This window comes from Amblyomma mixtum, chromosome 6, assembly GCF_055824585.1.
Source record: "Amblyomma mixtum isolate Tamu chromosome 6, ASM5582458v1, whole genome shotgun sequence".
NCBI classification, from domain to species: Eukaryota; Metazoa; Arthropoda; class Arachnida; order Ixodida; family Ixodidae; genus Amblyomma; species Amblyomma mixtum.
Genome location: NC_143017.1, coordinates 114,941,172 through 115,011,758, shown reverse-complemented (window position 1 = coordinate 115,011,758; position 70,587 = coordinate 114,941,172). Strand labels below are relative to the sequence as shown.

The 70,587-nt window shown below is 46.0% G+C and overlaps 4 protein-coding genes across 4 annotated transcripts; all 4 read right to left on the bottom strand.

Annotated features, from left to right (window-relative positions):
* Positions 1 to 13,556: 13,556 nt before the first annotated feature.
* On the bottom strand, positions 13,557 to 16,560 carry LOC149340122 (acetylcholinesterase-1-like). The gene is made up of 3 exons (XM_089548870.1): positions 14,696 to 16,560; positions 14,405 to 14,554; positions 13,557 to 13,666 (listed from the first exon to the last, which is right to left on the bottom strand). Exons 1-3 carry the CDS (start codon positions 16,315 to 16,317, stop codon positions 13,639 to 13,641), a joined length of 1,800 nt encoding a protein of 599 aa, XP_089404996.1. The 5' UTR covers positions 16,318 to 16,560; the 3' UTR covers positions 13,557 to 13,638.
* Positions 16,561 to 27,361: 10,801 nt separating this feature from the next.
* Positions 27,362 to 29,847, bottom strand: LOC149340121 (acetylcholinesterase-1-like). Its single transcript, XM_089551056.1, has 2 exons — positions 28,178 to 29,847; positions 27,362 to 27,515 (listed from the first exon to the last, which is right to left on the bottom strand). Exons 1-2 carry the CDS (start codon positions 29,773 to 29,775, stop codon positions 27,362 to 27,364), a joined length of 1,752 nt encoding a protein of 583 aa, XP_089407182.1. The 5' UTR covers positions 29,776 to 29,847.
* Positions 29,848 to 41,182: 11,335 nt separating this feature from the next.
* LOC149340120 (acetylcholinesterase-1-like) lies at positions 41,183 to 57,993 on the bottom strand. The gene is made up of 3 exons (XM_089548867.1): positions 56,178 to 57,993; positions 47,896 to 48,045; positions 41,183 to 42,350 (listed from the first exon to the last, which is right to left on the bottom strand). Exons 1-3 carry the CDS (start codon positions 57,797 to 57,799, stop codon positions 42,182 to 42,184), a joined length of 1,941 nt encoding a protein of 646 aa, XP_089404993.1. The 5' UTR covers positions 57,800 to 57,993; the 3' UTR covers positions 41,183 to 42,181.
* A 956-nt stretch (positions 57,994 to 58,949) lies between these two features.
* On the bottom strand, positions 58,950 to 70,189 carry LOC149340119 (uncharacterized). The gene is made up of 3 exons (XM_089548868.1): positions 68,413 to 70,189; positions 60,509 to 60,658; positions 58,950 to 59,144 (listed from the first exon to the last, which is right to left on the bottom strand). Exons 1-3 carry the CDS (start codon positions 70,002 to 70,004, stop codon positions 58,964 to 58,966), a joined length of 1,923 nt encoding a protein of 640 aa, XP_089404994.1. The 5' UTR covers positions 70,005 to 70,189; the 3' UTR covers positions 58,950 to 58,963.
* Between the last annotated feature and the right edge of the window lie 398 nt (positions 70,190 to 70,587).

Below are 70,587 nucleotides of genomic sequence, written 5' to 3'. Positions count from 1 at the left end.
ACATTGGAGGCAGCGTCTGACCATGATTATCCGTGCACGGCGTAAGCGGCAAGCACGCCCGTCAGGAGTCTAACCCCACTCGTGTTCGCAGAATGGTAACTTGCAGAAATCCGGATCGCACGGACTGGCTGTCAGTCAGCCGAGGTTGCGGCACACGGTTACCCACATGCGCATCGTATGCACGTTCGTGAAAAGCTTCGTTTACGGGGCGAACGAAATCCACACATCTAGCAAATGGTGCGACGTCCACTATGTTCACAAGCAAAGTGGTGTTCAAGGAGCGCTCAAGGTAACGTGGGTACTGCCTCGAGATTTTCGACGAAAACCTCGATTGTTTCCTCTTCTCGAGGTTTCTAAAACGCAAAACGAGTCTCGAGAGGCGCTTGGAGTTCGAGTCGAGACATACTCATAATTTCGCCGGTTAGTCTGCAAGTTTATGCAACATATGGGAGTGCTGGCAGGATATAACTGTTCTATAATTTCTTCTTGAAGGATACGAGTAAGCTGCTATTCATCACCTCAGAGTCCCTGCCGAGTGCACTCCACCCGATTCTTATTTTCATGCTTATTCCACTGCCGCGGTCTATGTCAGGGGCGCAGGGATGTGCACTCCTGGTAGCACATTTCATGCCTGCTTGCGGCAGCCGCACGTCGAAGAAAAAAACTCGAGGGGAAGTCCCGGCTCGTGATGTTTCTAACGCACCGAGCTTGCAAGACTATCAACCACTTGTTAGTTTATGGTAGTTGCAGTCTTTTTTTAGATGTTTAAGGATGCGTAATGATTTCTAGTGCCAAAGAAAACACCCATAGTTGGCCCAAGTCCAACTGGCACCGATGAGTTGATCACGCGAATTTCCAGTAGTGGATTCTTACGTAATCCGACGCTTTTAATGCGAATACATTATGTATGGTTCATGAGGCGGAAAATTCGGCGTTGTCGTTGTCCGCGCCAGACGGTCCAAAAACTCGCCAGAACTCAACAGGACAGAAATAAAAATAAAAATTCTCCCGAAGTGGGTTTTGAACACATGCCGGCGCGAATCATAGAGTTTCTTACTATTACTTAGAAGGAAAGCTGGCGCCCCTTCTATGGGAATTTGCATAGAGGCCCCTCGTGACTACTTCAGCCACCATGGGCGCTCAAAGCATCGGTGGGGCGGTGAGGTATCGACTGCAGAACTACAACTTTTGACCAAAAAATAATGCAAAAATGGAAGCTGTTCGATAATAAAAAATGCCTTAACATTCAATATCCTGTCTAATGACTGCAACCAACCAGCAGAAAAGCATGTAAATGCCAAGTTCGCCCAAAATAAGAGATGGCTAGCTCTCCTATTGGCCAAGTACTGAACACTACAAAAACTAATATTTCGTGCTTAACAGACGCACTTTTAAAGGAAATAAGTTTTCAGAAAAACTTTTTCCGGTCAAACACTTTAAAAAGTTTTTTTAATAACATTTCGGAAAAGAAAAGCCTTTCATTGGCGCCGTGTGCTGCCGCGGTTTCACTACTATGACTTTAACACACTGCATTCGCGCCAAAGTCTTCTGCGCAAACACGAACAGCTTTTTCAGAATTGAACATTTCAGCAGTGACACTCTGTGTCCCAACAAAAATACTACTGTCCCGCACCGAGTAGCTCACCGGCCCATGATGCTTTGAGCGTCCATGGTGGCTGAAGTGCAGCGCCGCCAGCTTTTCCTCTGGGTAATAGTAAGAAACTCTACGGCGCGAAAGAATCAGCTTCGCTGACCACTCGATTAAAACACTGCGCCGTTGCAGCAGAACACCCCGCGCTCTGAACTACCAGTCTCTCGTGCTGTGTTTGGTACCGTCCTATTCTTCAACTTCCATTCTGTAGAGTAGAAAGCCATCGTTGCAGCCGAACACCTTGTGAGCAAGCTTTCGCTTTCGAATCACGTTAGTATTAAGTGCCCTCCGTAATTTTTTCGAGGTAAACTTGCTATGTCAGCGGTTGCTATTAAATGTGCTAAAAGTAAACCTGGCAGTCCATATGTTTGAAACCCGTGTTTAATACACATTTATTGACTCCTTCCTTCTCTACAAAACATTTCTTCATTCACCAACTCAAACGAAGAAAATATTTACCTTATGCCACCGTTATTTCGAACAAGGAAACTGTGCGTCTCGAAAAATAACACAATCAGGGAAAGGTTTCCTGGGTAGAAATTTAAACACGGGGACTTCCTCCTGACCCCCTAAACGACTTCGCCCTTCGGACTGCGCGTGGCGTGCCAAACAATCGGGTACCGATTGAAGAGCGAAGGACACGTATACCTGCTGCTTGCGGGGCGCGGGGAAAGGAGCAGAGTTGAATAATGTTTCGAAAGCGGCAGCCCTAGGTGACCTGAACGACGAACGGATCGTTAGGACACGTGCCATCAAGGTAGCTTCAGGCACCTTTCTACACTTTGGCATCTCCCAAGAAAGAATTGCCTTGTTGCCTGTGCGACTCCAGATGCACGTGTATTTTAGTACGGTCGTATTTTAGATCACCACGGATAATTATCGTATAGGTAACGACGCAAACACAAACAAGGTCATGACGGATACACAACAAGTGCAGTTGTGTACCTTCCAAATCCCTATCGGTGTTTCCTCAGTTGCCAGTAGCTGCCATGAAAGCGGGATTTTTCCGGCAAATAGTGCGCACTGATTGCTTACCCGAGCGAGTGAATTCAATGAGTGGGGATGTATACAGACGTCAACAATACTCGCAGCTCTGTGCTGAACGTTATATGAGTGATCACGTGGTACATGTGGCAGCCCGATGTACGCGAAAGGCTAGATGTTTGGTGAGTGTGCGTCTGGAGTCACGCAATTTGGGTAGATTGCGAGAGTGAGTGCCCAGAAATTTTCCGCCCCGATATGCGTCGAGCGGCAGGTGGACTGCAGCCATCTTTTTAAGGTGTCACAGAAACCAGGCGTTGGCGTTGTGAGCGAAAAATCCCAACAGGCAGTGCGCGTCCTTGAGAAAGGAGTGGCAGAGTCTCCACTCGTCGTGGGGGATGCCGAGGGGGTTCTCCTGTCAATGATGCTATGATCTCCAAAAAAGAAAAGCGGAATTAACGCTAGAAATTATATGGGGCACGTTTTTTTCTGAATTCCAGATCCTAAATATTGCGCAAGATTGTATTTTTCTCTAATATTTTTATGGAGCGGAAAAAAGACGAGTGCTGTTCCTCGAAACTAGCGGGAATTTAAAGGCTTGTAATTCTTCCTTTCATTTCTACAAAGGAAAGTTCACAGCCTCCAGACCACCTTCAATCTCTCCTGTGCGTGTTCAGACAGGCCTATTTTTCTTTTTAGGATGGAAGTGCCTCCATTAAGTATAATCGTCCACGCACTTCGCGAGAATGGTGATGTCCTTGTGACACTTTCTAAAGAACCAATAAGCAGGTTGTATGGTGCATTTATTACCGGAGAAGTCGTCTGCCTGTCCTGGCTATGTGTTCTTTTTGATATATAGCATATGGCGCAGGTTTAGCCAGAGTACTAAACAAATAATTAAAAGGACAAGCTAGGTACTTTATAACATCACGCAAGTCGTCCACGCAGACGACAATGGTAGGCTTTGTGAACAAACTAAAACTCCGGAGCATGGCTGAAAGTGATGAAATTTTCGAAAACAGGTTCATTTGCTTCAACCAGCCATAAAGGATTTCGGTTAATATCCGCCGCATAGAGCGCACGGCAAGTTGGAAGTTCACATTGAAAATACAGTTTGAGTTTTTCACTTTAATGCTTTTATGCAGCTCTGGACAAAGAGAAAGCCCGTCCAGGCTCACGTTGTCTTCTGTTTAACTTCTGTTTGGCAGGCTTTTTTGTCCTGCGCAACACCCCCCCCCCCCCCCTCCCCTCCGCTTCCTCGCCCTTTGTTTTTTTGTCATCTGGTCGCGCGCACATTGTTTGAGAATGCCCTTGAGAGCCCCTTAACAAACTTTTTGTGGTCATCTGTTTCTTCATTTTAATTTTGGAGTTTGCAGGGCGGAAATCCTTTATCAAACGGCGCCGTAACCATGAAGGAAGACTGCGTAAGTTTTCGTACGTTCTGTTCACTGTCTGACTCCTGAGCGCATTCATGCCGGGGTGTTGTTGGTTATTATCCTCTAAAGCAGTTTTTGTGTTACGTGCCTGAGTGCTGTGCTCTCAACAAAGCCTTTTGGCTCTGTTTTTAAAACAGCAACCTCCGGCTATTCTGAGGAGAGAATCATGAAAGGCACTTACGCAATCGCAATTACGCAGGCCTGTAGGACGCCACATGCACAACACCGGAAGTGGGAGCAGACCCAGACCCGCAAACTCTATGCACTTTAATTTCCCCATTTTCTCGCCAGTTCCTTCGCTTACTGACTTCTTTGCTAACACAACGAGGCAGACGTGTGAAGCTTCAACATCTCGTGCAAAGCTAATCACAGCGAACGTCCACGCAGGGAGAACAATGAGACACAAATACTTGAACGCCCAGCTATACAGGGTGTTTCGCTTAAGTTTTTTCGCAATTTTTAAAAATAGTTTTTTGAGTTAGATGAGCATTTTTTTTCGGCATAGCATTGTCAGCTGTGTGGTACATCGGAATACAGCAAACACGTGATAACTAACAGGCTGGTTAACTAATATTGAATAGTTAACCTTTTAGCCATTACCGTTAGGCTCCTCAATTACTGAGAGGTGTGTAGCCTACGATAAGTAATAACCATATAAGTTTTCAGAATTTTGAAAACGCGGTTACCCTTGGCGCTGTGCTCCAACATATTTTGGCTATTTCGACGAGTTACGTGGACTGGAGAGGTTGCTTTGCCTTCAAGCTTCTCGAAAGTGCGTGTATTTTGGCGCTATGTAGCCAAAATTGGTTGGGCCACATCGTGGCACAGGGTGGCACGACAACACTTTTTTTGTGAAGTAAATGCGCACATACGTTGGTAATTAAAGGAGAGATGGTTAAGGGGCAGGTCACTGCAGCCTCAGGAGAGGGCAGTTACCCAACTGAACCCCACCCCTCCTATCCGCCACTGACCGGAGGTCGTCGAAGTCGCTAAGGGTACCAATAAATATGATAGCAAAAGACATATCCTGAGAGTGTGCATACCTGCGGGCAGAAGGATCGTGACCGGTAGCCGAAATGGCATTGCAACTGCCCTCCTTGTTTCTACTTTTTTTTGCTAGTGTTGTACCTTTTTTTTTTCATTATGGACTTCTGCTTTTTTGGTAAGGAAAACCGGCCGCGTACGCCACCTGAATGCGTGCCGTCCTTGCCTGAGGGATAGACCAGTCGGAGACAGGCCGGCTTTTGCAATCCTGGCGCAAGTCACTTATCTCTGTTCTGCATGACCATTAAATGCATGCGTTGAAAGTTGTATGCGCTCGACTTTGGAAAAACTCGCACCTGGGTGGAGTGGAATGTTATGGCATAACTTGCCGGAGTCCTTCAGGACCGAAGTATCGGCCAGTAAGTGTCGGTAGGGACTGCATGTCTTGGGGCATAACCGTGCATGACGTTTCTCGTTTAATTTTTTGTAGTTTTCATTTCTTTACTGGCATTTTGTTTACACATCTCATTTGATGCATGCTTTGCAGCTTACCTTCCACTAAATTCAGCCAAGGCCAGGAAATCTGGCCAAACGCTTCTAGTTTACACAGCGGCGACCACGTACCACATGGCGCTGGATACTCAAAATCACGGCGGGAATTTCGAATGACCGGTACTTCAAATTCATATTTTTCACATGAAGACTGGTGCTTTCCAGTCATATTCTTCACATAAAGACCGAAACTTCCCATTCACATTCTCCATATGAGTCCCCTTACTTCCCGTTCTTAGGAAGTATTTTCTAGGTAACAATTAGCAGCGAAGGGAAAGAATCGGCAGCGATAATAACCGCGTTCGGCAGACTCTCTCTGGACCCTCTATATATTTTTTTGAAAATTGCTCATTTAAAACTCTCATTCAGTTACGCGGTGTGCGGAACTGGTGACCATCAGATGGCGCTTGTTGTTGTTGTTCAGGAAAGCTGAAAATGTTTTGCTTGCTTCATGTACACGAACATTTCACTTTACTGTCTTCTCATTTCCTTGCATGTCCAGATCGTGAAACTTTGGCGAAGTGCTCTGCGTCAGAGAGTAAGAGCTGTCACTGGGCGGTATGCCGGAAGCAAAGAGAAGGAAAAAAATACCAAGTGCCCATGAAATATATAGCTAGTTCCAGCGCTGGAGGACTGCTAATCTCGCTTCGTTGTAATGTTTTCTAATTAATGCAGCGGTTGAAACATTGGATGCCGAAAGTCGTACCTTGTCGGTTAAGCAGCTGGCTGTCTCGGCAATAATGTAGAGTGCATTGAGCACCAATTAAGCCGCCAGAAAAAAAATCTCCTATTTGCAACTGTATAGTGAGGAGCTTCTCATGAGGGGTTAAGAAAGATTTCTCACCAGGAGTTTTTCATCAGATGTTTCTGGTGAGTTTTCTCTATTTTCCTTAATATCACGTTCAGAAGCCATAACAAGGCTATGGAGACACAATGTTCAGCTCCTCTGCTAAAATTACTGAAATAAGATGTTTGTGCCCGTTATGAAACCAGAAGCGTTCCATAAATAGCTTGTGCTGTGAAGGCCTTCAAGCTCTTTCTCCTGCCCTTGGCGAGGAAAGTTACAGCGAGGGCTGCACTGCACCCAGTCCTCCCCCCTTTCCCCCTAGAGCGTACATACTGGCTAAGGAGATTAGTTACTTGACCAGAAGCGGCGTAGTAGCAATGACCGTTTGTCATCATTTCCCTTTAGTAAAAGTGATGGGAACCCCGCCGCGGTGGCTCAGTGGTTACGGCGCTCGGCTGCTGACCCGAAAGACGCGGGTTCGATCCCGGCCGCGGCGGCTGAATTTCTTGAAGGCGAAATTCTAGAGGCCCGTGTACTGTGCGGTGTCAGTGCACGTTAAAGAACCCCAGGTGGTCGAAATTTCCGGAGCCCTTCACTACGGCGTCTCTCATAGCCTCAGTCGCTTTGGGACGTTAAACCCCAATAAACCAAACCAAACCAACCAGTAAAATTGGTATGTCATGAGTGAAAATTCAATGACTCCATTCTTCCCGTAGCAGGTGATGACATCTGACCAATGCGGATGCAAGACAGGCGTGCTTTGATGTTCGAGAATTAGTATTTCCTGTCTGACGTTGTCATTAATATCCACGCCATCTGAGCTGTACTGCGGTCGATGCCCGCTGTGTGTGCGCATTGAAATGTGCTGTAATAAGAAGGGGGAGAGTGCGAAACAGTTATCGCTATCATTTATTTTTCTCAACGAAAAGCGTGTGGCAAGGCGCGTGGAAACTGGTGTAGGAGTAAATAGCGCACAAGAGAAGACGGGACAAGCGAGGAGACACAGACAAGCGCTAACTTTCAACAGACGGTTTATTGCAAAATCGGGAGCATATATACACATGACCAGAAAGGGAACAAAGAACAGGATCGAAGATAACGCACACCCCCTCGACAGCCATCTGCTTATCGTGCCAGATATGCAAGCTCTTTTTTTCGACAAATTAACGGAAGGTTCACTGACACAATCCGGTCCAAAACGCACGATGTTCGACGCTTCAACAATCTCCCTGGTAAGTTGGTCGCGGTGATGGTACAAGATTACGGTATCTTCAAACATTGGACGGCAAGTGATGACGGCAAGTGATGAGGACTAACTGATCTAAAGATTTTAAAGATCTTTCGTTATGTGGATGACTTTTTAATTCTTTTTGACCTGTCTGTTTTTACTGACCCTCTTGTCAGACGATCTAATCTTCTCGTTAGTAGTCACCCTATTGTCACGCGCATTTTAAATTCTTTTGTTGATTGTTTTTACCCGTTGACATTCACGTCTGAAATGCCTGAGCGTGACAGCATTAGGTTCTTAGACCTGCGGCTGCGGTTTCGAAAGGACCATGCCTGTTGGATATACGAGCCCAGAGCTAACAAGCCCCCTTTGCCATACAGTTCAGCGCATTCTAAACTTGTTAAAAGAAATATCGTTCTTTCGTTCCTGTCCAATGCTCTTGACAAGTCATGCCGGCATACGTTCGAGGAGGGTTTAAACATGCAAGTTGAACGTTTGCAGGGCGCGGGCTATCCGACCCACGTGATAGCTTCGGTTGCTGAATGCTTGCATCGCAAAAGGAAGGAAGCTTCTCGCCTGAGTCATGAACAAAGAGCAGAGGACAGGAAAAAGAAAAAGGATAGAGGAGACAAAGAAAAGTTGGCGGTGATACCTTACATGCATAAGGTATCACACAACCTCAAGAAGGTGGGTCAGCGGTCTCATGTTAAGGTCGTGTTCACGGCCCCTGAGAGGCTGGGGAGATTGTGCAGAATGAGTTGCCCGGTCAAAATGCGTAGACCCGACTGTACTATCAGACATAGGCAGACCTTCGTCCATTGTCGACTGGGGGTAGTCTACAAGATCCCCTTGTCCTGCGGTAGATTCTACATCGGGCAAACGGGCAGATGCCTCAACGTTCGCCTAAAAGAGCATGCGAAGAAAGTCAGTGGTGGTGTCGACGGGCACCTGGCTTTGCATTGTAAGACATGTGACTGTGACCCTCCTTGCCGTCCAATTTTTGAAGATACTGTAATCTTGTACCATCACCGCGACCAACTTACCAGGGAGATTGTTGAAGCGTCGAACATCGTGCGTTTTGGACCGGATTGTGTCAGTGAACCTTCCGTTAATTTGTCGAAAAAAGAGCTTGCATATCTGGCACGATAAGCAGATGGCTGTCGAGGGGGTGTGTGTTATCTTCGATCCTGTTCTTTGTTGCCTTTCTGGACATGTGTATATATGCTCCCGATTTTGCAATAAACCGTCTGTTGAAAGTTAGCGCTTGTCTGTGTCTCCTCGCTTGTCCCGTCTTCTCTTGTGCGCTATTTATTTCCCTTAAGTATGTCATACCAACATGCCCAAGCCTCATCTCTTCTGGTGTAGGAGACCAGTTATGATAATGAGACTCAAGTTAAGCGCGTAACGATGTAATACATGCTGCGATAACTACAAGAGCTGCAAGAGTTTTTCTACTGCTGCCCTTTTCGTTATTTTCGCATAGTTGTCCTGCATTTTTTCCGAAACCTTCAGCTTCTCTCCAGGTAATATTATGCAAACGCAGGCATCTAAAACATTTCAGTTGCTGCACCCACCGTGGTGGCTCAGTGGCTATGACATTAGACTCCCGAGTCCCAGGCCATTGGAACTAATCCTGGTTGCGAAGGCTACATTTCCTTTGAGGCGAAATACAAAAACGCCTGACTGCTGTGTGATCTGAGCTCTCGGTAACCACAGTGGTCGAAATCAGTTCGGAGCCCTCCAGTACTGCGTCTCAATAGCTCACGTGCAACTTTTAAACAATAATCGTAACAAGGATAATATTTATGTTGCTTCGGGACTTGTCGAGATCTGCCTACACTTAACAGTACAGATCAAGTGTTGACCAGCTTCAGTAAAGCTTTTATCAGCTTCCAGAAGTGCCTTCATACCTAGACGACGTCAAAACTTTAGTTCTAATTGATTTGGAAAGTAAACTATTTGCTCCGTTCTTAAATGAAAGAAACACAAATTAAGCAAGGCTATGTTTTTGACTAACCCATTTTGCGCAAGCATAAAGCCAGGATGATTAAACTGAGCGGCTATTGAAATTGAAACGAAGACGAAGCTGGCAATGGCGCTCCACGGAGCGCTCGCGCTAGGCCGGCGGCCATTAAGTAATCTGTTTTCCATCGTTCATAGCGTCCCATTCTTCGTCTGGCCTCCACGGAAGGATGTTTTTAGAAGCAAGAGAGAAAGTAATATTTGAATTCGCTTGTGTATGAAATCAGCCTCCGTCGGGGTATCAGAAAGGAGGTGTTCAAGAAATCAATTTTGTTTTTGTGCATACTGCGCACTTGAACGAAACTGAAACCCTGTGGATACGATTTGCGTAGCACTAAAGAAAGCCCTTGGCTTCCGGCCCGAACAGGCAGCATTTTAGAGTCGACAGAGAAGGTTAATTATGGAAAAGATACCACCGCGGTGCAGGTTAGTTACGAACCTCCGCTCGAATGCTAGGTGCATATTTGGGCACGGCAGTCGTGAAGATATTATTGATAAGTTTACACCTCAGTAGACGCTCTAAGGGAGAGTTGGAGGCTTGACTGTGTAGTGCTCAGTTAATGGGAATAATTATGCAAGGCTGCACAACTTCTAAAGATTGGCGCTAGGCGCACTAGCTTCCAAACCTCCGTGGCGGGAGTTGGTCCTGGCTCTGAGTCATAGCGCAGAGAAATGAGAGCAAGGACAAGTTGCTTGATCTGACCTATTTTGCGCGCCTGCTGTGCTGATTCTCCTTATATATTTAGTTGAGGTGGTTGGCAGACAAACCGCTGTCAGCCGCGAAACTTGCACGATAAGGCATCGCATGCCGTATTGGCATGTTGCCGGGCGACGTCGTAACGACGACGAAAGTAAGCAGCTGACAGAGTAGAACGAGGAGGGACGTTTGTGGACATCTTAAAGCTTTCGTATGTGAACCACATAAAAAAAAGATTGCGCAGAACTTTGTCAAGACACATTTATTCAGTTAAAATATTCTGTGAACTTTTCCCAAGAAGCTTTCTTAGACGGCCATACATTACATCCAGGCTACCTTCTTCAACCTATAACGTTAGAGAACCCCAGGTGGTCGAAATTTCCGGAGCTCTTCATTACGGCGTCCCTCATAGCCTGAGTCGCTCTAGGCGTTAAACCCCATAAACCAAACTGACCCAAGCCTTCAACTTATTTTACTGATTGATCTTCTTCATCCATGCTCAACTCGACGATGCGGATAACCTGCGCTGATGATATGGATGACTTGCAGTGTGCGTTACAAGTGGCTATGTATAGAGCTTATGCGAGTAAAGACAGGAATGCTGCTAATTGCCATCCAGGCTATATATAGCATCAGTTCATAGTGCCACATATGAAAAAGAAAGCTAAACTTTCGAAATGTAGTTGTATTAGGTTTGGGAAAAACGCACGTATATGTGGCATTCTATCACTGAGTATCAGAGCACAAGTCTTCGGCGGATGATGGTAATTATCTTCAGCAAAACGTTGAGTTGGGCCAGTTGGTATGGTAATTACCTTCACGTTGTTTACCTCTACAAATCTGAGATGAAATAAACACGTAGAATATGGTTCTATGATGGTTGGCCATGCGCGTAACTTCATGAAGTGAAAGTTCAGAAATTGATTTGGTGAAGTTAAAACTCCATGTCTTAATTTTTATATATTTTATGTTCCGTTAATGTATCATTCTAGAATAAGCCCCTTAAGAACTTTACTTTTCATCGTTCTGCCTTACACGAGAACGAAGAATTTCAGGTTTTACATCATTTCCCACCTCCCCCCTTAGATTACCGGGCACTTGGTCTGCGACACCCGGTTGTAATTTCCGGCCTGTAACAAACAAAGTAACAAATTGCAGCTACAGTTAGTTGTTTAGGCGACTGTCTTGGAGAGGTGGAGGTGGAGGCACGAGTCCCGCAAGCACGCGACCTTGAGGTCCGGCTGAGTATACGTGCCGTGAATTATCGCTGGGTATATCCGCTTGGCAAGAGGAGCATCAGTGAGTGTAGAGGGTAACACTCGGATTTAATGAAACATGCTGAAGGTAAAGTTTTTACTGGATAAACCAGCTGAAGGACACGCTTGGCTAACATGTTGAAGCTCTGTTCGCTCTTCTGAAATGACAAGGAGTCCCCCTGCAGCCGCTGCTGAAACAAAGTTGCTGGTGTTACGAGCTCAACGCTTGCTTAAAAAACAACAGCTGTCAACGGATAGTGATGACCAAGGTGGTGCTCAAGCGCTGCACTCGCTTAGTGATGATAACAATGTTTAGCGTGAGGTTGCGGTCTTGGCTTTGCTGTGTTAATTTAGCGGTATCATTTTGATTGGGACGTAAGATAAAAAGGTTTGTGCGGGGAGAAATTTTTGCACATGAAGGAGTTGTCTGCAGTCGCTCAGCTTGACCTGTTTAACCATTGCTACGCACCTCTTTGGCGAAGAGGTACGCAGGTGTGTAGCAGGAGCCTAGCAGAGATTGCATGCTATGTCGCACCAGGTAACCGCCTACGAACGCCGTAGTTATGAACTTGATGGTGTTTTGGTTCCAACTAGAGCATCAGCTGTCACAACCAAGACAGTGGATGTCTTCTTGTTTTACAAGCTTCCAAAACCATGTCCTTTTGATGGTATAAAAATTTGTGAAATATGCGATGCATGGCCAGATATTTATACGCGGATGATAGTTTAAATGTCGGCATGATTTTCAGCATAGTGCGTACTTGCGAAGCCTTTTGTGATTCAACCAGGGTCTCCTATACAGTCTAACCCGGATATATCGAACTCGAGGGGGATCACAAAATAATTTGATACACAGAGAATTCTAAGTTAAGCTAATCCTAAACCTAGACGCAATAATACATTGCACCCACTCTAGTGATGCCCTTCTTGCAACGACGTGCCGCCTGCCTGCCTATCTGATGGTAGCGCACCACTCGCTAGCCATTCATATAACTAACTTGCTTCGCATCGAAGCCGCAGCGGGCGGTGTTTTGGAACTAGCGACTGCCTTTCGTAAGATGTCTAATTTTGTTACCAGCGCTCTACAGATAGATAGAATAAAGATATATCTGTAGATAGAATAAAGATATATCTGTAGATAGAATAAAGTTAAGGTATAGTTGGTTTCCGCAACGCCTTTTTTTTATTAGGGCCGCCAATAGGTTGTAGTTAATTTAGGCTCACCGCATGACTGCGATGTGGCTTGAAAAATGACTGCAAAAGGCCCAAGGTGGTTCTCAAGCACATCCCGCGCTTACATCATCACGTAGGTTCACAGTACTAGTGATCCAAGAGCGCCAAAACGCCACTTGTAGAGGCCAGGTGTGTAGTTCGATATATCGGATGACCGGCTAAATTGAAGTTCGATATACAACGAGACTTTCCGATATGTTTTCACAAGATTTTCTAGGGTATAATTTGTGTGTTCGATATAAACAATAATTTTAAACATCTGAGTTCGATATATCCGGGCTTGACTATGTTACTCGAGCCCCTGATAGGTAGGCTTTTCAGGTATCGTTACCAGTGAGAATTTATTTCTAAGCAGATAACTGTCATAATGCGTGTGGAAAAAAAAAGTTAGACCGTCATGATGCAACCTGATTCTTCTGTACAGTCGCGTTCCTCCGACAGTCCTTGGGAAGCAAACTTGTTATGAAATTGCAATCTTCCAGAACGCAAAAAGCAGAGCTCTTTACCGCATCAATGAATCGTTCGCTGTGCTTACCATGGCGGAACTTCGAAAAATACAAGTTAATTTGTTTTTTAGAATCTTAAGACGGACCGGATTCTCTCGGCCCTCGGTGCAAGAGCGAACGCAGCGCATAGGGCTTAAACATGAAGATGTTAAGAAATTCGTGCAGCCGGCGTCTATTACAGTGAAGAGACAGCTGCAGGAGAGTGAAACAAACATTGTATTAAAAAAAAAAAAGACATTACAGAGGTGCTCTTGACTAGACTTGTCCAGATGAGGTAGAAATATCTCCTGAGATTGACAGCCTTCTTATGCAGTGTCAGGTGCCGTCGCATTCCTGAAGAATAAAGAAGTAGTCACAGTAGTCAGTCTGAAGCATGGAATCCCGCAACTTCGCTTCATACGCATTCAGTAACGCTGCTAAATATCAAGGCAAACTGGCGCTTTTGAGTTGAGAAGAATTTTCGTTAGCGTCGTTGGTCCGTAAAGAGCGTAAACATCCGAGAATCTGCAGAACCTCTTCATCAGGCCTGGACGCAATTTTATGACGAGAAGGAAAAAGAAACCCCAATTCCGAAACGCGGCATGGCGCGCTACCTACCTAAAGTGTTCCCCATTCACGTCTTAAAGTGCTTTGCTGTACTTAGAGTGGGCTCACATGATGCAGCATATTAAATCTCCATTTGCTGACCTTATCTTTACCTTATCTGCATGTGTGGCAGATTGGTAGCATGCAAGCAAGCTTTCAAACCTCGGAGTAGAAGCGTATTCCTTGTCAAATGAACAACTGAATTCAAATAACAGCGGATATATGATGACTGCGATTGCCTTCGTTCAAACAATCAGATTATCCGACGCTTGATTTCAAAGTTCCACCAAAGGTTATTTACTAATCTGCTCACGTCCGACCCTCAGTAGGCTATAAGCGTGATTCCCTCTGAACATTCAATATTCAATTCTTTTTGTTTCATACTCGGCAGAAAACTGGAAACTATAGTTGAGGGAGGCAGTGAACGGCATAATCAGCAAACACTACGCATTGCGTAAACACGTGAAATAATTGAAGCTTACTTACGCCCCCATCAAGAAGGACTTCCATGCATTGCATATTTCTTGCAAATTGTCTCGCCGTTTGGTGAACTTGTTGAGTTCAATATGTATTACATTTGGGTTCTGGATGGTGTATTTGGGCCATTCGACCTCAGGCGGAGGCAGCACTGGTTTTCTGGAAAAAAATATTTACATAATTAGTGGATTGACCTGCTACATCGCAGCCAACTGTGACTCATTGATGCTAGGTATTCTTACAGTGCTTTTTGATGCTGATCACGTCATCCTGTACTACGCGCTCAACCTGCACACTTACCCTGTTTTCACGAACGACGACCAAATCTCAACAATTGTCCTCATCAACGTCTCTTCCTCAGGCGTGTAGTGTAGGCGTTCAGCGTACTTGACTCCGTTCGGACCTAGGTGTTGGGCCATGAGCTTGCCGTCTTTGAAGAAAGGTAGAGATCCCAGCGTGTACGGGATGTCATCCGCATGAGCCACTCCCATCCACTTGGGCCAGAAGCTATGCGTAGGCCTGTAGTTGAACAGATAGCGGTAGGTGTTTATGCCTTGTTTAGCAGCTATTTGTCCAAAAAAGAAAGTCGGGCAAGTAAACACGGCATCACCAATCATCTTGCTGACGGTCGCAGCCACCTCGTTTTCCGAAGGTTCGTCCACTGAGTCGTCGAAGTAGGCTGCAACGAGGTCCTTGCCGTCATCGATGTCGATGTTGAACATCTCGGACATTACGAAGGAAACCAGAGTGCGGTAATCGCTCAACAGTAGCTTTCCGAATATGGGAACCGATGCCTTGATTAAGCGGAAGAACACTGTGCCTTCGTCGGCCACTGAGCCTAGCAGGACATCTTTAACCGCCAAGTGCTTCCAGGTGTCCTCCGATAGGATCTTTCCCGGGATGAAGTCATCATTGTCGCTCGGTGGGTATATCTGCTGGATTAGGTCGAGTGAATCGATCTTCTGTAACATAGCTGAAGCGTTCGCTTTGCGCAGGCAGCCCGCGATAGCTTTTCCCTGTTCTTCGAGCTTCTTGTCCTTATCGTAGCATTTCATTGCCAGTGCGGTGAGGATTTCCTTGCCTCTGCCGCCGAATCCTGAGCCAAGGATCAGGGAGAGTGGAGTTCCGCTCTGCAGCACCATTCTCTTGAAAAGGCCGCGGCTATGTGGGGAGACTGAGTGAATGGCCGCGGAGATTGCTCCAGCGCTCTGGCCAAGGAGCGTGACTTGTTCGGGGTCACCACCGAACCGTTCTATGTTTCTGCGGACCCATTTGAGCACGAGGTTCTGATCCCACAGGCCCATGTTGCCCAGAATGCCCGCCGCGTCAGAGTGCAAGAAGCCGAAAATGCCAACCCGGTAGTTGAACGACACGAACACAACATCGGTGAGTGCGACAAAGTTGGACGGATTGTAAACGAACAGAGACGAGTCACCCCACTGGAACGCACCACCGTGGATGAACACTACCACAGGACGTTTCCGATTACACCTGCTATCCTGTGAAGAACACGGAGAGGTGGGTTTCCATATGTTGAGGTAAAGGCAGTCTTCGGATGCAATGTGGGAATAGTCGACGGTCAAGTTCGGCAGGAACCTGAGAGGCAGCTGCCAGCAAGGCTTCGGCAGTTTCGTAGCGTTGAGGGTTCCCTGCCATCGTATTAGCGGTTGAGGCCTCTTGAAGCGAAGGGGACCGAGCGGAGGAGCTGCGTACGGTATGCCCAGGAACGCTACCACACTTTTGCCAGCGACGCTCAAGCACTCGCCTCTGACAACGCCGCTCTCCGTGCGAACCACTGTGTTGCATGGATTACCTCCGTCGGCGAGCTGGCAGCTCGAGATACATAACGTGAACGTTGTCCAGAGCCACAGCAGCGCCCGTTCGCCAGGCGCGCCGGAATGAAGGCGTGACGAGAGCCCCATAGCGGCTACAGCTGCCAAGAGGAAGCGAGACAAATTGCCCGCCGGGTGAGCTGGAAGTCACGCGAGTGTGCTACGAGGCTACGAAAAAACGAAACGGAGCCATCCCTTTTATTCTCAGTGGGCAAGGTTGCTGCGAGTGGCAAGGAAGAGGAGAAAAAAGTGAGACGCCAGAAACGCCCGGAGTGTGTTTGCTATCAAGCACTTGCCGTCTCTCGTCTCGCTGAGAGTGAAGGTGGGGGAGGGCAAGTTGCGGTGCGCACCAAACGTGGAGCGGCAGAAAGGAGTGGACGGTTTTGCGTGACTGCCACGGTATGTGGCACGTGGCCCGACTCTGTTGGCGTATGACCTTTACCGCGCATAATAACAGCTATTTTTTTTTTACAGCCGCCAGTTCGTGTGGAGGTTAGGAAGGAGGACGCCACTGCTGCACCACCCTGCCAATAAAACGCAAACACATATCCGGGAAGGAGAAAGGGCATGAAAGGACGTATGATGAAGTTTGTAGTGATAATTCAAGATCGCCGTTAAAGTAGCGTTCGCCAAAGTTTAGGTTTTGGCACTTTTTACTCGTATTTCTCCTATCTAAGCACCCCCCCCCCCCCCAGGTCCGCTGAGGTGAGAAAAATCGCATTTCTTCAAGTGACTTTTGTTGCACCTATGCTCTGACCAGGGAACGAGCGCGTTTCCTGTAGCAACCACTGTCGCGAATTCAATGCCTCTCAAGACGTCTTGATCAATTCGCTGGCCGCACGCTGAATGGAAAGCATATAAACTGCGCCTATTGTGGCAGGTGGCTTTCAATTTTACTGTTCTCCATGAGGAATGGGCCAAGTTAGATGATCGCGGTGTTCAGAGGGCAGAGGATGTTTGTCAGCTTTGGATGTTGCGTAAGTGGAACGTTCTTATTCTTTTCTTGGAATGCTTCCTAGTCACACTGGTTGCAGAATGCTTTGCAGAGTACGCATTTTGATGGCCCCTGCAATGGTTGCAGCTGTTGACCCAAACTTGCCTGTGTTGCCCACACCTATAGAGGTGAATGAACTGGCTAAGTTGGGGCCACAGTGACGAGCGACAACTTAGAGCAGCGATCATTGGAAATGGTTCTCGCGGCCTCTCTGCTTTGCGCGGGGCGCAACACATGCAGGAACCGCTATCGTAACATGCTACCATGCAGGATGTCTTATTTCTTTTCTTTTGGGTGAAACGAATACCTTCACCTTTAGTCTCTGTTCACTTTTAAAGAGCGCAGTGAAAATGATACAAGCGAACATCCTGTGAGTTAGAGCCCGCGATGTGTTTTTAGTGCGCGAGCACTTATAGTGGGCATTACCCTGCGTGACCGCTGTGCGTTTCTTTCTTTGCCTGTCTGTTTGTCTGAAGCCGGTTTTGTGGCAGACTGCTCACCTGCCCACCAGATTGTGGGCAACGTAACCAAAGTCGTTTTAAGTGGCAGCTCATTTAATCGTTAGAGCCTGGTCGGGAAGAGAAACCTGGGTCGCAACCCAACCCAAGCAACCCATGTCCCACTTATGGCATCACTTTTCATCGCATGGCAATGGCACACTGCTTAACCGCTGCACTACTGCGCCAGGAATGGTACGAGCACTCTTAGGGATCTGTGTATGTAAAGGATGACCAAAATAAACATAAGCACATTATCGCTATCCGAACAACTGCCATCCTTGATCACTGAATCTGAACACCGAAATGAATCTGAAACCTAATTCACATTTCGCCTAACGCAAATCGACCGTCATTTTTTTTTTCACGGTGAACTGTATGCTAGGCCGAAAATTTCTCTTTAAAAGTACGTTCTTGATTGACAAAACTTAGTTTATTTCTCCGTTTTTCTTTCCAGTTACGCTAAGTAGCGTGGGATCAAAATTAGTACTGATGTACTAACTTAGAAAAAGGCGCGCTGTAAGGCGCTGTGAAAACATTATCACGGTAATCATCATTACCAAAAGCTGAACTACATCTACCGCTGGACAGAAACATCTCCAATCGAACTCCAATTATTAGCCCTTACTTGCACAGACCAGGAACTTAATAATCTCAACCGCCCATCTCATTCTCTGCCGCCCCCCGGCGTTTGCTTTCTGTCACAAAGCAGTTCGTTAACCTAAGCGATCATCGGCTATTTTGTCATCGTGTTACATGCTCAGCATATGCTCCTTTCTTCTTGATTTCACCTAAGGTATCATTAACTCGCGTTTGTTCGCTGACTTGCTCTGATCTCTTCCTGCCGCCCAACGTCACCCGCTGTCATTTTTTTCCGGTAGCTCGCTGCGTTGTCTTCAATTTATTTGAAGCCATTTCGTTAATTCTCAAGTTACTGCCCCATAGAGGAAAACTGGCAGAATACAGATCTCATACTTTACTTTTGAGGTACACTGCTAAGCTTTTGTTGATCACCTGAGGGTACCTGCCGAATATACACCCTATTCTTATTCGCCAGCTACTTTACTCACATGGTGCAGCTCTGTAGCCACTTTTTCCTTAAGTTGATTAATTCTGTTACCGCGTCCAGTGCTTGTGTGCCTATCGTAAACTGCTGTTTACTGCCCATATTGTTCAACATTACCTGAAACTTTTTTACATTATTATTTACATTATATTTTACTAATGAATGCATGCATATCAGAAGAAATATCAACCGCTTTCAGCCCTGAAATGTGCGAAAGCTGAATGTGTCCTAAACAGAAGAAAGCGCCATATCATATCTCCGAAACGGGTAAAATGCTTTCTCAACTGCGTCCACCGCACACATTTAAGACTACCAGCTGTACCGGTCCTATTAGCACTACGTCACGCTTTCAACCAGGGAGTCGAACCGGAACCGGTCCTGAACCCCAAATCTAAACCGAACCTGTATTTTTGCCAGGAACTGTAACCGAACCGAACCCAAATTTTTGTTTCGCCATCTTGGAACTGAAGACCGTTCCGACCGGTTCGGGGTTCGGTTAAGGCGCACTTTTTTGCAACCAGGCAGATATATATATATATATTTTCATACATATGAGGTATGCTAGCGCGTAGATTTATTCACCGATGGCTGTCTGCGCTAGGCGGCACGAAAATGGCACCGAGTCTATGCGACAACAAATTGAAGGAAGTTCGATGTCCAGGAAGAAACCTAATTGGCGCTTCTATAATGTGCATTTGGGAATTCTAGAGTGTTGTACGCCAGATCGATGTGAAATCTTGAGTTTAATTAGAGTGTCTCCTTTTCTCATGTTTGCGTATAGTTTTAATTGAATTGTTAGGACTGATCTAACTCATAGAGCACCGAGTGAGAATAGTTTCCCTTTATTTGTGTCATGTACCCTAAATATGTGAAACAAAAGCGCAACGTCCCAACCACGGAGCGCAGCATTTACTTTCGGAGGCATTTGTTGCCTCAGCATATAGTGCGTAAGAACCTTAAAAGAACACCTTGCTGCGCAAGTTGGTAACTGTTCATCTTTGGTTACAGGCGCGAAAAAAGACACAACACAAGCTTAGACGCAAGACACAACAGACATAAAGACGCAACATAGCTTAGCGGCTGTGGCGCTTGGCTGTTGATCCCAAGATAGCGAATTCGATCCCAGCCGCCGGACCGCATTTCGACGGAGCCGTAATGAAAAAAAAACGTGCGTGCGCTGTGCAATGTCAGCGCACGTTGAAGAACCCCAGTCGGTCTTCGTTAACCTGGAGTTCACCCTACAGCATCTGTTATAGCCCCCGTGTCCATTCGACACGTTGCATCCCAGTTATTACAACTATTATCACAAAATAAAAGATGTAAAAATTGACGCCCCTTTTTTTTTCTCAAGTCCGAAGATACTTTGTTGCACGCGACGGAAATAAACAAGGAAAGGCAGCCATGCTGCAACGGTAGAGATACTTAAGAGGGGAAAAAAAAAAACCAGAAGCTATTACACCCAAGGGCAATGCGGAAATGGATGCGCTCGCTGGCATGCGATAATGATTGCCCACAGAAAGATGCTACTCCAACGAAAAGTAACTACGATGAAACGGTTTTGTGTTATGCCGATGCGCCGACATTGTTGTGCTTATAAAAAAAATAAATGCCGGTCGCTAGCGGGCGGCTTCATCACGCTGTGGTCAGGCTGCTTGATCTTGAATTCCCTGTCAGGAGGCTTACATCTGCTAATTTTTTCAACAGCGCATGCCACACAAGGACACAAGACGAGGAAACACACACACGAGCGCTGTGTCGTCTTGTGTCCTTGTGTAGCATGCGCTGTTGAAAAAATTATTATGAATAACCAACTAGCCCGTGAGCTCACCCTGTTACATATGCTTCTCGCTGTCGCACTTCGGGTTCTTGGTGCCTGAGGCGAGAGGATTATGCTTGTTGGCGTTATATCGTAGAACGCTTGGCCGAAGGCGTGCTTGGAGCATTCAGAGCAGTCCGCCTCGGCTGCGTCGGGTGCAGGTGGGTGAAGATGCATTTTTACCACTAAGTGCCCGGATGTGCGTCCACCGCAGTTTGCATCAAAGGTGGAGGCTGCACACGCACGCAAACGAAGAAGCGCGCGGAAGCACATACGCACGCACGAACGCACGCACGAACGCACACGCACTCGCTCTCCCGCACGCACTTGCGCACGCACTTACGCACACGCTCACACATAAACCATGGCGTTTAATTTTGAAAAGAGGCTCTACAGCTAACGCAGTAAAAAAAGCGACGCCATGACTCAGGGTTCGAACCAGTGGTGGCGTAGCAGAGAAGCTTCGCTTACTCATTCCTTAGGCTACTGGGCCATCTCCGAAGCATTTTATTGTTGTTACCCGGAATATATCAGGAACCTCCCTGACCCTCCGCGTGCCTGACTTGACCGGGTCGAATTCAGCGGTCTCGGCTCACGGTCTGACGCTGCCAGTGCTCCGTTAATCCTCCCGCACATGAAAATTCCCCAAGGCGCCCACATCAATGAAGGGCAACCAGTCAGGACGTTAAGCTTGTGCAGCATACATCTCCTACGCTAAAAAAAATTGGAAGGACACTTAAGCGCCGCCTAAGGGTTAATTCTATCATATGGTTTAATTCCCCATATGTGTAGAAGGTCATTCTATACTTTACATTCACCCTGGTAGTCCTCATACCCCTCACGGTGCAGTGGTACAGCGGTTAAGTGATGCGCCACTGCCCTGCGATGGCAGGTCTTCGCAGCACTAGGCCTACTGCGGCCCACGTTGCTGTTCCTGAGCTACCAAGCATTAATTTAATTACAATCCGTCTCGGTGGGCAGTTTGCTCACTATGCGGTGGACAGGTTGTGGTGGCACCGGAGGGTCACGTGACCTAAGAGTCCTACCCGCCTCCTAGGTTGCCCTGGCGGCTGCCTGCCACCACCGGCAGCGCTAACACCGGATTTTCTGCTGAACGCGGCTTTTAACGCTGTCGCGTTAGTACACTTTTCTGTGTGCACTGACTTCGTTGAACACAGCGGTGTGCGTTTTCATTCATCATACTGCTTTTTCACACGCTAAAGTAATAATAACACGAAAAGTTCGCACGGAGTTCCGGGGGCTTTCATCACAGCGGCAAGAGAAAAAGGTGAACGGAAATGCAGGGAGGTTAACTAGGCGATGCCCAGTATGCTACTCTACAAGTGGGAAGGGGAACGAAGCGAGAGATAGGAAGAGCAGAGAGGAAAGGTGGATCACTAGGCCTTTAGGCCTAGTGATAGGCCTTTACTGACAGGGTACACAGGGCACACACTGAAAGTTTATAACCTTGAATATACTTTATAGTGCAAGGCCTGACATAAATGTCCTTTTTATGAGAGTGCTGAAGTACATCCCGCAAGAACACAATATGCCGACACAACACAAATCATTTCATTTTTCATATTTCCTGTTGTTCGCACAGGTAGCAATTCATTCATGATAGCATTCATGGTAGCAGTTCATTCATTCATGGTAGCAATTCATTCATGGCAACAATCTCCTCTTGGCACAAATGCACGTCAAAACGCACAAAGTCCACGTTTGAAGTATAGAAAAGGTTTTGGCGGCCTATTAAACCTGCAACCCCTGAACTCGCTTTAATACACTGGTGTCAAGAAGGTTTAGGTAGGGCGGCTAGTATACGGTTGTAGGAAGTAATGAACGATAAGGACCTTTGGGCGCCATCCGGCAGAAGCCCATTCTTCGGTGCGGACCGCCCCCAGCTCGACGGCCGGATGTATAAGGCTGGATCGCTGGGCCGCATCACCGTACGTTACTGGACGTCCTTCGAGAGACCGGTGTGTATCTCTATCTGTAAACAATACTTTATGCCAGCAGGCACGCTGTCGCAATAAAAAAAAAGAACCTTTGTCATCTGCCTTTTGGAGAGGCCGTGCAGGTAATCTAAGAAAAAGCGCCGAGTGATCCACCAGGCTCTACCAAGGGAGCAAGAAATTCTGACTACATATAGGCTACCTTTGACAGCGCTCCAGAAAAGTAACAAAAATTCTACGTATAGAGCATGTACCTTCTTCGCACAATGCAGCACTTTCAACGGTGTCACAACGCAATGTCGCCACGAAGATGTTGCAGATTTCTTTCCTTGAAGACACCAAGTGCTCCTAACCTATCCAAACCTGTTTTTTTTATCGTATTGCTTTTATCAGAACAAAAGATGGTGACATCAGCAAAGGCTAAAATATTAATTTTACGCTGCACTAGCGAGAAGTCAGGATTAGCTGCATTTAAAAAAAAATACTGAGGCATGAAGGCTCGGGATACATAACGCGAGTTATAAAGGCGATGTCTAGCAGCTGATTTAAAAAGACTATGCTTGGTAAGTTCTTGGTTCTTAGGGAGAGCCAGTGTTCTCACGTGGCTCTTGTTGGGTGGGGGATGGTCGGTATAGGGACGCTCGCATATTCTAATACCAGATGGTAGAGGATCAAGAGGTTGAGGGGCGGAGGGGGTGGGGGGGTGCTCGAAAGATACATGCTGCATTTGTGCCAGGGTGGGGGGGGTGGCGACTCGCAAGTCGGTTTTCTGGCGACTTAAAGGTATCTGTGTATAGCTGCCGATACAGGACAGCTTCCTCACTCCATAGTGCATGGTAACGTATAAGGCGCATGCGGAGATCCTGACGGCGCCCGTGTCAGTACTCGAGAAATTCCCAACTGACGCGAGCGTCAGGGGAGAGCTATTACTCGCGCGACGGGGTCTACAAAACTGCTCAAGCTGGAGGGCTTCGTAGATGCTAAATCTACCAGCTTTTCGCTTTATTTACTACCTCCTCAGACAGATTCCAGCGTAAGCATAGCCGATTTACGTTAATTTTGTGTTGATTTGATTTTGCGGCTCTTGCTGTAAAGTCTTCTTTTTTTAGCGCCGGCAGGGAATTAAAGTGGGTAAAGTAAAACATCTCGCATTAACCAAATTAGCCAACCCATCCTGAAGTTCTCCGAATATCTTATTACTTTCTCTCCAAGTCTCCATTTATTGCTTCACCGCCTGTATTGCCTGCCTGTATATAAGAAATGGTATCGTAATCGGTATGAAGGAATTTATGTCCATCCTGTCTGCTGTGTCTTTATAAATAAAATTCATTTTACCCTGTCGCCAGCTCTACGGAATTCGCTTATTTTTTATTGATACTTCTAATGCTTCTAATGACGTTTCCTTGCTTCTTGGATCAAGTTCATTAATCAGCTTAACTGGAATTTCTGCTTTCCCTGTGAATGCGCGTTTAGGAATTCAGTCGAGCACACTTATAACGGCCGAAGATATAAGGAGCGCTCGCTTAATACCAACGAGTGTGGTGCCACCAACAAAATACGCATCATGACAACGGCAGTTCGTCTCAGATACAACGAACAATTTTGGCCGCGCCAGTCGAATATACCGAACGACAAGGAGCCGTAAACGCCCCCCGAAATTGAACAGGTCAAGCTTCCAGCAAGCGCGGAGATCGAAGAGCGCCTCTCATACCTCGCGACAGCGCCCCGAAAAAACATGTCTACCCAAAAATGCAATCAAAACGCAGCATTTAAACAGTGTAGCCGCGGCCCAAGCGCGTGCCGATCCGCCTGCGAGGGCGGTCTTTGCCTGCGTGTTCTGCCGGCTGGGCAAAGCATCCAAAGTGGAAGAAGCGTGGTGGGCGCGTGACAGGGGCATAGTCGAAAGCGAAGCTACTGCCCACGGTCGTGGATCAGCCAAAAGCAGCGATTTGAGAAGATGAAATACCCTGCTGGCCATGCTTGACACGTTGTATACGTCACCTGCCCAGTCGGCTCCATCTTTCGCCTGCTACCACGTGCAGGCAGCGTCGGGCAGCGTTCAGTGCAGCTGATACATTCTGTTCCACGAGCGCAGCGCTACTTTAGTGGCTGCATGGGCCTAAAAACGATGTATGAGGCACTCTAAAACATGTGTGATCAGACGCATGTAGATCTGTGGCAACGCGTCGTTGATGGATAGCTGACCAGATGTTTCCACTGTTGACTACACTCCTGCTGGCCACATCATCGCAGAACCACGTGCTCTGACGAAGCCGTTGAACGCGAAGTCCTAGCATCCCACTAAAGCAAGGAATCTGATTAATGCGGTCGACTTACCATTAGCTCCTATTAACGCTTGAAATATGATTAGTTATACCCCGTCCCGAAAGTTTATTGCTGGAAGCAATGGTCTCAGTGAGGACATGTGCGCCCTAGAAATCTTGGAAAGAGCCGTGGTAGAGTTTGCTTTCAACAAGCAGACGCGCATAACTTAGCGTTCTAAGAAACAAACGAAGCTTTGGTTGGACATAATATTTTTGGCTGTTTTATGAAGAGTCCACTTCATACGGACGTCTGATATAACGAACAGAATCCGCGTGACCGTCAGGCGGGCTCAAGTGGGCTCTCCTATATTTACTTCCTTCCGCCTTTTTCCAGTTAAGATTCAAGTTAAAGCCCCTTTTTTTATGCTGCCCTGTGTTGCTCCCTTATTTATGGAGGTTACTCTATCATCGCTCTTAAATGAGTCAACTATAAATGGACCTCAGCAACTAGCGCCATCGTTGGCTGCTAATAGCGGACAGTGGGTAACTCAGGGGGAACATTTTGATTTTTAATTGAGAGAAAACTAAACAGCCTGGTGGGGTGGTGCACGATGATGTTGATATTGATGATTTTGATGACATTGATAGCTACACGCTGCAGCATATGACTTATAGAATGCTTCCGCCGCTCCCTGGAACTAGTTCTGACGGCCTGGCCCGGCGAGGTGGCCCAGCGATTAGGGCGCTCAACTGCTATGATTGCCGAAGCACGTTCGATGCTGGCCGCGACGCCAGCGTTTCCACTGAGGCAAAACGCAAGACGCGCGTGTGTTTTGCGATTTTGCGATGTCTGAGAACGTTAAAGAATTCGATGCGCTCGAAAGCAATCCGGAACTCTCTACCATAGCGTCTCTCATAGCCCATAGCCCGTGTCAATGCCCCATTGCTTTGGGGCACTGAACCTATATGCTATACACCATACCGGTTCTGGCGGCTGTAGGAAAACAGTAGAGCCTTCCAAAGATTCAAAATTCCGGTGGTAATTTTTGATGTTAAGCGCCATGCAACACGTGGTGGCAGCTGCGCAAACTAGAAGCGTTTCTCCAAAATTTTGGGCTCGGGCCTTCCGCGAGTCCGCTTCAGATTAGGCAAGAATTGCCAAACCTAACCATCGCTTGTTCCTTGCATTCCCAATAATCTTAAGTCTTGATTATTAACCAATGCTACATTGAAGAGACAGGTGCAGGGTAGAGGAAGGACGTTGTATTGAAGAAAAAAGACATGCCAAAGGTGCTGTTGACTAGACTTGTCCAGTTGATGTAGGCTTGTTTTGCTTCGATGGAGTGCCTTGTTATGCAGTGTTTTGCTCCGTCGCATTTCTAAAAAGGAAGAAAATAACGGCAATAGTCAGACTTAAACATGAAACGTTGTGCCTCTGCTTCATCCTGCTTCATCAGTATTCAATGAACTTTCTCAACACCACGGATAACTGGCGGTTCTCACTTCAGATGAATTTCTGTTAGCGTGATTGGTACGTTTACAGTGTAAACATCAGAGAATCTCTGTGGGCCGGCCTCTGCGTCCGCTCTGGACGCATTATGGCAGTAAAAAAAAAATTATTATTACGAAACGCGGCATGCCACGCTGCCCACCTATAGTGTTCTTAGCGCTCAACTTAAGGTGCTTTGGCGCAGTTGAAGTGCAGTCAGAGCATGCAGCATGTTACAGATTGATTGGTCTATCTTATTTTTGTGGAAAGTAATAGTATGCGTGGAACGTTGAAAGCCTGTAAGGAAGCTTTCAAACCTCGGTGTCATCATCATCATCACCAGCCTGACTAGGCCCCCTGCAGGGCAAAGGCCCCTCCCAGGTCTCACCAATTAAGCCTGTCTTTTGCAGGCTGTGGCCATCGCATTCCCGAAAACTTCTTAATCTCATCCGCCCACCTTTCTGCCGCCCCCTGCTACGTTTGTCTTCTCTTGGAATCCAGTCCGTTACCTTCAAGGACGAGCGGTTATCTTGCCTTCGCATTTCATGCCTTGCCCAAGCCAATTTCTTCCTTCCGGTCTCTTAACGTTACACCTATCATTTTTCGTTCCATAGTTGCTGCGTTGTTCTTAATTTAAGGTGAACCCGTTTCCTTCGTATCCACATTTCTGCTCAAAACTTCGCTGTAGGAGGATATTACTTTCGAAAAGAGGGACCCCGCCTCCATAACAGGGCATAATTGATGACGTTGATCGGCTTCCTTCAAAGGATCGAATTACCTGACAATTTTATTTGAAAGTCCCGAACAGAATTATTTACTATTTCGTTCACATCAGAGGCTCAGTAGTTCTTGCTCGCGATTCAATCGAAGTGGTCCCAATTCATTTCTTTTTACTTTATGCCCGGCATTGGCTTTTACACGCGAAACGCCCGTTAGTATGCGTGTGCGTTTCTTATCAGAAGACTGGAAGCTAGGAGATGAGGCCAGCTCTGATCGGAAGAATCAGCAAACACTGCGCATTGCATAAACATTCTGGAATAATTTCAAGTTTACTTACGCTCCCATCAAGAAGGACTTCCATGTATTGCATATTTTATGCAGATTGTCTCGCTTTTTGGTGAACTTGTTCAGTTCAATATGTATTACATTTGGGTTCTGGATGGTGTATTTGGGCCATTGTACCACAGGTGGAGGCAGCACTGGTTTTCTGGAAAAAAAAGATTTAGATCATGAGTAAATTGTACGGTTACATCTCAGTCAGCTATGACACTTTTATGCTATGTTTAAAAAGATATTCGACACTGCCGTTGCTGTGTTGAATTCATCAAAAAGTGCGATAAGTCCTGAGTTCTCGGGCATCATTTTGAATATTAGAATATTTTGTAAGCTGCTGTTAGGAATTATTGACGGTAATGGTACATTCCTCCGTTGTGTAGAAATATCTTTCTTTTACTGTTTGTCCATCGCTAGCATCCAGTTGTGAACAGCAATAGGAAACTCATAGAGAACGTTCTTTACAAAAGCAACACTGTTAACGGTAGAAAAAAATGCAAGCCTGCCGAAGAGAGATGTGCGGATATATTGACTGCTAGTGCGAAATCTTATCACATGTAAAAAAGTTTCGTAAAATAATCTATTTTGCGCTCAAAGATACCGTTGTCCAGAATTTGTGGGCATGCTTTGTTGAGTTTTAAAGCAAACTCAATTTTAAATTTCAAAAAACGCGCGCTATTCTCATCATCCGCTTAGCCAATAGGCTTTAACACATTGAAAAAAAAAAGAACATCCGTAATGAAAGAATTGTTTAAGCTCGAGTCTGAAATGTGGAGCTTTACACTGCGTAGCCATGCTTCCAACCTGCACACTTACCCTGTTTTCACGAACGACGACCAAATCTCAACTGTTGTCTTCATGAACGCCTCTTCCTCAGGCGTGTAGTGTAGGCGTTCAGCATACTTGACTGCATTCGGACCAAGCTGATGGGCCAGGAGCTTGCCGTCGTTGAAGAAGCGTAGCGATCCAAGAGTGTAAGGGAGGTCATCCGAATGAACCACACCCATCCACTTTGGCCATAAGCTATGCGTCGGCCTGTAGTTGAACAGATAGCGGTAGGTGTTTATGCCTTGTTTCGCAGCGATTTGTCCGAAGAAGAAAGTCGGGCAAGTGAACACAGCATCGCCAATCATCCTGCAGATGGTCGCAAACACTTCGTCTTCGGAAGGTTCGTCTGATGAGTCGTCGAAGTAGGCTTCCACAATGCCCTTGCCGTCATCGGTGTCGATGTTGAACATCTCAGACATTACGACCGAGATTAGGGTGCGGTAATCGCTGAACAGTAGCTTTCCGAATATGGGCACCGACTCCTTGAGAAAGCTGAGAAACACCGTACCTTCGTCGGCCACTGACCCTAGCAGGATATCTTTCGCAGTCAAGTGTTTCCAAGTGTCGGCGGATAATATCTTTCCCGGGATGAAGTCATCGCTGTCGCTCGGTGGATACATCTGCTGGAGTAGACCGAGTGAATCAATCTTCTGCAACATATCCGAAGCATCCGCTTTGCGCAGGCAGTCAGCGATAGTTTTGCCCTGTTCATCGAGCTTCTTGCGCTTATCGTAGCACTTCATTGCAGCGGCTGTGAGGACTACCTTGGCTTTGCCTCCGAACCCCTTACCTAGGATCAGGGTGAGTGGCGTTCCGCTCTGCAGCACCAGTCTCTTGAAAAGGCCACGGCTATGCGGGGAGACTGCGTGAATGGCCGCGGACGCTGCCCCAGCGCTCTGGCCAAAGAGCGTGACCTGTTCGGGGTCTCCGCCGAACCGATCTATGTTTTTGCGCACCCATTTGAGCACGAGGTTCTGATCCCACAGGCCCATGTTGCCCAGAATGCCAGCCGCGTCATAGTGAAAGAAGCCGAAAATGCCCACCCGGTAGTTGAACGTCACGAACACAACATCAGTGAGCGCGACGAAGTTGGACGGATTGTAAACGAACAGAGACGAGTCACCCCATTGAAACGCACCACCGTGAATGAACACCACCACTGGACGCTTCCGATTACATCTGCTGTCCTGAGAAGAACACGAGGAGGCGGGTTTCCAGATGTTGAGGTAAAGGCAGTCTTCGGACGCAGTGTGGGAATAGTCGATGGTCACGTTCGGCAGGAACCTGAGAGGCAGCTGCCGGCAAGCTTTCGGGAGTGTCGTTGCGTTGAGGGTTCCTCTCCATCGTATGGGCGGTTGAGGCCTTTTGAAGCGAAGGGGACCGAGTGGAGGTGTCGCGTACGGTATGCCCAGGAACGCTTCCACGCTTTTTCCAGCGATGCTCAAACACTTGCCTCTTACAACACCACTCTGCGTGCGTACCACGGTGTTGCAGGGATTAGCTCCGTCGGCGAGCTGGCTCTTCGAGATGCATGCCAACGCGAACGCTGCGTACAGCCACGAATGAAGGTGTGACGAGAGTCTCATAGTGGCTACTGCTGCCAATAGGAAGCGGAGTGAAGTGCCCGCCGGCTGAGGCGCGAGTCACGGGGGAATGCTACGAGAGAACGAAACGGAGCCATCCTTTTTATTCCGAGTGGGCAAGGTTGCGGCAAGCGGTGAGGAAAAGAAGAAAAAAGTGAGACGCTAGAAACGCCGCGAGTTGTTTGCGATCAAACACTCACCGCCTCTCGTCTCATAGAGACTAGAGGAGGAGGGTAAATTGCTGTGAGCACCAAGCAGGTAGCTGCAGAAAGGATGGGACGGTTTTGCATGGCTGCCACGCTATGCGGCACGTGACTCAAGGCTGTTGGCGTACGGCCGTGGCCGCAAGAAATAACACAGCCGATACTTTTTTACACTCCACAGTTTGTCTGGAGTTTAGCAAGGAGCGCTCCACTGCTGCAGTGCCCGTCCAATAAAAAGAAAACTTGTATCAAAAGAAGGAGAAAGGGCTTGGGCGGACGTATGCTCCTGTTTGTATTGAATAATTCATGATCATGGTGAAAGTGGATTTCGCGACTGCTTTTGTTTTGTATTTTTTGCTCGTATTTCTCTTTATCTAAGCACACCGATCAAGGCTGCGGTGGGAAAAAGCCCACATTTCTTCCTGTGAACTTTTTCTGGGATCTAGGCTATAGCCAGCGTAAGTGCGCGTTTCCTAGAGTAACCGCTGTCACGAATTTAGTGCCTCTCGAGAAGTCGTGCTCAATTCGCTTGCCACGCGCTTCGCGGAAAGCACGTAAACCGCGCCTACAGTGACAGGCCATCATCGAAGTCACGTGTTCATTTCATGGTCGACATCACGTTCGCTGTTCTGCATGCTGAATGGGCCAAGTCACGTAATCATGGTATAAGCAGAGATGTATAGGGCGGAGCATGAATGTCAACTTTTCTTCTCGTCGGAGTGCAACATACTTTTTTTTTTCAAAGGTGCCTCGTGTCACTGGTTGCAGAGTGCTCTGCAGTCTTCGCAGTTTTATGGTATCTGCAGGGGCTAAAGGTGGCGCCAACTTGGCAGTGTACCCAGACGTCAAGAGGTAAATGAACTGGTTCAGGTGGGGCCACTGTGCCAAGCGACAATCTAGAGCACTGATCAATGCTCTCTCGGCCTTTTTCATTACTTTGCACGTGTTGCAATAAACGCAGCAACCAATGTGCCAGCCTGATGTCACGCAGGATGCCGTTTCTTTTTTTTTTTTTTTCGTGTGGCAAGTATAATTTCAGATTTAATTTTTGTTCCCTTTTCAGGAACTCCATGCGGTTAATACAAAGTGGACATTGTGTGAGTTACGCTCCGCGATTTTTTTTAACAGTGAACAATATGTTTCTTAGGCAAAAAAATGTGCCCTTAAATGAGAAAGCTCAGCTCATTTTATCCTTCCTTTCACTGACCTATAAGATTTGTGAATGACATATTTTTGAAACGCATTGAAGAGAGTTACGGAATTTTTATTGTTCAATTATAGTATTTGGCGCGCAATCAAGATAAGTACAAATATGCTAATTTAGAAAAAGGCCCGGTGTTAGGCGGTGTGGAAACATGTGATGACCATCTTCATCAGCACAAGCTCAACTGGGTGTACCGCTTGGCAAATACCTTTCCCATATGCTTGCAATTAGCCCTTTCCTAACCCTTTAAATGCCGGAAAAAGGACCAGCTAGCAGATACGTTGTTGCAAAAACTTGCATCGGTTCTTTCTTAACCCCCTCTACAGCTTAAGGTGAATAGAAAATTTGCATAATTAGTCTTAGATAATTACCTTTTTTGCAGAATTAAAAACAAATTCTCTGTGGAGCGCCACACGGCGAGAAACAATATGTCGTCGGTTTCGTGCAGCTCCGATGAGGCACTTTTTTTAAATCCTTGGTTCATGTTACGTGAAGCACCCTGTATATTCGTCGAACATACACGAATTGCCACAGCAGCTTTCATATAAGCACTGATGACTTAACACTGCCAAAGTGAAATAATAATCACAGTAAGCAAAACTTTCAAACCATCAACTCACCCTGGATGTAATGGCTCCCAGACGGCCAAGCAATGTGATGACGCCCAGTGGCGACTGGTGAACAACCAAACAACGAAACGCGAATGGCCTCCTCACAAACCAAGAGTCAATTAAGATTCAGAATCGTAGAGGCTGCAGGGCTACACGTCCTGGCTAAAAGCCAGTATTAGCCGCAGAGTATAATGTTCTAGCTCAAGAACGTGTTTTCGCATCGTTTTTGGTGACTATCTGCAGTACTGCTGTTCCTCAGAGGTAAATCGTCTTCAGCTGACGCACCACATCGTGTGTTGTTAATGCAGGTATGTGACTGACGTCATTCACGCCAGCGCCATGTACCTGCGCCGTCAGTTTTACTAGGATTCCTACTTAGGCAAATTTCGCTTTGATGCGTTTGCTTTTCTTTGTACGGCTGCCATCGTGTACTACAGTACTATAGCGATGAAAATAAATGCGAACAACGCAGGTACCGCGCTACGCTGTTAAAATTCATTTTCATGGAACTTTTACCTGGGTGGTAGGAAAAAGACGTTATAGTCGTCCTAGAATGTATCATGTGCTATATCATGTACGCAATGCTGTTCGCATTTCTTTTCATCGCCCCTGTACGACAAGGCACGGCTTTTCGTGCTTATGATGACGGGCTAGGCAGTATGCTTTTTCTTATTACGGCTATTTTTGTGTGTGTGGGGGGGGGGGGGGGGGATAGGAGCAGTAATTTTCGGCCTAGAATATTCCCTACCTATTCAGATCTTGCCAGTTAAACTCGTCTTTCTTATATTTGTTTCGTTTGCTCTTGCTGGTAGATCAGTGCGAGTGGGGTGATAAGATTTTATGTGCGATATGCTTTGGGCGCTATGGGTAACCTGCGTTGAAGTTTGCCATGACGATTGCCGCGCCGTATCACAAAGCCTAGCGACGGATGCAAGCAGTTTTTGGTGCATTCTTTGTGCTTTGGCACGCCACCTTCTTGCGCTCATTGCCAAGAGCTTCCGCTCTCTGTCGAAGCCACACGTGACCTGCGTGAGCTGTCTGTTCTACGCCAAGAGAAGCTAGCCGAATACGCTACGAGCCAAGCGCCGACCTCTAATCGTTCAGAATATGCTCTCGCGTTCGTAGCGGCCCAAGCAGTTTTTAGTAGCCCAATGGAATAATTGCAGTGCCACCATGGCAGAGGGGGATCCCCGGAAGGTGACCTCGGCTACCTTTCTGAAATAAAACATACAGTTGTGTCGTACGTGCTCCTTCCCTCGTCCGGTCGCCCTTTTGCAGCGCCTGAGCTTAACGCAGCGTGTATTTGCACTTGGGAGCGTTATAAAAAGAAAAAAAAAAGTTCCTGTGTTCGTGGAACGAGATACGGATCAAATCGTTTCTCTGGAGAACTCGTCCTGAAAACATATGGGGTACTGATAGCGTCTTTGGAGATACACCACTTTTTCAGATCAATGGGCTACACGGATTAAGAGGCAGAAGCCACACTTCAATCACGAACGGGGATAGGTTATCTGAGTTGTATTTTATTACCGTTGAAAAATGATTTGGGGCCGGATCGAGCCATCTTCATCAGATAAAGGTGTCAGTGAACACAAAAAGGAGTCAAAGAGATTAGGTGATTCACCTACTGAGCTCCTTTAGAGAAAAAAAAAAACCTTCTTCCCGGGCTCCGACATTTTCTTGTGGAGAGAAAGAAATACGATTTCGACCTCACCGTAGGATCATTGGAAGTGCGGGTTCCGAGTTCGCCAAGTTTTCTGAGCAGACTTTTCGTCATGCGGACTCTCTGTATGGTTAACAATCGTGGCGCTCATCTTGAGAGTCATGGAATTTTTTTTTGGTATGGCATAATTAAAGAATGCATAAGGAACCCTTTCCTAACGCCATACGCATATATGTGTACATTATAGACTCGCTGCTTTTTCGGAGTGTGCTACAGTTAACAGTGATCGTTTTCAAATCTATTTAGCACTCTTTATAGCACGCAGATGCAGAGGTGCTATAGAGGTAGAGCATACGCTTCGCGTGCAAGATGACTGAGGTTCGAATCCTGGTGGCGTGCAATTCTCTACGGGATAAAAAAAAAAAAAAGACTCCGCCTATCGATGAAATTGCGCAACCAAGCCGATGGTGCGGCTGATCTAGGAGAACAGAACCGACAACACGCTCCCTCACCGCAAAATGATTTGGCCACAGCCTGCTCAATGAATAAATTAGGGTGGCCGCGGCAGCCATAGGACAGGGCTACTTGGAGAGTAATGCAGAGGCCTTTGCACTGCAGTGGGCGTAGTCAGGCTGATGATGATGATATCACACCTCGGACGCTACATTTATGTTAGATAGCGAACTCGCTGAATATTACTTAATAAAATGTCCCTTCAATAATGCTTTGTCATTCATGCGCTGGGGCAGCGCAGCTGTTCGTGCTTCCGTAATCTGTGCTTTCGCGATTTGCTGCTAAATTGTGAGTCGACAAGCATCTGTACACAGCCCGCTTGGTCGGTTTGGGCATGCGGTCACGTGACAGGTGACATCGGATCACGAGACCAGCTACCTCGCGTGACGTCATTGGGTCCGTTATGCGTTGCGTCAACGCACGCCGTAGACGCCGACGCCGTTCACGCCGCAAGTGAGACACTAACAGTTTCGCTCTTGAACTATATAAGCTTGGCAGCACATCGTTCGACACAGTCAAGCAAATAGATTTTACCAACAATAATATTATTTTATGCTGGGTGCCCGGCGTCATACACGTATTCGACACAAAAACATATGTGATCCCATAATCGTTCGAGTCATATAAAAGATTTTGTATATGCGTTCTCTAAATTAAAAGCTGGTGTTTCTTGCTTTCAAACTAGCTAGATTCACTTCTCGAACCCCTCAAAGATTATTTAAGCCGGAAGGTTAGTTTTAATACCGATTCCGAGGTGCTTCTTTAGGAGATACCGCAAGAAGTTTTTATTTGTTTGCATTCGATGTAAGTGGTCTGGAGTCGCGCGCGAAAGCAGGCCGCGACTGATCGGCGCTGTCCAGCGAATAAATGACCACTAGAAAACAACTGCGCGACCAAGAAAGGCCCGCTTTGGTTTCTTTTAATCCGAGAAGCATCAGCCTAGGGGCACAAGCTTATGACTGTTTTGTCTGCACGCCTGCTTGCTGCTGCTGGCGTTAAGGGGGTCTGCCAGGCTGTTATCTGTGCACAAAATGGCAGCAAGAAGTCTTACCTGAAGATGTAAACAAGCGATTTTTTCACTGTATTTCTTATTCACCTGGTATGCGCAAGTTGTTGGGGTGAGGCTCCCTTCTATCAGCCTCAATCTACACTCTGTGCTTCTAATTCAGCAGAACTCACTGAAATACCTGAAACTGCAGTGCTCCAGAAACTTGTCAAGAGACAAAGAAAGGTGGGATACCATTATGGGTCGTGTGCTTGTTTCACATTATGTAGCGTTTCGATGCCAAGTTTTCGGACTATTGTGACACTTGGTAAAATACTTTGTATCCGGCTGTAGGAAATTAGCTTTTGATATCTCTTGTTTCTGAACTACCTTGTCTTTCTTCGGGAGGACAATGAAGGGCTCGTTATGATATCCAAATGTAGAAAGCTAACAGTGAGCGAAACCAACGAAAGCGAAGGGGTTCGAATGTTTCTCTTTGTTTTAGTTTCTGACGTTGATCGATGTGAAATTAATAGTCCAATTGTTGCAGCGCTCAAATATGATTGATTAGAGATATCAAAAAACAACTGCATGCCGCCTGTGGGGGCCGAACTCACGACCTTCAAATTTCGCGTCCGGTGCTCTACCAAATGACCTACGGCGGCCTTGAGCCTGTTTAAAAATACTTAAGCTCGAAATTTAGCTTTAATACCTATTCCGAGCTGCTTCTTTCAGGGTTACCGCATGATGCCCGTTATAGTTTACGTTCGCTGGACGTGGTGTGCCATCGCAAAGCTGTTTGCGCGCGAGAGCAAGCTGCGATTGGCCGGCGATTTTTTCCCTTAATAGATTAGCTGGAGCGAAAACGCTGGGCACGAGAGAAATCAACTTTCGTGGCTGTAGCCTGTAATCGCGTGAGCTTCACGCCGATTTGCTCAGGCATGCTTTAAGGAAAACTGCAACGATGTATCTATACTCAAAATATCCGAAAGAAGTCTTACCCGAAAATATAATCAAACTTTTCTTTTTATTCTACATCTCTTACTCAACACAACGCATCGAAATCTCTCGAAGTATAGCGCTCTGCATACTTGTCAAAAGCGCTCGAAGGACGCACTGCTTTTAGTGCGATGGATTCACGTACGGAATATCGTACCATGCGCGGGCTTCTCCATGGAACGTGGCTTCCTAACCATGTATAAAAAGCTATTCTGCGGCGAGAAGGCAGCGGCAAGTGTCACAAACTTTCAGCGGAGTACACCGCGTGTGCGCTTCATACAAATGTGTGGTGTACTGCGCCACGCCGAGCATCACGGCTCTCAAAAATAATCCGTAGATTCTTGGTCCATGCCGAGACCAACTAGACCACCTATTCAAGCGTCTATTCAGGCCCTTCAAGCAAGAAAACTATTACCCATCGTAATTTCGTGTCTCGTTCCTACGAGGAACTGGTTTTAAAAGTTCTAGCTTCGGATGATATTGCTCTTTAAGCTCTTCGTTCATGTCTTCGTCGCATCCTCTTCACACGCCGTTTGCAGGGGAGTGCCGCGAGGCGGATTCCTCGATAACGGCATACTTGCTCTTCGCTCCCGCAGCTGCATCAGCTGCCTGTACCCGTCCTCTGTGCGCAAGGCCTCGTCGCGTGTCACCTAGCTGTAAAAATGCTGAATGCGTGGTAACAAGTCCAGCATTAGTTGATGAAATAACAGCGCAAGGAACGGGACGAAAACACGAAGGAAGAAGACACAGACACGGGCGCTGACTAACAACTGAAATTTTATTTCGAAGCAGGACACATATATAAAGTACAAAGAGGGTGGTGTGTTAGTTGTGCGGCGCTACTGAGATGCCAAAAAAAAAAGAAATAAAAATTCCTGCCCGGTTGCCTTAAAAACATCCCGACTTTCTGCAGAGAATAAATGAGCGGACGTCTGCTGTGCTGCTTACCCCTCGCACTCCGACAGCGTCCGAAGCTAGGCGCATGGCTCGCATGCCAACGATGTTTGCGTAATCTCACAAGGCACGTTGCTATGCCCATACCCAGCAATTCTGAACGAATGCATATTTCAACGCGAAACACTTCGTGAACGCAATTGCTTCCTATATCATATGATTTCACTACAATAATCAGTATTTCCGCAGATATCCCGTCGGCATGCTTGCATTTTTTAGCTGTTAATGTTTTTGCTGTCGTCAAAAACGTTCCCCAAGGGTTTTCTATGCCAGTATTAGCTGCTCGATGCGAGCGACGGAAAACTTTAGAAGAGGGATTTTGATACGCACTGGCAGAATGGAGCATTACCTTCAACATTGCCGTAACAGTACGTTATAATATCCCAACCTTGAAAATTTTTGTTTAAGAATGCTGAACATGAACACTCTATAATCCGGACTCGACGGGAACCAAAAGCTTGCTAGAATTAAGCGTACGTCGAATTAAGAAGAACCCGATCTAGCTCCTTTTAACACGCGTGACGCTGATGGGAACAAAACGCCACGGCGAGTGGACCCATGTTCGAAAGGAGCAAGCTCACATAGACGAGAATCTGTTGTTGTAGATTTCTACAAATGCGAGTCATGTGGTGTGAGTTTATCATGCAAAACATTCGAAAATTGGATACAGCTCTAAGTACATTTGTTTCACTTCTTTCTGCATATACAGTGGAGCAGTCCCTGACTGCACTCACTCCTTTGACCATTTTGAAGCGGAGTGCGATGGATTAAATAAGAAACACGATTACTTTGCCCTGAAAAAAAAACAAAAGTAATGAAAGTTTCAAGATGATAAACAAACTGAACTTTTATTGAGCTGCCTGTTCCAGATACGCCATATTATTCTGACGCAGCTGACAAGAATATCGCAGCATGCAGGTTACATCTTTTCGCTGAGAGCGCTTTCGCAGTGGGCGCTGTTCTCAAAAGTTGTCAAGGCCGGAAATTAGAAAAAAGCATGGAATTTGAAAAAGCCTGTGAAAGATAGCGTTATCTGTGACAAAACTTCTCAGGAGAGTTGTAAGCTTCCTCACAGGCTTTCTGAAATTGTGACCTTGCATCTGTAGACACGCGTTTTGCTAGCGCAAGAACCAAACACCATACTCCTCGAATTATTTAGTGAAACGCTGATTAACTCACTGAGAAATCAGGTATCTGTGAGATAATTGCATTATATTTCTGGTTTGTGTTCATCGGGAATTGAAACTGCGCTTCTTTTATGCAAAACAGCAGCCCGTACGGTGAAGGGAGGCTAGACTTAGTCAAGGACACGTCATTTGCTGAAAAACATCCGATGCAGCTGATGACATCTGTCCCTTTTTCGTTAAAATGACACCGTAGACAAGTTGAATAGGCCTACATTGATAGATTACAGCGTTATAATCGGAAAGAAACCCATCTTACCGAAAATGGAGCTTTTATAAGCGAGGAAACACACAACAAAAGTAGAGGTGTCGCCATCAGCGGAGAATTTCGCAAGCACAGCGCGTACTTTGACGCATATATTAGTGCGGATCCCAGAGTCTGTGTTACCCCTCTCTTCCCTTCAAAATACTGGTCACGGAGTCTTTTTCGATGCAGACAATATGAACCTCGTTATAACGAAATGGTTTAAAATGAAATAATGGATATAACGAATGAATAACGACTCCCCCTGGAATATCAGTCAAAACGGGCTGTAACAAAGGTACGGCTATAACGAAGTAATCTCCGGGCCCCTTCAATTTCATTATAATGAGGTTCAACATTTGTCTCGAGTGGATCAAACAGTTTCGTCTTCAAACAGTTTCGTATTCTAATCCTGTGTTTGGCGTATCATAGCCATAGTTGCTTTAGCGGCAGAAAACTCAATATATAACAATATCGATTTGAAATGTGGGGCGGGAAAATATTTAATTGTAACTTTCTCAGCAAAAAATGCATTCTTGCTGCCGGACAAATGTGAGTATACCAGAAAAATCCATAGATTTTCAGTTCGGGCGAAAATTGCAGGGGATTCTCCTTGAAGTCCCTTGAGGAGCTGTTGTGACATTCTAGCACCCGTAATACTTGCTATCTTTAGCTCGTCAGTCAGCACGTCTACCTTTCTTGTCACTTGGAAAGACGCTACCATGGTTCCAATTTTTAAGGCGCTAGTGCGAACCGCCGTTGAAAACTTTCTCGCCTGTCTCCCGTCTGTTCTCCTTCGAAGTGTTTAATATAACTATTACTCGGAACTCTTTCCTGTTAAAAAAAAATCCCTTCAGGGCTATAAACTTGGCTTCTGAACAGGTCTTTACATTAAAACTAACCTTGTCATTTCCTTGAACAGAGTTACTTTTGGTGAGTAAGAACTGACATATGAAGAAGGTGCTACACACGATTCGTTCTTTCTTCTCGTCAGGCTCAGCGAACGACCGAAGACGTGGCTGTTGTGAAGAGAAAAGCTTTCGCTTCGCCTAGTGCGACCATATTCCACGCCTCGAAAGGAAGGCTCAGGGGCCGCTGGGAGGAAATCAAACTAGGCTACCGAAAGTTTCGCCACTTTTTTTTGTTATTTCATTCCTATAGTAAATCCGCCACTTTCGTGCAACCGGCCCTTGGTGGACAGTTGCACCCTGCTTGAAAATCTATCGCACCGCGGCCTTTGTAAACCATATGGCAGCTGCTTTGCTAGCTTTCTACAAGTCAGAATCTAAGCCGCGTGACCTACGGTGGGGGAAAAAAAAATTAATCGTGTTTGCCTGACAGCTGGAGTTTTCAAGAGATCCAACTCGGAACCTTTTTATTCAGCCAGTTTATCAATGATCTACACGTTGTAATTACTCATGACATGCGTTGCGGAGCTTTGCATAGTATATAGATGTTTGATAGGCATGTACCGAATCCTTGGGCCCCCTAGCCCTTTATCCACCAACCACGAGCTGTAGAGAGCAGTTAAAGGGGCTAGTTGATGGTTCATCGTGTGGGAAGCGCGCTATACTTGAACAAGCAAGACACACTTTGAGGACGACAGACGAAGCGCATCGGTCGTCTTCAAAGCCTTCGTCTGTCGTCCCCAAAGATGTGTCTTGTTTGTTCAAGTACAGCGCGATTTCCACACGAGCTGAACTCGTCATGTGAGATTTTACCAAAATAGCAAACGACGAGTCGCACTCTTATGACCGATGCTGCGCTGCTCCTACATGCAAAAACGGGTTACAGTCAGCAATTGCGTTGGTTGCAGTTTTAAGCACAACAGGGCGATTTTGGCCACGAAAAGCGTTTCCCACCTTCAGCACGTGTTTTAAGCTTGACAAGAGTCATTTCTGCTAAAAATATGGCACCTTTGGTACGTTTTCCGAGAGTTAATTTGGCGATTAAAGGGCTGGACCCCAATATGCCCGCACTCTTTCGAATACAATCGGCCGCAGCTCTACCTTCTCCCCTAAAACGTGCGAAAGCGGTTCATAATGAGCCGCTTGGCTCGATTAACTTCTTATCTGCTTCCCAGGACGGTTACAGTGCTGTACTACGCGCCCTGGGGCTAAACAAAATGAAGACATGGTGGTAGTCTCGTGGTATTGTTTTGCTGTATAAACGCATTCATAGAAAAATTGACTGTATTCGCCTGGCATCATGGTCAAGTTGCACGCGCCTTGGCGGGCTTTACGACCAGCCCGTTTGTTCGACGCTCTCCAAGCAAACCTAAGCCGTGTGTGACAATGCTGAGTTTTAACAACCCTGTGATGCAATCTCACCTTGGTATATTTCATCGCGACTTCGCCGATTTCACGCGCAGCTTGCAGAGCTATATCGGTCTCAACACTTGTTGGCATACTGAGTCATTTATTTTTTTCCTTTTGTTTTAATGTGCTCATTTGCCCTTTCTGCATTCATCACCGCATGCACCACTACATTAAGCCTGCGCCTCTAAATGAATAAGTAAATAGATGCATACATAATATGCTTACCTCTATAATAGAGCACCACCAAGCGCTGTACTATCGGGGACCAAAATAACTAACCTCTACACAACCCCCTCCCCTCCCCTCCCCTCCCCTCACCCCCCCCCCCCCCCCCCAGCTTTCACTCCTGGTGTCAAGACCGACGCACTGCGCCGGTCTTGACACCAGGAGTGCATTGTCAGGTGAAGTCCCCATGCAGTGCGTGAAGGTTCGAAACCAATTGCCTCAATTGTACTAGAGCCGGGTAGATTTCCAGAACCCATGCTGCTTCACTCTTCGCTGCAAAGTTTAGGCGAGCTCAAAGTGATGACCCGATGTGGAGCCTCTTGGTTTAATTCGTGGTGTGCTGTAGAGTTAGAGAAGAAGAAGCTGAAAAATTGCTTACTTGCCGTATTTTGAAAGAGAAGTAATTGTTTTGATTAAAATATGTCACGTGTGACACGCCGAGCACCGCAGAAGAGCCCGCCAAACCACAGCCGTACATTCGTTGCTTTGATTCATGAGAATGGGCGAATTCTGCGAATAACTCATGCTTGAAATGAAACCACAGTAGAAATGAATGATGACAAAATTAATTCCAAGGAGAACCTGATATCAAGAAAGAATCAGTCTGGAAAATCAGAGGAAGTGTGGCAGCGCAGATTTCACAAAAATAAAAAAAAGCATGACATTTATTAGAACATCTAGCGCGTTGAATTTGTTGTATCCAGCGACTGCTAGCATTCGTTGGGTCGTTCGTGTCGTGGCTGTGGCACAATCTTCCAGAAGGCCCGTGCTATTAGGTGTGGTGAATTCTTTCCGGGCAGGTTTAATTCTAAAAGTGATTCGAAACTCTACCCAGCTAAACCGACACCATGGCATGAGGCCCAGCGCGAAGGAAAATAAACCCTTAGCGCTTACGAACTGGGTACGAATTTTAACTCTTATGTAATATAGGCTTCACGAACAGATTAAACAGAGCATAATACCGCGATCAAGCTTCAGAAATGCCTCTTCATTAACTTGTTTGCGCGAATAACAGATTAGAGCTCAGAAAAATTTCCTGCTCCTCGCTGGAGCAAACAGGATTCTTGTAGCCTTCGCCTTTTTCTTGGTACCATCAACATCCTTTTCCCGAGGCTGGCCATTTTTCACCTGCCGCATATATTTATTTCGGCGGCGTCAGCTTTGCTGCACGTTTGAGAGGTTGTATTGCGCACTTTCCTATCTCTTCAGTGGCAGGAATGCTGAAAGCTTGCACAACAACCAGTAATTAAGCTGCAGACGAGTCGCTCGGGTGAGCGCTTACCGCAGCATGAAAGCAAGTAAACAGCTAACAAAGCGTCAAGCCCGCGAATGAAATAAACAAGATGAGGGCCGAGCATAGGAAAGTGGACGGACTGGCTGTTATCTGGCCGGTGTTGTCGACCTCGTTGTTCTTGTCATTTTCTTCTTTTCTTGGATCTTCGTCCGGTATGAAGGTGCGTTCTTGTGGCTTTGACCTGCATATGAATAGTTGTGTGATTTAACCAACTTAATATTAACCGGAAAAAGCGCTTACGGCTTTGCGCCGTCCTATTCTCATTGTAGCACCCCCTTGTGAAAAGATTGAAGCAGTACTAAGTAAAACTTACATCGAAAAAGAGCAGTTCCTACGTCTGTCTGAGGGTTTTCAGTGACGCATTAGTTGTGCACCTTGATGTTTTATCTATTTAATTCCCATTGACTAATCCTTTAATATATCGTTTTCTGGCGGTGCACTTTGAGTGTGCATACGAAGTCTGACGTTAGCGTGCTCTCAGCAGAGAGCGCTTTCCGATCAAGATGCTTCAGTGCCACTGCGAAGAATCCAGCGTTGAAGAAGTTCTTGTGTCTCATTTTGTGCAAACTTGTGCAGGAACCAAGAGGAAGGCATTTTTTCCATAAAAAAATAGACTATTCTCCTCGGGCTTTCTAGTTGGTCCGGGACTTCTAGTAGGGATCTCACACAACTTGGACTAGCCTGCCAAGACAGACCAGATGCTCGATGTTTCAATTTTCAACGCACTGATTTCTCAAATATTTAGCAGCGCTAAGAAATTTTTGATATTGGCATTTGAAGAAGGACACATTAACTGCTGTTCAACAGGACCAGTAGAAATGCATCACGTGTGAGTATATTGAAATAAAATTACCATGCGGATTATTTCACTACCTCGATGTTTTTACCATTGTAGAAGCCAACCAAGGCTTCTACTTTGCATGTAAGCCCAGTAACTAGTATATTCACCCCCAGGTGATTAAAGCTCGGCTCACACCTAGTATTTTTATTAAAGTATTTACCCTCACTTTCTGTTGCTACTGTACGCTCTTTTTTTCTTGCTATTTTAAGCTAATCAAAAAGCCTAGTGCCTTGCAGAATCTATCACAGTCAATACAGTTTTAAGAGGTACGTAAATGCTGTCAAGAGAGTGGAAGGCCTTCGCATTGCATCTATTAAAAAAAAACTGTAAAGAGCTGCACAATGCGTAGCAGTGTACGAGCCGTAAATGTAACTGCTCGAACTGTGTAATTCCGTGTTAAAAATCAGCTTCTAGAATTTGTTTCTCGCTGATAGTTCTTTATGTCAAATACTGAAAGCTTGGTAACTCGGTCATGTTTAGCGCTGCTACAATTTTTGTTCCATATTTGAAGGTCTATTGTATGTCGCTTCATTGAGAAAAATGCACATTTAGCAAACACTTACATTTTTCTGAAAACGCACATGTATTTCGTATTGTCGCACTACAAAAGCTCACAGCTGCTAAGTAGTGAATGTTTCCTTGATATTGAAGTGGTAGTGAAGTTAAAGACCCCTGCATTATTTCTTAACACGGTTCACATCTTACCTGCCTGAGCCCCAGGCGAATATGAAAAGTTTTTGTTCAGTTATGATTGAAAACCTCTTTTTTTTACACTATGTTTATACTAGTATTCAGTGTTAAACGGACGGATTTTTTTTTCTCCTTCTCAAATATTCTTTTTCGTCTTTCACATTTCATTAAAAAGTTTATTTATTTTGTATATACTGCAGTCGCGGAAGACCAAGCAGGTGGGAGCATACAGGTACGAAATTAATATAGCAGTGCTTACAGAAGCATACTTCAAACGTGAGATGGGTTAAAAAAATGGCTCGCACAACGCGTTATCAAGAGCACAAAAAAAGAACACACACACATCAACAGCACAAGATTATGATAAGATTATATATTAGCAACAAATGCTTACTTCCAAATACAGTAAAGAGTAAAAAAGTTGAAAAAGTTGCGGTATCTCAATCATTACTAAGCTAGCGACGGTCTCATAAAGAAATAAAACACGCAATTATTTAGCTCTCTTCCTGGTCCAGAAAATACTCCTGGTCCGACTGAATGAACATGGAAAAAATTAAAAGATGAGATTTCAGACCATCTGTATTCGAGGGTTCTCACGAGTTATACCGCCGAAGCAACCCATTATCTGTGTGGCGGAGAGTTCAGGGGAAATTCGGCATTTTTATTCAGCAGTCAGGCAGGTAAGATACCTCGAGTGCGTTCACCGGATGACGTATCTGAGCGCGTGAGGCTGTGAATTGTAAAAACTGCCTTCACGGAACTATCTGGTGCACAGTTGACTTTATTACGAAAAAGATATGTTTGAGTGTTGGCGGAAGCTATTCCCGCGTTTACTTAGACGTCATCACTCAAGGGTACGAGCTCCGCCTCAAGCCTTTTTTGTTCCCTTTCCTGTACTGGGTGGAGGGAGAAAAACAATCAGAGTGTGGCGTCTCCCACGCTCGAGGTACGTAAGTGCGGTGGCTAGAATGACGTAAATGCACGCTATCCACAGCAGCAGCGACTTTGACTATGCAACTTGGTGAGAAAATTTCTGGGCTGGACGGACCGAAGAAAGCAGTGATGCAGGCGAACACGGACAAAAAAAACTGGAAGGTTCCCAGGGTACATCGATGTAAAGTATAGGTTACAGTTGACCAGTGATCGGAAAAGCCCACATAGCTTTTCCACGGTGGCTCCATAATCAGAGTTGGTTGTTCTCAATGCGTAACTTGGCTGGCTTTTTTCTATCTCAGCGGAGAGCTTTAGAACGTTTCAAAGATAACGGCCTTTAGCATAGCTGAAAACACGAATGCGCTAGTTCTCTGTTGAGGTCATTGCCCCGAAAGTGAATGGTTTTCGCTGACAAACTCTGCGGGGATGCATTGCGGTGGAGATACGCTACGATATTCCGTGTATGGCGAGTCAGTAAGATGTCAGCAATTAGCCTCGTGAACGTACAGTAGGTACCAGGTTACATTGAACCACAAGTAATGAGTCGCCACATGTTTTCCACAATTACTGCATCTTTTGCAACATGATGCAGAACGCTGTGCTATTCGCCTAGGACATAGGCTGTTTAAATATAGAGTGAAAAAATAAACTTAAAGCTGAAGTTAGGTTCCATGCAACAACCGAAAATTTTCTAAACGTGAACAAAGAATTCTTATTTCTCGCCCTTTTTTCCTGCTGCAGTTCGAAAAATCCGGCATTTTTTTTTGGGGGGGGGGGGGGGGGGGGGGGGGGCAAGCAGAAAATTTCGCTTTTAAACATTGCCTGAAACTGAAGAAGATTCTCTTTCCGCCAAACATTAGTCTTACAATACCCAACAAAAAGAAAATTATCCGAATGGAACCTCCCTGTCTAGGTCTTAGAGAATAGTGTGAGCAAGTAAGCTTTTATTCCAAAACATATACTTACTGCGAAAATATTTCGATCTTATTCGCAGTTAGAAGTCCGAAAGAACAGTAGGAGTTTTGTCTCAAAATAAAAGCTAGAAAAGAAAGCGCTGAACGTTATTGCCAAATCCTTTTCAGAACTCGCGTACATTATTGTGCAAATTCGCTTTTTATACATTCAAAAAAAAAGAAACATTTTTTCTCCGTAGGTAGGGGTACTGTGCCACGGCCGCTCAATGGTGCGCCTCCATTGAGCGGCCGTGACTGTGCTCCTGCGTAGACACCTCTGAGCAGCCTTCCAAGTTGTTGCTTTGTCTGAGTCAGCTTTTTTATTTTATGGGCTAAACAAATGCCATGTGTCTCTTACTCTACCGTGAGATTATCTGCATTTTTTATTTATATAAGCGCTCTGTCCTACATAAATTTAAATAAATAAACGTCATAACACGATGTTGCATGTTTCGGCAAAGACAGAGGTCTGCACCAATAGCATGGAGAAAACTACTAGTGGAAGAACTTTCGCACCTAAGGGTTCAAAATTTGCAGAGAGAATGTAATGGTAAGGAAAAGTAAACTTTGAAAAACTAACTGCGGCTTTCTAAGCTCATGTTTGCTTGATTGTGCTTGTTTAGAACTGTTTCGTTCATTTTAATTGATCTGCATACAACTTCAATGTTAGCCCCTTTATGGGATATCTTAAATGGTGTTCGATTATTGCGGAGAGTCGAATAAAAAGCTAATTGCAGCAAAATCTGCGATTGATCACTTCTTCAAGCCTGAAGTGAGATTGTGAAACGCTGGTAGTGAGCACCATCGCTGCCGCTAACATAAGTTAGGAGCGACAGAGCTGGCTTGAAGTTCATTCAAGGCGGACAGGCCGTTATACAAGCCCCTAGTAATGTCCGAATACTACATTTATTTGTCGAAGACCCGCCTTCATGTAAAGGCCGCACCCCTACTTTGGGATGTGGAAGTCGGGGGAAAAAGAAAAATGAGACTGTAGCGACCCAGTTCCTTAATGCACTACTAGATGGCGCTAGCTGCTTTTCCGCCATCCTAATCCCTTGAGGCATGATGAGCATGATGGACGTGCTCGATGAGTACATGAACTATCCATTGAAAGTGAAGTTTCAGAAGAGGGAATCTCTTCCACAGTTTTCTGCGTTAATTTTAAGCTCATGGCATTCTTAGTAGGCCGACATGGTCTCAAAACGCTCTAAGTGGCCAGAATTTTTATTGCCATGGAGGGCATAGAGGGTGAACATCGCTGGGAGCGCGCGATTAGCTAAGGTCATCAGACAGCAATGACGGCGAAAGCGGAGAGAAATCGTGAATAAAGGGGCTCGTAGTCCCCATTGGACTAACACCGCTCCCGTTTCGAGTTGTTGATCAGTTCAGCCTCGCCATGCAATCTTCTAGCTTTCATGGCTACCTCAGCTTGTAGAGTGACTGCCCCGGATAGGCTGTGGTTTGGGGTTCGAACCGCGGACCAAGACGAATTTTTATTCAACTGCGAAGCTTTTGCGAATTCTGCGGAGCATTTATCTGCAGCCGCCTGGCGGCGCTTAGGCGGATGCTAATGAATGTGTGAATTACTGTGAATGAATGAATGAATGAATTACTGTGTGCAGAATCGAGTAAAAAAGGTAAACCATGCATTGATGGTTCGTAACACTGAAATGTGCCATATTTTCTTCTGAGACAGTGTAAGAATGACATTAAAAACCGAAGTCTGCAAAACCCTCTTTGTTTTTTTAATGCCTTTCTTTCTTTTTAAGCTTTCATCCAACTGTCTGTCCTTTCTAAGCTTTACGGCTTTACTTAGGAACCAAACCAAAACCTAAAAGCCCGCCAGGTTTCTCTTGACAAGAGGACCTTTGCAGCTCTTCTGGCGGGTGACTCTTCGTGCGACGTATTCGTATATGTAACCTTTTCCCCTCTTTGCTAGCGGAACAGGGTTACAAACGTTAGCAGTACAAGTTAGAACTTCAGCGATCTCCACAACGTAGGCTCATTATGACTTGCAACGCGTCCGGTGTGAGCCTGCTGAGGATTCCGATTTATGGTGAAATAACGCGCCCTTAAACAGAGTACCTAAGCTGCACAAACATTGAGTGCACGTTATTATTTACATCAACAGGTAAGTGCAGAGATTTCTAGCAGTGCTTGGCTGGCGGTGGTTCAAGAACTGACCTACGTGTGTTGCATCTCATATTGAGCGCTATAGTACGTGCAATTACCGCTGTACTAATCCATTCAACACAAAGAGAACAGTCAAGAGACTTTTGCTCGCTATTTTCTGCGTGACAAATACTTACTCCCTGAGGAGCACCGGTTTCCACACTTCGCAAATTTTTCTCTTCGGCTCGACAATAGTGGTGTAGTTGTTCGGCTCCAGGTAGATCACCCAGGATTCGTCGAGCGTGTACTTAGGCCACTTGCCGCCCGTCAAAGGAACCTTCGGTTTCCTGCAAGGAAAAAGCGCGTGACAATTGAGCAACTACGCTAGACGTCTTTCGTCATGGCCACAACTAGGATTGCATAGATATAAATTGCCCCTCGGTTTGCAATGACGAACTGCCTTTCCCGTGACGGTGGGCGGCTGATATGCCGCATAATCTTCCCCTTGCATCCGCCTGAGCAGTGTCAGGAGAAATGAAATTTTTGTTTTACATATTGCTACATGTCTACGCACCCGACACGTTTCTGCACTTAGTAGGCTTTTAAAATACATGCGAATCAAGAGGATCGGCTGCAGCGAGCCTTGTCGTGATTTAGGTATGATTGAGCAGCATAGTGAGCCGCTATGCTTCGGAACCGGATGCTGCAATGATGTAACTCCCGCACTGCGGAACTCATGTTTAAAAGTTGGCAGCCTTTCTATGCCGATCTGGCCGCAACAAAGCTAATTTCAGTCTAGTTGCGAGAGACAAGTAAAACGAACCGTGCTGTGGAGCTTAAACTTTTCATAAAGAGGATGGCGTGTGCGTAGTGTGAGACGTCATTCAACGGAGGAGCGCATGTTCTCCTTCCTGTGCAGGTGATTTTCCTGGAATATTAGATATAGAAGCAAGCCGTATTAGAAATATTGTGTGCCATTTAGGTGAATCCACCGTAGCGGGAGACGCTGGTCTTCACATGAAAATTTTATTAGAGATTTTGTAATGAGAGTAGGTGTGTTTGTGTATTTCATCCTCCTGTTTCTAAAAATATAGTTGGTTTCAGTATATATCATTTAGTTTCCAGAATATGGTAAAATAACAGGCCTGGTAAGGTAATTTCTTACTGCTCGTTAAGACACTTCGCCTCAGTATTTTTTGGCCTCAGTATTTTTTTTCGCCTCAGACTGCCATGTCGAGCTACGATATACATATACTGGCATTTCGGTGCATCATCATATAAGAATGTTAAGTTATGCCAAAATAGTATAATTATCAAACATATTTAAGCGATATTATCGTTAAAAAAATTTTATGTTTGCCTGAGCGATAAACAAATGCGTACATATCTGCATAGTCTAGTTCTTTGTGAATTGACCAGCATACGATTAACTAAAACTGCACCATAAAGACATAACGACAGCTTCCGTAAGGCTATCATATCGGCAAAAAACACGAAGTTGAGAAAATGGCATTTCAAGTTATGACACCAACCTCGGGAAAGTCTGTACGCAGTCCTTTGAACGAAATTTTATCTAGATGTAGCGCACCTCTTCCCCTAAAAACAGCACGAAAAGCCCCTTGTTCCATTTCAGAAACATTTTTTTAATCCTCGAAGATGTAAAGGATGATGAAGGTGTGGAAAATGATTGCTTGTGGAATTTGGTGATTTTTTCGAGACAACCTTGGATCACCTTAGAAATGTGTGGATTAAATCCCCGTTACGCAAACTCATAAACGTGGCGTACATTTCGCGCTGGCTGACTGCGCGACTCCGGCAGCAACCGCCACCACCTCCTCGCACCACGCCGCTCCAAGTGGGGTGGGCAGAGTGGGGGGGAGTCTTGAGACAGGGCTAGAGGAGAGTGCGCGCTGTCCACGCGACCAGGCGCCGCTGCTAGAGCGGCCGTTGTGGTACCTGTTTCTAAAGTCACTGGAACTCGTTCCAGTGACTTTACCTGCCTCTTCCCGCGTGTTCCCGCGTGTTCCCGCTTCGGCCCGGGCGCTATTATTTTTCTTTCCTGTTTACACACCCACCCTAATTTTTGTCGGTCTGTCCGAGCACGTTGAGCTCCATGCGGTGCGGGATGGACATTTTTCTTTTTATTTTTCTTCGCTACTCTAATATATGTCGGTCTGCCCGCCATCATTGCTTCAGAAAAGAAACTAGTCGACATGCGTCTTCAGCGCTCTCCGCCATCCCCACTCCCGATGCGCGAGAACTATCGACTCCCGAATGGCGCGAGCAACGACGCGGTGGTGGTAGATGCACACTGCTCGCTCCGTGTCCTTTTGCCAGAAGAAATGTGGTGGAAAAGGCGAACTTTCGAAAGACGCCAAAAAGATTGCATTCCGACGAGCAGCAGCGAGCGATGGGCGCGTGGATTTCGGATTCGTCTCACCATTCTGCATCGTTTTGTGGTCGGGCAGGGCGCATAAAACTTCGAGTTTTCAAAGAATAAAATGCTTTTACGTAGATGCCGCTGTCGGCGCGCCGCGGGTGACCTTGGCGCCAGAACGAAGGGAGAAGACGGTACCGAACCGAAGGCGAACCTAAGGGAGAACACGAAGATGAACCTCAACGAACTTTAGCCATACTTTTGTGGACCTTTCCATATTGGCCCTTGTGCCTACATGCTGGGCTGTCGCCAGAGCAGCGCATGCGTCAGCAACAGCGTCATTGTAGTCCCGTGCTGGGCGAAGGCCACGCTCCCCGAAGAGGCTTACGCTCTGTCCGTCCTGCAGTCCGATCGGCGCACGCGCAGGCCTTGTGGCGTATGAGCGAATCGAGAAGGCTCGCGCGTTGCTCAATCCCCCCCCCCCCCCCCTCCCCGCGGTTTCTCGTGGAGCCTTGGTGCCATCCTTCTGCGCGGCGCAGAATCCGTTTTAAACAGCCAGGGCATTGCACTCTGCCGTCCAAGCGACGTTGTGGACGTATGGCTGTGTATGGCCGAGAAGAGAGCTTGCCATGCAACGAGGTTCCGTCTGTAGAATGCGCTACGCCGGTACTGCAAAGCATTTGATGCTTACGTCTACCCTCGATTACGAGAGAGTGAGTTTTTATTTTTGTATTTCTAGACGAAGTCGCACTTCGATATTTTGTTCACAGAAAGTTAAATGTATAAACATGTCAAAAATGTGATTTTTAGAGGACCGCCTTTTTCTTGGGGTTTCCGTGCAAGAAATGGTGGAATGCGGGTCTTTGAACGGACTCAACTGGGTATGCACCATCGATCCGATTCGTTTTAATAGTTATTTGTTAGTTAATTACTTATGCTTTCAAAACTCGGTTCGCCGTAAGTAATTTGGACCGCAGAAAAATGGCGGGCGTACAGTACACTTACTACAACGTAACATCTCCACAGCGGGCCCGACGTCTTTGAGATCGCGGACCCAAAAGCAACTCCTCCTTGACTGGAAACAGAGCGGGCGCTTCGCTGCTCAGCTAGGTAGCTTCAAAGGCCCACCGCCCGCCGCTGAGCTAAATGAACGTAACTGCCGCCACTTTAGCAGATGTTTATTTTCTCAATCTTTTGTGTATAAGGCATCGCGACTCTTGTAATTTTTACAATTGCCAAGCTAATTAAAATCAGACTACATACAGTGTGACGCTAAGTCCCAAGTAATTCACGACAAATAGCTGTTGTCTTGCGACTTCTCCGACAACAGAGAAGGCTTGTGAAAGATAATAGGATTGAAAGAGCATTGAATCCCAACATCTATGCGTGTATTTGTGCAGGCTAAACGTTTCGTTAAAATAGGTATTCCTTAATAAAACTTGTTTAGCTCCCCTCATAACGGCTGCAATTTTCACGTCTTCAAGTCGATGTTTTCCCCGACTGTTAGAGCTCCAATTAGTGGTCATAACTGCCTATTAAATATGCAATTATCAATGTAATCCGCATGCTAGGTGATACCAGCTAATGTTTCCAAAGCTTTGACTTTCCTTATTTACGGCAATTCAACTCGCCTTTTCCGGTCGTTCGTTTATATTGGCATGTGTTAGAGATGTGTGTCACTCAACAGACTTATCGAACTCTAGATGATAAGTTTGGTTTTCAAAAATTGTGTTTTTTCTGTATTTATTATCATTATTATTTTATTTTGTTGCATCTCTTGAACGATCCGCAGGACAGTGTTTTTTTTTTCTATCGTTCTAATATTTCGTGCGAGGTTCGATGGCAGGCAGTATTTCTCTCCTAATTCAATCGGCGACGGCGGCATATACCTTACAGTACCAGTCACGCGCCGCGAAGGTTCAATGGCTTTGCCGCTCGGCTGCTGTTCCCAAGGTCGAATCCAGGCCGCGCCGGTTCTATTTCAATGACGGCGAAATGCAAAAACACACGTGTGCTGTGCAATGCCAGCGCACGTGCATTACAAATTCCCAGGGAGTCGAATTAATACGAAGCTCTCCACTACGGTGTCCTTTATATAACCTATATGTATCGCTTCGGGAAGTTAAGACCCACATATCAGTGCCAATCACTTTACCAGTCACGATATGCCCGAACATAATATTTGTCCACTTAATTCTTTCTAGCCTTATAAAGCATTCACATCTGCTGGCAGCAGAAATAATAACGCTCATCAAACAATCTATTTTGCCGCAGAGTACTGGCCAAGGTCGGAAGGCGTTTGTGGTTTGCTGGAGTTTCTTCGGTTTCCTGGTCGCCTTTCAGCACTTCTGGCAGTGATAGGTGCCAAGCGTAGATGACATTAGATATAATGCTCGAACGCAGGCTGACTGAACACGCCTGGTCTTTGACTTCGTCGTTAGCAGACGATAAACCCTAATCAGTATAGATCGTTGCACAGGACAAGAAGAATTAAGTGTGCGCATGCCTGGCGGGCGTAGCAATTATCGATACAGAAAGCTATTTCGAAGCGATGTCTTACTCGAAGCCGTATGCAGCCCGCAATTATAACTAATCCTTCACCGGACGCTTAGAAGAAGACTGTTCTTGTGTGAAAAAATTCGTGCCAGAAAAAAAGGAGATGGCAACGAGAGTGTTTCTGAAGGAGAGTGAAACTTCAAATCAGGCCTTAATATTCGTGCCCCGTTCAGACGGGTGGGCAGTAAATGAATTTCATGCTCAGCTACAGAGTAGAATGCCAAGGTTATAATTATAAAGGAAGGATCCAGTTTATTCTCGTTCGTCTAACTTCTTGGAAATTCATATATAAAGTTATCGGACTCCAGCGAGGTTTGAAAAACATGGGGTAATGACACCCATGCTTGACAAAGAAATAGAAAGAAGTTTATTGAGTTTCATAGAAAACGAATAAAATGCGGAGACAGAAAATGAGACGGGAACGCTGTTACTCGTATTTCGCAGATACTGTCTACAATTTTATGATGCGCGCAGCGATCATCTCCTGTTCGCGGAATTTTCTAAAAGGTTTCACTTATCCACTTAGAGCGCTGGCGTCGAGCTCTAGTATGCACTGGCAACACTTGCGGCTGCCGATAGGCCGCGATGTGACTTCTTGCGGAACGGCAGTAACCTTCGATTCGTATAGTGGTGCGTGCACATTAGTGTACTGTCTCGAGCCCTAACGAGCTGAGAAATGACGCCAGCGCACTCTGAAGTGCCTCGTTCACGCGCTTCAGAGAAGTGTGGAAACTTTGCATAAAACAGTTATTTTAACTAGTAATGATTATTGGTATTATTCAGGTATCGCCTTACCATATGGCTTTACCGACAACACCGGGGCATGTAGCATGCATCGCAGGCTTTGGCGGCCCGGTTCATGATAAAATAAAACGGGGTAGAGGTATTGCGACCGTTTTTAATAATACCGTTATTATAGAGATACTGAGGGCAGACTGAAGTTAGTTTTTATCGATAGACTACGTCATTCTAAAGGCAAAGAGACTACTTTCGCCGAAAGCGCACCTTTTGTGAACTTAAAAGAACAAAAACGCAGTGAGGTGTCGCCACCACCGGCCAAATTTCCAAGTACACTGCAGACGTTGACACCAGATTTGTTCTGGGATCCCGAAATCTATGCAACACTGCTATTTATTTCAGAACGGTGAGAACAAGCCCTTCACCGTGTGAACGTAACAGTTTTTAAGAGAGTGGGGAAAGCTTCTGCGTCACATTTTCTCACCCATGAATATATTTTTCACTGCCGGGTAAACGTCAACATATCCAGAAAATTCATTGGATTCGATTTATACTGAGAACAGCACTTGAGTGTAGTTTTCCTCAGACTCATATTATAAGAATTTCATCATAAAACAGGCAATGAAAATTCCACGAGATTATTATCAACAGCTTTGCAACTGTCTCCTAACGTTTGCAGCAAATACTTTATGGCGGAATGGTTTAAAAAAATTATGATATTCATTCTCTGATGCAAGTTTTGCCGAATTGGCATTACTACATCTTTTACCGCATATAAGGTGAAGTTTGTTCGGCTTACAAATATTCGCGTTATACTCAAAAAATAAAATATTTAAATTGAATTAAATAGGCTGCAGTCATTGAAGTAGGTTCTTGTCTTGGAGCAATTTCATAATTTTTTTGATCAAAGTAATTTGTAGTTTGATCGCACTGTGGCCTATAGAGTGGCGTCCATTAATCTCTGCGATATGCTGGCAATAAAAAAATTATATATCTCCGTGTTTAGAGCATCCGAGCAAACGTGTATAATTTTAATGTCCTTGCCTTGCCTCTCCTCTCTGATAAGCAAAGTAGCGAAAATGACTCTATTAGTGTCGCCTAAGGTCTCAGTTATCATTCCGCTGCACAATGCAAATTATTTTGATCTCATAAAAGCTTTACTAAATCAGGAGATGCTGAGGCAGTACTGTAGTTTTTTGTTACCGCGTTATCTTGTTTTGAACACACTCGAGCCCTTTCTGCACATCTTTTCGACATAGGTAAAATTTCAAGAGGATATACCCTGGCCTTTTGTTATAAACGCTTTCAATCCTCAAAGTTCGCGACACCACGCTAATTTCATGAAGCTTGAGTCAAATCCGAATTGACTCACGTGGTAAAGTTTCAGCAAACACGACAAAGGAATGTTGCTAACCGTAATGTGCAGATTATCAAGGAATTAAGTGCGAAAGTAAAATAAATCATGCCTTTTCCCGACAATATTTGTTTTCGATCTTTTATCGTAATTACTACCTTGTGTCAGATAGAGCTTACATCTCTCATCGGGGTTTTGTGTACTCTACTAGATCGGGTGGAATCTTTCCATTCCAGTAATCATCCTTTTTTTTTAATAATCAGCTCCTTTATATGCTATGGGAGAATAAGCACCGCCAAAAAAGCCACTTCCATAAAGAAGAGAGAGACGCCAGATCTACGGTGGTCACGAGTGTTCAGGGTACATAAACAGATTGCATCCATCTTTCTTTTAGTTCACCCGTGTTCAGTATGGCAACTAAATTGGTGATACTTTACAAAAACGGATTGAAAGCAATGTCGAGGTCATTTCCTGCCCCCCATACTAGAGAGAGGGAGAGAGACAAAGATGAACGGAAAGGCAGGGAGGTGAACTAGGCGACGCCCAGTGTGCTGCCCTACACGTGGGAAGGGGAACAGAGGAAGAGTTAGAAAGGGGAGAGAGGATAGGGAGATTACTTTTCCATGCGGCTGTAGGCCATTACAAACAGAGTACACATGGCACACACTGAGAGTTTATAACCTTGAACTTAATCCTGGGTCCTTCAAGAACTTGAGAAGCGCCTTCACATCCGTCCTCTGCGATGCATGTTTAGTCAGAATCATTGCTTCTGTAAGCGGACGATGATCTAAGCGAGTGAGTTTCACCCAGGAAGACACACTCACGCAGTTCTCACACGCTGTAGAGTCTGCCGTTGCGATTAAATGAGAGTAGATATTTTTAAATGCCTACTCAGAGTTTGAAACAAATAACTTTTGCTACTATTTCGTAATAAGAATTCGGCCACCTATTTGCTTCTACGTGTTAAATAATTAATTTTGTTTTGTGTTCTGGTTTTTTCGTTTCGAATCAATGCATGGGAGAGAGTGAAGCTGAATGAAGAAAAATTCTGACAAAGCGTAGCCTTCAGTAAAAATTATGTTCCGTGAACCTGGCACTGCATGTAAAGTGACAAAAGTTGGGCGAGTGTGCGCGTGCGTGTGTTTGAACGGGGGTGTAAAGTTAGTGTGTAGAAAATCTGAAGTCACGCAACTACTGCAAGCATTTTAGCTGCATTCAAGTGATAAGTGCCACTTTCGGCACTCTTGCATCTGTGACAGCGAGGCATACGGAGCCAGAGACAATACAGCAGAAAATAAAGAGCAATATAAAACGACTTCTTAAGCTAATCCATGTTCTTAACGTCATTATCATGAGATGTGGAAAATATATACAAAAGCTTATGAAATAAAAAAACAAGGGAAGCCCGTGTCTGTATATGTGGTAGCGAAATTCGGAAAATGATACGGGCTTACCCGTCTCTGTAGAACGTCCCCCAGGCAGTAGAAATTTCCTCCATGAAGCTCTTCTCGTCAGCCGTGTAGCGTGCAGCTGAAAGCATCTCCCTTCCTCTGGAGCCGAGCGGCTCCGTGTAGCGGCTTGTGTCGTTGACAAACACGAGCGAACCTATGGTGAAGGGAAGGTCGTCACTGTGAGCAACGCCGAATGACTCGGGCCAAAGGCTGTACGACGGACGGTGCACGAAGACGTATCGGTAAACGCTCACGCCTTTCTCCTGAGCTAAGATGTCGGCGACGAGTTGAGTCGGGCAATAGAATGTGACGTCGCCAAACATTTCGCCGAAGATTTTCTCGACTTCCTCGGGCGTCTTGCGTTTGTCTTCCGGGCCACCGAAATACGCCGTTGCAATCCTGCGGCTCTGCCACACCGGAATGTCAAGCATCTGGACCATGACCAGTATGGCCACGAGTCTGTATTCATGATCAATCAACTCCTTGAAGCGTGGGAATGCGATCTTGAGGTGGCTGAGGAACACTGTTCCTTCGTTCTTCACGGTCCCCAGCAGGACTTCGGTGGTGCCAAGGTCCTTGAAGGCGTCCACCGACAAGACCCTTTTAGGCAGGAAGTCGTCGCCGTCGATGGGAGAAAACATCTGTTTAATAAAGTCGACAATCTGGACAGTGTCGATGATGTCTGAAGCTTTCTTCTTTTGCAGACATCTTATGATCTCATCCTTTTGCTCGTCTAGCGTCTTGTCCAAGTTGTAGCATCCAAGAGCTCCTGTGATGGTTGTAAACTTCCCCGCACCTCTGAAGAATAGTCCTATCACCAAAGACAGGGGGCTTCCACTCTGCATGACAATTCTCTTGAACAAACCTTTGCTGTGCGGCGAAATGGCTTGAAGGCCCACCGAAGCTGCGCCAGCACTCTGTCCACTCAATGTCACTTGCTTCGGATCGCCTCCGAAATATTTGATATTCTCTTGCACCCACCGGAGAACCAGATTCTGGTCCCAAAGCCCCATGTTTCCAGGGAGCTTCGACTCTTCGAGCGAAAGGAAGCCGAATATGCCCACCCTATAATTGAAGGTGACGAAGACGACGTCAGTTAGCGCCACGAAATTCGCTGGGTCATTGGAAAACAGAGCTGAGTCACTCCACTGAAACACATTGCCGTCAATGAATACCACGACCGGCAGGTTGTCTTCGCACGATTCTGGTGTTTGGCAAGCGGAAGAGGGTTTCCACACGTTCAGGTATAAGCAGTCTTCGGAAGCGCTGGAGTAGTTCAGCCTTACACCAGCGAACACTGGCAAAACAAGCTGCGGGCACGGTGTTGGCTTGTGGGCCGCTTGATAGGTTCCTTTCCACGGCTGAATAGGTCGGGGTTTCTGGAACCGTAGCTCACCGAGTGGTGGCTCGGCGTAAGGTATTCCAAGGAAAGCGTCTACCTTCTTGCCTCCTACCTCAATGCGGGTGCCAGCCACTCGGCCGCTGGCGGTGCTTGTAACTGGAGCTTGAGCTTCTGTGGCACATTCGCGGAGCAAGCAGAGAATCAGCAGCGCCACGATCACCGGTTGTTTCACGTACAAAAACCACTGCCGGCGCGACGATTCTTCACAGTTTGCAGCGTGCATGGTGAAAGCCTAGCAAAATCGTGCAATGTCCGAAGTGACGCTTCGAGGCCAGAGCTGACGCGTCGTCCGCTAAAATATCGTGTGACTGCGGCCGGCTCTCGCGCGTTGTTCTGTTCAGAGTGGAACCATTGCTTGCGAGGCTCTCATTCCTCTGACAATTTGCCAAAAGGAGGAAGTTTTGTTCTTGCGTCAAGGGCGCCTAGTGACTTCGAGGTCGATACAACGAAGGTGCGCGTCCCGCTGTATTATACTGCTGCGTGGCGGAACTGCGCAAGTTGTGCCGTCTTTCCGGCTTCTTTGATGGGATACCAAAAGCACGAAAATACAACGTTCCTCTATGTGTGCAAATATAGTTTTGTTTTCTTCGCGCCTTTCATATCGAGGTGACGCGCAGCAGGCTATTCTGTTGGCGCTATTATGGGCAGCAAGGAAAGTGCAGCGTCCTTTATTACCACTTGCTGAGGCCGGCATTTTATCCGCGGCACCTCTTTCAACTGTTTAGTGTGTGCAGAGGTTCAGGCAAGGGTGAGATCTGCTTCTTTTCATGGGTGCTTCCAAAGTCGTGCCTTTCACGAAGGATGAGGGAAGAGACGCGCAGAGAAGGGCGAGTTTTTGCGCCCACCTACGTATTTTCCTTGTGTCGTAATCTATACCGCTCTTGGAAGTGGGGGTTTCGCACAGTAAGCATAGCAACGAGCACTTCTTGAAGATAATATGAGTTTAAATTGTAGTTGCCCCCCCTTAATTCAGCTTTGAAGGTTAATTCACATTGTATGGAACATGCAAAGGTGCTAGAGCCTGTGCAGCTTACCTCAAATAAGTTCAGGATATAAGTCCAAGCTTCGAAAGCTTGAGATTCATACAGTGGTTTTTTTTTTGTAGAAAAATAGCTTTAGTTTGAATTTCTCTGATTTAATTTTGGTCAGACACGTAATGGCCCTCGCTTTTACGGTGTTACATTTTTGACTTCGCGGTAAATATGCTTTGTGGTAAATAAACTTTTCTTGGTGTTCTTGACAGATTAAAATACACACAACCTTTTGTTGTGTTGCGCATGTCTATCTCTACGTTTCAGGTGTTAAAAGGAATGTGAAACGGAAAGTTTTCAGCACGCAAGCAATAACTGTGCAAGCTGAGAACATCGATTAAATAGTGGTGTTGAAGTTAAACTTTAATGAAACCATTGAGCGTCAACATGATGAGCAATGACCAAGGCAGCATGACGGATGACGATGATGTAGCGTGCTTTGGTTGAGGCCACTGTTTTTTCGGAGGCTTGCTGCTGTCCGGCTTTACAGGTTTTGTTGTTCGAGGCGTGAAGGTTGCTTGTTTTATGTTGGAGTCACTGCAGAGAAACGCAGAATCAATTTAGACCCGAGCTTTCAATGTATAATTTGCGTATTGCCTCTGAAAATACCTGTACATTATTTTGTTGATATTGCGCAGCTGGCTTTGTTTCTTAAACTCGTTAGACGGGGCTTTAAAACTGCACATCTCCGTACACGTTGGCAATCCCTTCACGATATGGGAGCTGCGATATCACGAGAAATCGAGACAAGGCCTCGCCGACGCGTTTGTGGCGTCTTTTCTTTCTATCCTGTCTTCTTAGGCCCGCTTAAAACGTACCCACACCAACAACCCCTTCTTAAGTCTTTATATATTTATAACATACTACAACATTAAAACAACATGACTCTCGACGACTTGATATTAGTCAAAAGGCTTCAACCTAATAAAAGAAAGGTAGGCAAGTTTATAACATTCATTTATTTCATTATACCTGGCGCTGCAGATCAGCTAAACGTTCAAGTATGAGCAATATCATCATGCTAAGAATGTTATTTCCATCGTTATCTAATTTTGAGGATCTGTCTTCAATGATTCTCCAGGTGCGACGTCCCTGCGGTTCCTATGCTTAGCAACTGGACGCGGCGGACAAAATAAAATGAAATTGGAAAGGACGAATAGACGCACGACACCGCGGCCAAAGTCTTTATTGAAAGACCCAAATATCCTTTGTCCTTGGCAGCCTATTTGAAGCTTAACCCTGTGAGCACTGAACAATGCATCTCCGTAGCATAAAAAACACCAACTTTTCGCGAGCTACGCTCGCCAGAGCATTGCAACAAGAGAAATTCAACAACTAGGGCTACTTACTAGGCTGTTAACTTCGGTACAAAATGCTAAGAAATGGTTAATCAGTATTTAGTGGGACACGAACATCGGTACGCACATTTTTACGCTGTAAACGATTAATATAACGCACTTACTACCGTAGTCGCGGCTCAGACAACAATTCCGGCATGTGTCCCTTATAATTGAGACGATTTTTAGTTTTAATTCCGCTTCAAGTATTTCTGGGCCTCCATCAAGCTTCTTAGAACTCAGCTGATAGGAGTTAAATTCAGTATTATTTGGTGAAATGGTTGCCCAGGAAGAATATGGGTTCTTTGTAGATTTCGCCTAATTCAGTGTATTCTGCAGCAGTGTGATTGTCCCCACACTTTGTTAGGTACCTTCGTTCTGATTCTGTAAAATAAGTTCTTGTTTCTTGCTTGCTCAAAGCTTCAGAAAGGGACGCTTCCTCTCTCACAAATTTTGTGCTCACGTCTATTGTTAAAGAAAAAAACTAAAAGAGACAGATTCGGGGTCCTTATGCCATATCCATTTCTCATCAAAGTAGCATCACAAGAAGAGGTAAAAACTTGCCTTGGCAACACAGCATTCTTCCACAACTCGCACAGCTCTTTCTTCCCGGCTGCGACCACGGAGTAGTTGCGCGGCTTCATCACGACAAGCTGGCGAGTCTGCGCAGTGTACGCCGGCCAGTGCACACCCGGCGAGAGAATCACCGGAGTCCTGAAATGAGAGGAGAGCTTTTTGAGCTTAGTGACAAATTCACCACTGCAGACACTGTGGTTAAGGCATTGATTCAAAATAAGCGCAAACAGAGCGCAATAAAGCGAAATTGCTTGTAGGAAAAAGAAGACAGATATTTGAAAATGAAGAGCCGGCAGTAGTTGCAGCGATCTGCAAAGCCGTATGCGTACACATCCTATAAATTCACTCTATTATGTCACGAATGAGAAGTCTTGAAGTGTAGTGTCTAATTATAAGCGGTAACTCCGAACTACTACCTAGCGAACACACACTACACTGGATGATAAACACCTGTCTTCTCTGTTTCTATATTTGACGAGCCGAAACTGTTCTATGCCCATTTTTATGTAAGAAACTGGCGTGCGGCGATATATTTATGCAGCATTATAAAAGACTGCACACACATTAGCGATATTACCTCGAAGCAACGCGAAGCACAAGTGGATCATGGTCTTTGCTTAAAGGCGACATTTGAATTGAATTCAAAATGAACGTTTGCGTGTAACAGGCGCTTCGCATATGTTTTTTTTAGGATGTGGCTGAGAAATGCTAAAGTAAGCTCTCACTATAGACCTGCAGAGAAGTGCTTTCAAGCACTGCCTGTTTCGTGGGTTGTGTACTTACCACGTGGCTGCACTAAATGTCTGAGCTCAATGCATTCGAACGCAGTATAGTCGCAAGTAACTCATTATTGTTCCTTATATGGCCTCAAAACAGAGTAAGGCATGTAAGTATATCGAAAATTGCATTTCATACACTAGCTATAAGACCAGTAGCATTTGTAGGCCCGATGTGACTTTCTGAAGTGCATTACGCATGGCTTCCACCGACTGCAACTTTCGATGGGAGCGCAGGCCAGAAATTCTGTCTGCGCACTTCTGCGAAGCTCAGAAAGATCAATTTGGAAGGAATAGAAACGAACCAATACAGATAGGTGAGCTAGTTGATGTATCGCGAAAAATAACAGCGCGGACCGAAGAAAAAAGCTTAATCTGTTTTTGGAGGCCACGCTGGCGCGTGATGCTGCCATACAGAGTTTCACAGTGTTCTTCATTGTGCCCTCACTGTGCCTATGGGAAGAAAATTGTAACAGTGATGCGGCACACTCAAGGGACAAGAAAACGAAAGAGAAGCAGAACTATTTCTCTCTGAAGGCTGAAAAGTTATGTTTACTAAGAATCAAATCCGGCAGAGTTACACTTGCTCTGCCCTCAGATCCGGCATTACGTGTTAAGGCCCCAATGCAAGGTTTGCATGTTGCGTGACTGCACAGCGCACCGGCGTCATGCTTCGCAGGTATTTTTTTGTCCGAAAAATGTCACAACTTCTTTGCAGAAGAAATGAAACGATAACTGTTTTTATAGCTTCGGCATCCGCCTCGCACGAGGGAGGTGAAAGGTTAGATCTCGAATGCCACTGGTTATCCATCGGTAATGCAATGGATACATGCTTTTATCTGGCCTGGGGATCAGCTTCTTTAGGAAGAAATGGTTGGGAAATGAGTCTTCGACTTCACATTGAGTTTTTAAAAAGTATATAAGGCCATGCGCATGAAAACAACATACCGCTTTTTTTCTGGTGCAATGAAGCTGATGTAAACTGAACTACTGTACGAATTAGGATTCTGAAACCAAAGGTATTCTGGACATCAGAACAAGAAATACCCACGGCTATTTTACCTGCCCTCTGGGCAAGATTCGGTAACAATATCTCCCCACCCAAGCAGGGCATCTGTTAATTTGCCGGCCTTGGTCACGTAGTTATTGATTACACCAACTCGAAAGTGCCTCCTGCTTTACTAGGAGGCCGAAGCGCACCAGGATCTCTTCTACAGTTGATGAAAGCGAAAATTTGAGAAAAATATCCAGGCGACGCTGACGCTTCTATTAAAATGTCGCAGAAGGCCGTTCCTTATGAAGCGACCGACGCACGGAGAAAAGAAAATAGATGAAGGAAGTACAAAGTATCTGTCGCCGCGTCTTTTCCACATGCGCCTGGTTACTATTCCGGATACCCAACGCACGTCGAATGCATAAAACAGGAGAGAAAGGAGCGAACACGCGCCACATATTTATCCTACTTTTAAAGGGCACTTATAAATACGTAGCACATTTTCTGGCACGCGTTCAGCATCGGGATACGGCAGCCTTGACTACGAGGCTGATATTATATATACCGTTTGTCTAGCTCTGCGGGTCAACGTGTTCTTTGTTGAATTGCTCTGCGGTCATATTTTTTAGATTTAAAGTCATTTGCTTGCGAAGCTTAACCAGGAGTGGGTATCAGTTCGTCGTCTTGAAGTCTTGAAGCACCTTTTAACAAAAAAGAAGTCCGGTGAAAGCGAGACCTTGTCTAGAAACAAAATGTATAGAGACGAGTAAAGCCTTATTAATCCTGACAAAATTTCCTCTGCCGCTTAATGGTCCTCTGCGATTCCTTTTGTGGACATAATACATAAGCTGTGATATCTAATTTTAGGTGTGTCACACACCTAAATCAGCAGAAAAATGCAAAATCCTCACGTATGTTGCCGTTGGAAGCTGTTGTCAAGCTTGGGCAGCGAATAAGTTTAGACACGACTAAGAAGAATTCGGCCATCGTAGAAAAAATATGTACGAAGGTAACGCAGTTGATTACGTGACTGAGGAAGCAAATGAATACGTAATGAGCACAAGCGCAGAATGTGGGCGTTGTTGGTATACGCTCATTTTTGAAATTATTGCGAAGGACAAAACGAAAAAGAGAGAGAGAGAGACGGACCTCGTTTTGTACGTCTCTAGCTTTGACCTTCGCGCTGTTATCAAGGACGTGAGGAGCATATTCCTGTGTTGATATGCGAGCTAGTTTCTTAGCAGCGTAGTTCAAACCACTTCATTATTTATTTCTTGCGGCCCATAGTGGTCTAACACCCTGATCCTTCCTCACTATATTATGCTAAAACGTTTGCTTGCTTCTTTTGCGATTATGCAGGCATCTACGGCTGAATAAAGGACGATTACAGAAAAAAAGAAACTGCGCACGAAGAAGTCCTAGGGGATCGTCGCCGTAACGACACGAATTTGTTAAAATGAACTATAGCGTAACAGAGCTTGGCGACCAGTAACGCGAGGTTTAGCGATGTCGGATTAACTTTTTATCGGTTCAGTGCTAGCCTAAATTGCACCTCACTAATGTTGTACAGTAATGACGCGCTTCATTCGATTCGCTTTTGACTCTTCCAGCCATTATTCAAGTTCCTCTATTTATTCAAGCGTTGGGAGGACTAGTTAACCGTTAACCATGGGATCCGTTCTGGTGTAGAACACTGTGTAAGAAGTATTTGAGAGAGAACGCGCTGCGTTGCCGCTCAGGCTAAGCCACCCGAGAATACAATTGGTACCCGCTTCTATCTCGTGACACTAGAGCGCAGCACTGCTGAGCGGGCTTACTCGCTTGAAGTGGCGTTGGCGACGTGCTGCTTTTGCGGTTGCCTTTTACGTTTCTACTTTGATTTGTTTGTAATAGCTTTGCTTGATTTATGGCGTTTCAATGACCAAGGAACGTCTGTATCGTACGTATAGCCCAGCTGTCTCTGTAATGATCTGGATAAATTAAAAAAAAAAATGTTTTGTTCTATGGTGCAAGGCCGGTGTACCAGACATGTGCTGATCAGATGTCGGTTTCTGCGGCTCCAAAGGAAGAGGACCGCTTGTACGTATGACACCACGCCATTCCACGTAAAGGCTGCATCTTGCAGGCAGCGGACTACGTCTGTGAAAAGCATTTCGAGCGAGAGCATGTCACAAAGATTTGTGAAGCACCTTATAAAGGGCATATTTGTGCGCCTCGAAGAGCAGTGCTGATGAAGGACGCAGTCCTACGAAGGTCCCAAGCTGGCCTAGCAACATGTTCAACAGGGGCAAAAAGGAAACAACATTCAAACTGCTAGCAGCTACCAAATAGCGCTGCGTTGACCTCCCTAATACTGCGGGAGCCTGCCGTAAAATTCACCTTGAAAGCGAAAATCTGTGCTTTTGTTCGCCCACTCTCTTGCTGTTTTACAGCATTGTTAAGTATGATAACTGCCACCTGCAGAAGAATAAAGAATTGCGTCTGATAAGCGTGTCTGGTATTATTCTATCTTTCACAGTTGGGCCTTACGAGTCATGACTAAATAAGGTAAAGGCGAAACTTGGTAGTCTTGTGATAGCGAGAACGAGCGTGAGGACTTCCATTACAGTGAACCTGGCAAGGCCAGTGTAAGAAATTGCATAATGCTGGAAACTGTTGAAATGCACCGAGTGCCCGCGTGTAAAGCTATGCAAACTGCTACTGCAAACGTGATTAGGTCCGAAACAGCTTTAGGACTGGTACATGGAAATCTTGAGATATTTTCTCGGTTAAAAGAAATGGAAGCTTCAGCAACATGCTTCTGATAAGAATGTTTGTGGCATCATGGTTGCCTCATCCTAGAAAATTACAAGATGTCAGTACCGTGCAGTGCGCATAATGTTGACGTAATGGCTGAAGTCGTGCGTTATTATCGAATACAAAAAATGCGTCAATATGGCACGCGGTGGAAGGAGAACGAAGAAAACTGTGCTAAAGGCACGCGAACTCTCGAAACTATCTACCTTTTTCTTCTAGTTTCTTGGAACTTTGAAACTGCCTGGATTTGTTGCATTGCCGCAGATTGCAACGTCGTCGGCTTCGCATGTTCGTTATGTGCATTGTGTTACTGATAACTGCTCTTTGTTGTTGGCGTTATCAAGCAATAAATAAATTTGTGCCTTGTATTCCTGTAAAGTACTGTCAGTTGCTCCCCTTTTTCTAACCCAAGCCGATCCAACAGCTACCTGCAGTTGAATAGCCGTTGGTGTGCTACGAGCAAAAATACTTCTACACGTGCTCCGGGTCGCTTTAAAGGGGCTCTGAAAGGGGGTCTAATAAAGTTGCGGTATGCCTGGGATGTCAAAGCACAATGCTTGAAGAATATTGTCCAGCAATAATTTTTTAAAATTCGCTTTGTAAAAGATGAGCTTAGACAAAATTTGAATTTCAGTGCTTTCGCGCCTTTTCCTCTCCTCTCGTCTCTTCTTGCACGCTGGGAGGTCGGCGCTCCTCGGCCAGTCCCACCTCCAGAAGCGAAGCTTCCTGATCCGTCGGAGCTACGTGGCATATTAGCCGCTACCATGGCAGCTGTCTGACGCCTGAAAGAATCTAACCAATAGCCACCTCTCAATTTGTAATCGCAGGTGGGAGCGACGGGGGAAGATACGAGCATGAAAAAAGCGCCGGGAAGGGCTCGCCAGCTTTTGCACGGAATTGTAGGTCCTCTGCTGTGTGTAGAAGTGTATTACTTGGCTCAGGTATTCATGGCAACAATGCGGTGAATGAGCGAGTTGATGCGCTCTCCTCCGAAGGTGTTTCGAGCCCCATTAACATCGAATTCCAGTACCTCACAGCAAAGTTATTCACAATAGAGCCTGTTTCATGCACATTCGGGAGAAAAAAATTCAGGTGCAAGTAATATGACCTTCGTAGACTTGTGCGGCTGATGTTGTGATACAACTTTGCAACCAACTCAGTTAAGCTTGATTTCTTACAAAAGAACAGTTCCTTGGTCGCGTTGGTTGCTTAAAGAAAAGGAAAAGTTGCGCGGATAATTACTGCTTTTTCAGACGGCACCGCAGTTTGTAAAAATAATTTTTTATCATAGCATGAATCTCTAGCTGACCGATCTCAATTAAAGGTGGCATCGACAATGAAATAATTTAGTTTCGCACGTTCAAAGTGCCGCCTACGCCTCTGGAACGCTGATGGCAGTCGTCACGCAGCCACTATAAGCGCACTGCACAATAGCTCCACCTCATGGTGAAAGTTCGACGTAGGGCCGAGATTTCGACAGATGCGGAGGCGTCATTAATGCACATGAATATTCTTACGCCATGCACTAGAGAACAACGCAAAACAAGTCTAGGAGACAGCGACAGCAATAGCTACACTGTCCTGTTCTCGTGAACACGTGTCTTGTGGTGACCTCGACGTAACCTGGAGGGCGGAACCTCTTTCATATTGCCCAGTAGCACTATCCACCTCAATCCTCGCTAATACCCCCCCGCTTCTGGTGTGCCTGTCTAGAGCTGGCTCAACTTAAAGGTGCACTGAAGAGGATTCTGAACTTGTCTTTTTGCCGCGGGAACTCGATCTACACGTTCCTAGCATTCTTAGAAACTGCAACTTATCGCCCTGTATGGCCGATTTCCCTAATTAAATCGAATTAACGTCCGGCTCCCGCCCTTTTTTTTGAATTCTGCCTCGTACGATGGGCGGAGTCGACCAACGCGTGAAGTTCCTTACAGCCAGCTCCGTGGAGGCTTTGCTTTCGCTTTATTTTGTTGTTTAGCTTTCCATGAATAAATAGTATCATTCGCAGATAATATAGCCGCAAAATAAGCCCGCAGAAATAAAAATACGCGCGGTCTATTTGCTACTACGGACTACTACGTATTACTCCGCCGAGGGCAGAGCGGCAAGCCGCCACGGGACTGGGTGAAAGGCACTCCACGCATTGGTCGACTCCGCCCACCGTACGAGGCAGAATTAAAAAAAAAAGGGCGGGAGCCAGACGTTAATTCGATTTAATTAGGGAAATTGGCCACACAGGGCAATAAGTCGCAGTTTCTAAGAATGCTAGGAACGTGTAGATCGAGTTCCCGCGGCAAAAAGACAAGTTCAGATTCCTCTTCAGTGCACCTTTAAGCATCTGTCGCTGACCTATCGAGCCATGCACAACTGTAAGCACTTAATCTGGGCTTTTCGAAAAATGCATGTTCTTCCTCGGGCGTAGTTATATACAGGGCGGCCCAGCTAACCTGGACCAAGAATTAAAAAAAAAAAAAACTAAGCGTTCTTCAAACCTGAAAGCGCGTAGATGTTGTTAAGGTTTATGTTAAGTTACAGTACCATTTTTTTCGCTCCTCCTAATTGAATAATTGTCGCAATAAATAAATTAGCTTTTTTTAAATATAGCTTGAAATGTTCAGGCGCCAATAGGAAAGTTGTCGAGCTCCACAAATATTGTCCAGCCCAGGCACTTCCAACGAGGTAACTTAGGGTGGCCGTTTTTATTCGGGAAAAACGAAAGCCCGCGGAGTTTAAAAATACCACGTGACAGCGCGCTCCGTGCGCACCCGGATGCGCCGCGATTACAGCGCTCTCATCCGTCCTTTCTAAAAAACATCTCTCGCTTCGCGCCTTTCGTGTTGCCCAAGACAGGGCTTCGCGTTGTACTTGGTTCCAAGAAAAGCGCCAGTGGGTATAGGGTAGGCGCGAAGCGAGTGATGTTTTTTACAAAGCACGGATTAGAGCGCTGTAATCGCGGCGCATTCGCGCGCACGGAGCGCGCTGTCACGTGGTATTTTTTAAACTCCGCAGGCTTTCTTCCCTCCCGAATAAAAACGGCTACGCTAAGTCTATTTCGTTGGATGTGCCTGGTTTGGACAATATTTGTGAAGCTCGACAACTTTCCTATTGATGCCTGAACGTTTCAAGCGATATTTAAAAAGTTAAATTATTTATCTCGACTAATTATTAAAATAAAACGAGCGAAAAACATGGTAGCGTAACTTTAGATATACCCTAACAACATCTACGTGATTTCAGTTCTGAAGAATGCTTAGTTTCTTTATAAATATTGGTCCAATTAGCTGGGACACCCTGTATAGCGCCACAAAACTCCTGAATCAACTCACCCATTCCGTATAAACTGGGCGAATGCACTGACGAGTTCTTTCATCAAGCCGTCCTCGTCGCTCGTGTAATCTTGTGTCTGCAGGAACCTCTTTCCTACATTTCCCAGCGGATCCGTGTAGCGCTCTTCGTCCTTCAAGAAAGGCAGCGAGCCGAGACTGTAGAGCAAGTCCGCCGAGTGAGCCACTCCCATCCACGGCGGAACGAAGCTGTGAGAAGCCATATGAGCGAAGGAGTACCTGTGCACGCGGACACCTTTCGACGCTACGGCATCGGCGAACAGTTGCGTTGGACAGTCGAAGAATACATCGCCCATGATTGCGGATGTTATGTCCCTGGCTTGATCGTAGGTTCTAGCAGCGTCGTCTTCCCCGAAATAGATGTCTGCCAGCTGCCGCGCCTTTGAGATTGGAATCTCGAACAGTCTCGACAAGGCAGCGGTTCCGATAAGCCTGTACTCTTCGGGCTCTGCCACGGACAGTCCAGGGAACACTTTAAGCAGCAAATTGTAGAACATAGTACCTTCGTTTATTGTCGTGCCAATTAAAACGTCCACAAGCGGAAATTTCTCCCACGTTCCCTCACTCATGAATGTGTGCGGAAAGAAATCGTCGTTGTCCACGGGAAGAAACCATTGCTGGAGGAACCGCGTGCTTTCCAGAGCTTCAAACGCTTTCGGCGCTTCCGTTCTCCGCAGGCATGTCATTATTTCAGGCAACTGGTCACGCGCGCTTCCTTTCCTGGCGTCGTAGCACTGCAGCGCGGCCGCAATGCTATCGAAGCTGGCCCGCGAGTTGAATACCCTGTTCAGTATCATTGTGAAAGGCGCTCCGCTCATCATTATGGCCCTGTGGAAAAGGCCTTTGCTGTGAGGCGACATTGCGTGCAGAGCTACGGACATAGCGCCCGCACTGTGTCCCCACAGAGTCACTCGCTCAGGATCCCCTCCGAACCTAGCGACATTGTTGCGGACCCACTTGAGGGCGAGGTTTTGATCCCAGAGCCCCATGTTCCCGCCCGATTCATTGGAGCCGTGTGCGGCCAGAAATCCGAACATGCTGACTCGGTAATTGAACGTCACGAACACGACGTCCCCCGTCAGGGCCACGAAGTTAGCCGGGTCGTACAGGAATAGCGCCGAGTCGCCCCACTGAAAGGCGCCGCCGTGGATGAAAACAGCCGTGGGAAGAAGTGTCTCGCGACAGGCACTTTGCTGGCCGCTTGCGCACCCTTGGCTTCCGACAGGCCTCCACACGTTGACGTAGAGGCAGTCTTCTGACGCATCTGGGTAACGGAGTGCCAGCGGCCCGAGCAAGTCGAACGGCAGCTGCCAACAGGCGCGTGGCTTTGCCGTCGCGTTGTACGCACCTTCCCACGGTGACACCGGCTGTGGTCTTCGGAAGCGAAGTTTGCCGACGGGTGGCTTTCCGTACGGTATCCCGAGAAAAGCGTCCACTTTCGTTCCTCCGGCATCTACGCGTCTTCCTACGACAACGCCTGCGTCGATGCGCACCGTAGGAGCGTCATTCGCCACGGCACAAAGTGGTGAAACGGCCAGGGCTAGAACGAGCAGGTACGGATTCACACCTGGCATCTTAGTGCATTCGACGTACGGCTGCGGCTTACTCTGTGTAGTGCAACATTAACCGGGAGATGGTGCCCAATTGTGACACAGCGGCCACTCTCCATGGAACACGTGACTGTTTTAAGTGTTAGGGCCTCCAGCAAGGACGATGTTCCAAGTCTCCTCCTAGCCTTCGACGAAATTTAAGCGGAAGAAAGGGTCGACGCCGCTTACTATGCGCCAGCACACGTGCCACTTTTCCTCTCGTAATAGCCGTATCTATTTATCCTAGCTCTTGGCGTCGTTCGAGCTATAACCTTCGACGGATCCGTGTTATTGCTTCGGCGGTTCCTTAGCGTGCAACTAGACTGAATGGTCGAACCTAATGGACATACTCAAGAGCCAGACGAAGTACCTCCACATGCAAAGGAAAACAAAAACTACTCTAGGCTACCGAAGGCTCATTAGTGCCCCTGGAGCAGGGTAATTTTTCACTGCCAGTACGTTTTAGTGCAACTGAAGGAAATCTGCGGGTGGCGCCAGAATTTGACCTCAAAAGGGTCGGCACTGCTATGCTAGCTCTTTCATGGTTTTGGTGTCCCTTCAGGCACCG

Excerpts from the sequence above, each read along its gene's own strand:
- LOC149340122 (XM_089548870.1), bottom strand. The coding sequence starts at position 16,317 with ATGGGGCTCTCGTCACGCCTTCATTCCGGCGCGCCTGGCGAACGGGCG. Across the intron at positions 14,555-14,695 it reads TCGTCGTTCGTGAAAACAGG|AAAACCAGTGCTGCCTCCGC; the intron begins GTAAGTGTGCAG and ends ATTTTTTTCCAG. Across the intron at positions 13,667-14,404 it reads AAGTCCTTCTTGATGGGGGC|GAATGCGACGGCACCTGACA; the intron begins GTAAGTAAGCTT and ends TTTATTCTTCAG.
- LOC149340121 (XM_089551056.1), bottom strand. The coding sequence starts at position 29,775 with ATGAGACTCTCGTCACACCTTCATTCGTGGCTGTACGCAGCGTTCGCG. Across the intron at positions 27,516-28,177 it reads TCGTCGTTCGTGAAAACAGG|AAAACCAGTGCTGCCTCCAC; the intron begins GTAAGTGTGCAG and ends TTTTTTTTCCAG.
- LOC149340120 (XM_089548867.1), bottom strand. The coding sequence starts at position 57,799 with ATGCACGCTGCAAACTGTGAAGAATCGTCGCGCCGGCAGTGGTTTTTG. Across the intron at positions 48,046-56,177 it reads GGGACGTTCTACAGAGACGG|GAAACCGAAGGTTCCTTTGA; the intron begins GTAAGCCCGTAT and ends TTTTCCTTGCAG. Across the intron at positions 42,351-47,895 it reads AAACCGGTGCTCCTCAGGGA|GTCAAAGCCACAAGAACGCA; the intron begins GTAAGTATTTGT and ends ATTCATATGCAG.
- LOC149340119 (XM_089548868.1), bottom strand. The coding sequence starts at position 70,004 with ATGCCAGGTGTGAATCCGTACCTGCTCGTTCTAGCCCTGGCCGTTTCA. Across the intron at positions 60,659-68,412 it reads GCCCAGTTTATACGGAATGG|GACTCCGGTGATTCTCTCGC; the intron begins GTGAGTTGATTC and ends CTCTCATTTCAG. Across the intron at positions 59,145-60,508 it reads AAGAATGCTGTGTTGCCAAG|TGACTCCAACATAAAACAAG; the intron begins GCAAGTTTTTAC and ends GTTTCTCTGCAG.